The following is a 72,089-nucleotide window of genomic DNA, read 5'->3' as shown; positions in this document are numbered from 1 at the left end:
GCCCAGGGGCCACTTGCGGCCCCCACCTTCACTTAATGCGGCCCCCACCTTCACTTAATGCGGCCCACAGGTTAATACCGGAATACTGATATATTACTGATTTCAGCTGTTATAATTCCAAACATGACCTGCTTTATTCCGTCAGTCAATAGCTTAGTAGCTTAATGACTAGTATAGTAGTATTAAAATGTATTTTTTATGTCCAATGTATTTGTATTTAGGTTCATAAAGTTAACATGACTATATAACTAAATGCATTTGAAATTAGATTAAAATGTTACATTTCAGGATTCCAATTCAAAAACAACAAAAAAATAATTCAGGATTCCAATTCAAAAGAAGCAAAAATAGCCGATCTACAAGCTCAACGCACTGCGCTGCGATGTGTTTTGAGCTTGTAGATCTGCTATTTTTGCTTCTTTTGTATGAGATACCAGAATGATAAAGTAGGACGTAGCAATATGCAATGTGGCCCTCTGGAGTGAAGGTGGAAATATAGTGGCCCTCGCCATCATCCAAGTTGCCCACCCCTGATGTATGGGCATAAAAGGGTATGATGTCAGATGTCATAGACATCATAGGACTTTCACAAATAATAACGAATAACTGAGTAAGCATGTTTGGGCTCTCACAGCATATCTCCATACAGTATATGGATCTTCATATATGGGTACCAGGGGTCTCCATATATGGGTAAATGGTCCAATATACATCACTGGCCAGATGGCCAAGACATGGCATGACCTCGCCCTTTAAGGCGAGGTCGCTTGTCGCCCTGAGACGTCATACTAGTTTATGTTTAGTTTTTACAAATATTATGGATCAAAATCTGTGCAATTAATTATGGGACCATGGCACACTTTGTACATGTCTCTCTTCTGTCCAGCATATGGGATTGTATTTTTGGATGTGCAATTTGTGCATGCTATGTACATTTTTTGTATGAAAAATGTCAGACAGGTAAAAAAAAAAAAAAAAGCAAAAACATGATTTAATTGTGGTAGTTTTTCTTTAGGCCTACCTGGTCAATTTGTGTCTTACTTGAGACTGCAAATAAGACAGGACACAAAATGTGGTCATAACTCTCCACCAACATTAAAGACATTTTGTCTTGAGCATTTGGTTGACATGGATTTGAGTTTATTTTGACGTTACAATGTTAGAAACACAGAGATCCCTGTTACTATATAGGGCTATTTAACACATATTTTAATAAACCCTATCACTTACAGCCACTTTAAATACATCAGTGAGTTTACACATATCAATTATTTCTGGTTGTAAGGTCTGCAACTCTGTCTGTGTGCTTTTTTGAGGAATGTTGAGGTGAGAATGGCTTGGCTGTGTAACTCTGTTGCTGAATGCATGGGTCAAACAATTTGCCTATTCCTTTCATTGATAAATGTTTAATACCGGGCCCTAATTACACATTTCTAAACAAAATTTAACCATGTCTCTCTGGCTCAGTCTGAGGTTGACCCATGGTTTAAGGTTCTATATCTTGATCGATGATGATTCAATAATCATTGCCATAATAATGTGTTTGTTGCCCTGAGTCCCCGGTGCTATCTACACCAGTTCAAACTTCCACAAGTATTCACTCAAATCTCAGCCAAATGTGTGCCACATTATAATATTTATTATTATTATGAAATGGAGTAACCGGAAGTGTTTGTTAGCTAAACAGCTGACTTCTGTATTTTTACGACTGCATGAATAAACGCACTTCAGTTCCGTGAGATCTGAGTTCCAGCAGGCTGATGCCTCCTTGTCAGTTCTTTGTTTATATCCTCCGTCTATAGAGTTATCACCTCAGTATTCCTGGTACACGCATAGAACACTGCGAGTTACTCTGCCAACTATAAGGACATGGCATTATCTCATTCAAAATGTTACTCAAGTACTAGAGTAATTGCTTTTATATACATAAAATACATATTTAAAGCCAGCGTTGTCACGCCAAAACACATTTGACGTCATTTAAAAGTGTAGGCCTACTCTGAATGTACTGTTTTTAAGTTGCTTGATATAATATTTATATACAGTATTTGAAAACCCATTTTAACTTAAATCTCTGTTTTAACCAGGCCAGTCACCAGTATATTTTGTATCATGGTTAGTCAAACTGAGTTTGACGTTACAATTTGTTTTTATAAGAAATATCTAAATATTGAACCAAGCTATCATGAGTACTACCATAACAGCTGATACATTTTTTATAACGGGCCATTATACAAAGTGTTATGAAACCTATATTTAAAGTCCCACCACATCTCAGCTGCTCAGTCTGATGTTGACACATGGTTTATATTATTGTGAAACGGTTGCAGTTATGGCAATGATTCAGTAATCTTTGCCATAACGTGTTTGTTGTCCTGAGTCCCGGTCTACGCCAGTTCCAACTTCCACCAGTATTCACGTCTACAATTACGTTCCTACAATCAAATCTCAGCCAAAAACTGCCCATAGTATTGCCAAATGTGTGTCCCAGAATAAGGACTAAGCATTATCTGAAATAATTAATCATTAAAGGTTCCATTGGATTTTTCTAACCCTTCATAAGGAATACACAGCTGTTCCAAAAGGCAAAAAGGTAAATTGCTAATTCAATCTGTTGGTTGAGGTCTCAGTAAAATGTTTTCTTCTTCCTGACACCACATTCTAAAACAGCAGATCGCCTGCGAGGTCTTCTATATCGGACAAAACATTTGTTGTTTTCAGGCAGACAGTCAAACTATAAATACATAGTTTGACTGGAAATATGGTTACTCTATGGGAAGTACAGAGAAGAAACAATATTCAACAATATGCATTCCTAGGAGTCTTTTTAATACTGTTTATTGATGTCAGTGTTGCCAGATTGGATTGATTGATTGATTGGAGACTTTATTAGAAGTTTGTGTAGCCCCCACAGTTAGTACCAGCCATGAACCAGTGACAACAGCCCTGCTAATCGGGCTCAGCCCTATTAGCACGACTGGTTGTGCGTTGGACTGGCGAGTGGGAGTCCCGGGTTCAATCCCCGCTTCCGCGCATCACTACATTTGCATAGAAAAAGGTACAGTTTCATGACGGTACAGTTCACTGGTACAAGGTCAACTAAAAGGAGATCCTAGAAAAGACTAAGCTTATTTCCATTGGGAACCATTGAAGTATCTCATATAACATTGAATGACAGACGGATAGAACACAGTACTATGCAGTAGATATAGTAAAACAAAAAGTAAATAAAAATAAAATAAACAGTGCAAAAAATATATACAGTAGGTAAATACAAAGGAGGGTCAGGGAGGCTGGGCTAGGTTTGTTATTGCCAGTTGCGAATGGCTGCCGCCTGTAAGTGGTTTTTCAGGGCGATTTTAAAGGATGCTAGGGAGTATTGTGTGTGTCTTGAGCCTTTCCATTTGAATCCCCAGGGACAGAGCCAGAGAGACTTTGCCCACTGGGGTGGTCCTGCTCTGTTTCCAAGCTGTCTCCAAGCTCTTATTGTCCTGTTTCCACCTCTATCGCAAGCTCCCGTGAACCACTTGGAGAGAGCCTGCTCTGCATCCTTCTGGTTGATGCCTTGCGTGACAGCATTGTTCTTTAGTGCCCCTAAAAGAAATGACAAGAAGCCTTCTGTTAGTAAATCCATAGCTTGAATTGAACGGACGTCAGTTCAACAAGACTGTGACTGTGTCCTGTTTCCACAGCTGTATATGCTATGACGTAACTGCTACTGTACATCAAATGTTTTGCCAAACTGCAACATTTAAAGTAAGACAGACAAAGGAAAAGATAGACAAAAACTCAAATTTACTGTGAACATCAAAGAGACGCAGGTCTCGGAACTTCCTCTTACCTTGATGTCCAAAAAGGTCGTACTGGGGTGCCAATGAGCAATATTTGACTAGTTAAGTTAATAACTGAGGATTTTACTGTGTACTGATATTCACCTGTGCATGGACATCCTTCGTCAGCCTGAGAGACGTACAGCTGAACACGTTGCCACTTCCGGGTGCCATCTTTCCCACGATTTTCCACGTGTCTGTCTCATGGTTGTACTGCTCGATTTCACGGGGAAAGCTACATGAGGAGAGACCAACATCCATGAAAGGAATGTCTGGTGTGAACAACTTTGCCACCTTCTCTCAGACTTCCATGGAGCATCAGTGACGTCCTTACCTGCCCCTGCAGCCAATCCCAGCTAGTGCGTACATCTTTCCATCCACCACAACCGCATGAGGAAAGTTGCGTCGCTTTTTCATGGGGGCACACATGCTCCACTGGTTGGTCTCTGGGTTGTAGCACTGCACCTGGTCCACGCATGCCCTTGTTATGGAATCATGACGACCACCTATGGATAAACAGGAATTAACAGGATAGTGACTGTTATGGGCCTCTGTCATGTGCCAGAACTACAATGAAGTTATTAATGAGTTTATTATGGAACTAGAGCCATTAAGAATAAGTTTACCTATGACGTAGATCTTTCCTTTGAGCGTACAGGCAGCTGAATTATAAACATGAGGACCAGGCATAGGAGCAGCTTCAGTCCATAAAGATGTTTTAGGGTTGTACTTGAACATCGGGTTCCGGCCAGTGATAGAACTAGACTTATCCCCTATAATAGTGACACCAATGGGCCAGGGGGACACATGACAGAATATTATTCATTGTAAACGAGAGAGAGATGGTTAATAACAACAAAGCCTTTTTCATCAACCCATTAGATTTCACACACATTACAAACAAATAGATTAACAAGTAATCACACAAAAAGAAATCCAGGGTCCTTACCAATAGCATAGATCAGTCCATCTAGTGCGACCACAGCAAAGCACTCCCAATGGTCTGGCAGACCGACAGAGTCCATGAGCTGCCAGGTGTTGGTGTGGGGGTCGTAACGTTCCACTGACCGCTCGCGCGTCTCCTCCCCCTGGCCCCCCACTGCAAACACATAGCCGTCCAGCATCACCAGGCCTATGGACCATGTGGGGGTTTGCAAAGAAAGAAAATAGACAAACAAAAAAAAAGATCATTAGAAATTATTGGACACATGCAGCCTTGGGTAACCAATGAAAGAAATAACATAGTGGTTGTTTCAAAAACACAGTTACAATGAATGATATCATTTTGCAGTCTTACCAAAGTCCCAGCGTGCCTCATTCATCTGAGCCATCTCCAACCACGAGTCACAGGAGACGTCATAACGCCACAGCTCCTTACTTAGTGCAAAACCAGCACCAGCAGTAACCAATTCTCCCCCAGCCAAATACACTGAAGAGCCTATGGAGAGAGTGGCTTGATTTTTAATGAAATAAAGATGTTCAGAGCTCAGTACACACATTATTTTTGGCTGCTTCTATTATGACTGTGACGGTTTAGATATATCAAACCAAGAATTTCACAGAAACTCATCAAAATACATTTAAAGGGCCCTATTTTGAGTGTCTAAAATTCAGGTCTTATGACTTAATCACAATCACAATAATACAGCTCAATTCACTGGCAAAACAGAGTAAGATGCAGATCCAGTTGATCTGAAGGTACTTCTCACCTGAAACAACCAGACCAGCCTTGGATACATCTATGGGCAGACAAGCCAGAGTCTTCTTTTGATTGGTCAGAGGATCCAATGTCTCAACTGTGCAAAACCTGTCAGTCCCCACCATCAGGATCACTTCACAAGATTCTGTGAAAGTCAAGCATGACCAAAAGCTTACATTTTCTGTTGTGCAAATGTTAACAAAAAGCAGATTCAATTTCCTATAAAATCAAACCTCGGTTCGAAGTGAAGCGTTGAATTATTATTCTATGTGTTCTAGAGCTATGAAATCTGTGTTCTAGATCTATACATTTTGTGTTCTAGATTTATACTTTCTATGTGTTTTAGTTCTATATTTGTATGAATTCTGAATGAATGAATGATTTTGTCTGGAGGGCCAAATTGTCATGTGAAGCTTGGCCAATCCTCAATACTGCATGCACGGGATGACATGACACGGACACGGGACTCCTTGGAAGCCTATGGGACAGACTGTATGGGACAGACAAAGCCACTCCTTGGAAGCGGTTTTCACCGCTTCAAAAATACAGACCTAGAACAATCGTGTGTTGCCTATAGCAACCACATTAATTAAACATCCCCAAATGCTGCACAGAAGAGAAAAGATCCCACCATGATCGAGCGGTTCTCACTTCACATGCATCAAACACAACACAAGTGCATATCTCCTTGTATGGGCCGTTCTGTCGTGGAGATCCATGATCATACACACTCTTAATACATGAAGATCCGTGATCCTACACACAAATCCGGGCTCCCACACACAAAGCCAGACGTAAGAGCGGATATGACCACTCAAAAACATCTCTAATTAAAGAATTTGTGTCTGCAGCATCAGTTACAACATGCATGGCAGGGTACCTGTGGACCTGCGTGGTCTGTGGTTCTGGACCTCAGAGATGAGCCTCTGGCAGACCTGAGATTCAACCTCACTCAGAGATGCAGTCACAATATAGGAGGGATCTATAAAAGCCAGACGGATATGCTCCATCACCTAAAAGGAAAAACAGAACACTAATTATTTACTAGTTCAACTGACTATTGTCTTCATTTAGCATTGCTTTCAAGAGGGGGACTGACCATTTCAAAGTTCTGTGTGCGGGTAGGACAGTGGCTCAGCCACAGCATGGCAGCGTCAAACACCAGCTCCTCCTTGGACACATTGAGATCATCACTGCCAACGATCTCTGTCAGTTTGTCCACAGAGAGAGAGAGGAACTCTTCCTATTGGCAAAAATAAAATATAAAATAGATAAGATGATATATTACCATTCTGTTCCCATACTTCCTGAAGTAATCGTCCTCTCAATCAAATGCTCACTGGTGAAAGGTGGCTTGTTGGGGGTGGGAGTTGATGGTTTATCCAATGACTGAGTGAATGTTTGCACACATGTTTGGCTCAGTTGTGGTTTTGACAGGTTGAGTAACCTGTCTATAAAATGGCTTTCTTGCATATAACTTCTATCTACACCTTCAATCAACGTCAAACTTGCTACGTGTACTGCAGAGGAAATTAGTGTTTCTTGTGCCGAAGGGGAACACACTTATGAGATGTGTCTAAATACAAGAGGTATTCATCTGACAACTGTTTATTTACAATGTTTATTGCATTGCCAGAGGGGCATCAGTCTAGTAAGATACAAAAAACAACAGCAGACAAACAAATTGGTATCCTTCGATGTCTGACCTGCTGGTAGACGTCACTGAAGTGTTCCAGAATGTAATCCATGCTGTGTTTCATCAACATCTGACAGGAGTGGAGCTCAGCAAAGCAGTGAATTCCTACACAGTTCTTCATATCCATCTGACGCTCCATGTAATGACAGCAGGCCTCTTGAACAGCTGTGACACCCAGCAGGTTGGATGCTGCTAGCAGGGCCTGCAACAAATTAACAAAATACAGTAGTTTTAAAAACACATACATTTTAAAACAGCCATACAGATTATTACATGATCACCTGATCATCTTTAGTGGTGTTGCCCCTGCAGGGCAACCAGACTTTATTTCCATATCAGACTTTTTTCTTTTTTTTAAGATTTGTTTTTGGGCTTTTTATGCCTTTATTGATAGGACAGTAGACTGACAGGAAATGGGGAGAGAGATGGGGAATGACATGTGGCAAAGTTTGTCCGGATCGGGAATCAAACCGGCGACGCCAACAGGCATCATAGCCTAGTATGTGGTATGCGCCTTGACCACCAGGCCAGCGGGCACCCCTCCATATCAGACTTTATTTTTGCTATTCCTCCCACAGTTTTGGTGGCACACATAAATGTGAAATCGACCGGCTTCACCGGGACACGCAGGGACACGCATTATGCTAAATGATACGTTATAGTTTAATTTCTTGCGCCAGGAGAGTGTGCAAGTACTGCGTTCGGCTGTGTCTTTAGGTAGGTAGGTGGTTGTTGTGTGTGTTTAAGCCTGTAGCAGCCCAATGAGGGACCAGCATTTCTGGCAACGTTGTCATTAACAGCCAACTGGCATCGCCAGTGGTAATACATGGCCTACTTGTGCCATACATGGTAATACATGGCCTACTTGTGCACAAGTCGCAAGTTGGCACCTTGACAGAGTGCAGTTCTAGTTGAAATAAATGTTTATATATATGTATGTGTATTTGCGAATACAATTTCTCCATTGAGTTTAATCAAAATTTTAACCTTTTCCCAAACATGGAGATGACTAACATCATACATTTCTGACACCACATGAGACTGACACATCGCATCACCTCAAAAACGCCATGGCCGTTGGCCAAAGACACAACGAGAAGTTTGTGTCGTATTTAAAAGCTCTGACCTGGCGGTCGGCACTCGCCATCGGTGTGTTACTTGTATTGATCAGGGATATCCATAGAAATCCATTGAATGGGGAAAGTTCAGACGGAATTCATTTGCAAGTGTGACTCGCATCACGGCAACCACGATGGCAATTTCCAGTTTGCAACTTTCTATTTACAATTACTTTTATAAATTCTACACGCTAAACGGTTTACAATGGACACATGTTTACCTGCACATTGTCTGAGGAGATGATCAGCTGTGAAGTGTAGGCATATCCCACCAACAGGTCAATCTCCTGAGGTTCTACATCCATCATGTCAACCTTCTCCTGTCTGGACTCCATCATGCCAGTTGTAAACATTGCCTGTTCAGGTGGAAACGGAGAATGGTTGGATTTCATTGGTCATGCTTTAGGCTTTCTAATTCACAATGATGCTGTATGTATGTGACATTTTTTTGGGTCTAAAGTTTTAAATCTATCCAGCTTTTAATAATATTTCCAGCTTTTTAATGCACTTTATATTGTATGGATTCCCAATAAATGGTAGTTTGTTGCATCATTTCCAGTTACACATATTTATCCTGTATCCTGTTTGAGTTATCTAACGTATATTTGAATGATATTTGTATCCTGGCCTGAACATGTCATGTCTAAGTGTAACATGCAGTGAGCAACGGTGAGCAATATACTGTGAGTAACATGCAGTTAGTCTGTGTGTAGTGAGCTACCTACAGCGAGTAACATTGTGAGTAACATGCTGAGAGTGCAGTGAGTAACATGCTGAGGATGGGTGTTTACCTCAAAGTAAGAGCTGAAGGAGGCCAGTACAGTACGGTGACAGGGGAACTGCTTTCCTCCACAGCACAGAATCACATCACACAAAGTGTTGTTTAGACGAAGCCTGTTGAGCTTCTCTAACATCTGGTTGGGATGTGTCTTCTCCATGAACACAAAGGTGTCACTCTCCACTGAGGATGGAGGGACACTGGTGACGTCCACAGGACAGGGAGCTGGACTCACATCAACTGGAATCATCTGAGCCATGTCTCTCTTTAGGAGGGGATGGAAGAAATGGTCAGGCTTGGTTTGCACATTGTAGTGTACAACTGTTGTCTCTCAGATGTAGAGTAAATGTTCAACAAGTGCTCAAGTACCTCAAAATTGTACAGTACTTGAGTAAAATAAACTGCCATATGTCATTACTTTCCACCACTGTCTAATCTAATGTAAATCTACATATTAACTTGTTACAGTCTCTATAAACAACTATGGAGCAAGTGCAATATTTGCCTCTGAGATGTAATAAGAGTAGAAGTACAATGCATAAAAAAAACATTCTAAGTAAATAGATCTCAACGTTTGACTTAAAGGGATATTTCACTTTCAAACCTGTTCTACTCTACAGTTTTTGAGCTGCTTGATTCAGTTTTTAGATATTTTATATCCATTTTATCAGTAACTTAAAAAAAAATAACATGAAAATAGCAACAATATCTACTGAATCAAGCTACTTGAACAAATGTCTGGGTTTCTCTCAAAAGTCAGAGTAAATGTTAGACAGACAGACAATACCTTTTGCAGAATAACCCTTAGTAAGTTCTGGCCTTTCTGCAGAGACTGAGACAGGTTGAAGATGTCCTTCTGGTCTTTCTGTAGAGACTGCGGCAGGCTGCAGGTATTTATACACCAGGGCTGTTTTGAAGTTTTCATCTGGGCACTGATTGGTTCTTAGAGAGGATACCAAGCACCAGTCGTTGTGTCATTGTTATTAATGAGCCAGCCACTGGCCCATCAGGTAACACATGTTAATGTGGCATTGCACTGGACATCAAGTCATTCAAATCGTATGAAATCATATAAATCTAGATTTGACCACGGACCCCCATCTCAAAATATTGAAGCAAATATTTGAGTTACAAATGTTCGCTTTAAAACCTATATTCAAACCTACAAAACATATATAATACACATATTCAAAGATTTGCACACATTTTCATGACTTCTACAAGCTCACAGCTTGTATATCTGTCCCATCCACATGTTTGTGCTGAATCTGTTGCAATCTGGGGGGAAAGAGAGCACAGCTCCCTGGTGTTGTGCCCAATTTGACAGGTAAACATGGTTATGGAAGGTTCTGTGTTTACCCTTCGTAGTTGTCTCTGATCTGGTAAACCATGACTTGAGCTTATGATAGACAGGAGTCTGGTCAGATAGTAATGCTTTGTAAAAAAGAAATCTGTGTCATATGCTGCTTCCTTCAAAGAGCATGGGAAAAACGCCCTTTTGAATTAAAGTTCTAAACCCTTCTCCCATAAATGCACTGCACTGTGATATATATTATATGCAAACCAGGGGTGTTAAAGCACAGGTTGATATATGCATATGTCTTTAAATTAAATAATTATGTGATCAAACATTTGTTCGCTATATATGCTTTCTGTAGCACTTTAACCATGCTTTCTTTGATACACTGGTTAAATGAGAAGATTTGGGGCGCAAAAAATCACTCTCCTAAAAAAAGAAAATATTTTAGGAAGGTGACGATGTGTGAAATTGCTATCTGGCCATATTGAGAGAATGGCTATATATGATTGTATAGGCTACATTGCTATAAGTGCAATCAATCTGCAGTGCTTGTGTGCATGTTTAACCATGTAAAGGCCATATAGGGACAACAAATTGCTTGTGTCATTTGTCACCTTTCTTATGTTTTTTCCCCCCAGTCTAAATCATTTGAATGTAAATTATCCCCAGTCCCATTTACACAATACTGTTTGAGGCTATTATGCTCACTAGTTATCATACTGAAAGGAACACATGCAAATTAGTTGACTCACACCCTAACCCATTCTCACCTGTACAAACAATGGGACACACATCCTCCAAAACATTCCACAACATTCACACACACACACACACACACACACACACACACACACACACACACACACACACACACACACACACACACACACACACACACACACACACACACACACACACACACACAGAGTTGAAGTTGGCTCCATGCTCCATATTCCAATAGTAATCACTGCCATTGTATGGTTGTTCATAGGATGTCAGTGTTTCTCCAGCTCTTAAGTGCACAGAAAAATACAAATGTCAGGCCTAGGGATACCAATTTCACCCAACCAGGAGACACTCATTCAAGATACAGGATAAATAAGCAAGATTAGAAGTGTTGAAACCAATGAAAAATTAGCAGAAAACATTGGTAACCGGAACAATATGAAATGTATGTCTATAATGTTTAAAGAGCTGGGGAGACCCCTGTTCCTGAAAACACATTGTAGCAATTATTATCAGAAAATAGGGCTTTACACTTTCATCGCTTGACCTCTGGCTCCCTCTAGTGTCTGTTGTGTGTCATTTAAAAAATAAATTTGAATACACATGCATTGCGTAGACAGACATACATACATACATAAAAGTAAGGTATGAAGTAATGGTTAGAACGTTTCCAAATTCTAAATTATTTTCTTTAGAATACGTGTAAATAGCCAAATTGACATTGAGGTGCCACTCTTCCCCCAAAATACAAGATCTAATCTGTCTGGTGGATTTATGTACCGTATGTGGACCCTTCTCACGAACAATATAAAAGAAGCGTGCATGAAAAAGAAAATCATTAGCCACTTCTTTTCACATAATGTGACAATAAAGATGATAACACAGGATAACCTGCTTGTTAAAAACAATATCACAGCAAACAGATTCCATTATTATACTATTCTCTCCCTGAGGATATGTTCTGTCGTCATTTTAAGGAGCCCCTAGATACGTAAAAGTGTCCAGCCAATTAAGCCTGTTAAAGGACACATTTGAACATAATATAAGCATTAAACAGGCCAGTACAAAATAATAATAATAAAAAAGGAAATCCAGGGTTCAAATTTTATACTTTTCTGTTTTTAATAGAAGTCAGAAGAACACAGAGTCCCCCACAACACAGATTAAGATAGCATTATAGTGCTTTAACATTTCAACAAAATAACGTTTTGTTTAAACCAAATACAACTATAGCCTACCCTACCTTTAAAGAGGTGGTAGAGATTAGAAGTGTGTGCATAACATAAAGAAAACATTTTTTTGACAAACTTAATTCATTTGGAATATGTAGACTCCACCATTATGAAAGGTATTTCTACAAAGCATAAAGGAGTCAGGGGGGTCAAACATTTCCAAAGTATGCAGTTATATTGCTGGTCAGCCTATATCAGAAACATGACATGTACACATGACTGGTACAATTATGCAGATATATCCTTTTTGGATACAGATTGAAGAGTCCCCCTGCGCATCATCATCTTTAGCAACTATTATGTGAGTCACTAAGGATTTGGTTTCAGTTTAGAAAATGTTTGGTTTCAGTTTAGAAAATGTTTTAAGGTTCTATCTGCCTCTATTTGTATGCCAATAAAAAACACATGTTGGCCCTTGTGTGAAGAGTGCCTTTGACGTATGGCAGTTAAATGCCAGGGTTGATCTTTGACAAACCAGTTAATAAATTCAATATATACAGTCCAGAACCGCCTTTTTGAGTTATTTGTAGCTACAGTATTCAGCTTTGTAAGTAAGACCAAGATATACACGTATTAAATAAGATTGCTATCAGTTGTATCTCAAGTAAAAAGTCCATCAGTCCTAAGAAGATATTTATTTTTAAGTTTGTCCAAATTCTCAAGAATGGGTGCTACAGTACATATGCATGACATGAACATAACAAAGCAGAGGATTAAGGCCTGAACACATTATGACGCAATATTTTATGCTTTAAATATAACAAAAATAGCAGATATACAAGCTCACAGCGCGGCACCGAGTGCCGCGCTGCGAGCTTGTAGATCTGCTATTTTAGAAAAATCGTGAAAATTAGATTTTTGACCCGATTACATAAGTGTCTTTTGTGTCAACAATCTGGCCAGCCATCGTCAAAGAAAAGTTCCTTTTCATTTAACTGGAGCTCAGTTAGTCTGTTCTTGAGAGACTACTATGTCAGTGGTTCTCAAACCTTTTCATGTGAAGGACCCCCAAAATGATATGTATTTGGCCACGGACCCCCATCTCAAAATATTTAGTTCCAGGGACCACCCAGAAGCAAAATTTTAGTTACAAACGTTTGCTTTGAAAATACATATATTCAAAGATTTGCACACATTTTCACGACTTTTTCAAAAATAGCAGATCTACAAGCTCGCAGCGCGGCACTCGGTGCCGCGCTGTGAGCTTGTATATCTGCTATTTTTCACTGGTTAAAGCATTCATTAATTTTAGGCCTAAATGGGTTAACGTGGGTAGGCAGCTCTAATGAGATTTGATCTCAAATTATTTTCCACAATGTGGACACACCGGTGTCTCTTCAGGTCACTCTGTTGTCACTTTGTTTACTGTGGCATGTTTTTTTCTTGTGGTGTGACAGCACACTACGTGCAAGCCTGAAACGCTTGTCACAATATTTACAATGAAAAGGTTTTTCAGCTGTGTGGGTACGTTGGTGTTTCCTAAGAGTACTTAAACGACTAAATCTCTTGTCACACTGATTACAACAGTAAGGTTTTTCTCCTGTGTGGACACTTTGGTGGCTTTTCAGCTCGCACGAGGACCTGAAACTCTTGTCACACTGTGTACAAGGGAAAGGTCGTTCGCCAGTGTGGATACGACGGTGGTGTCTCTTAAGAGTACCCGAATCACTAAAACTCTTATCACAGTGTTTACAGTGGTATGGTTTTTCTCCAGTATGGACACGTTGATGGTTCTTCAGATCACCTGACGTAGTGAATCGCATGTTACAGTGTGGTGTTTCACAGTGGAAAGGTTTTTCTCCCGTGTGAATACGCAGGTGTCTGATCAGGCCACCTACAATATTGAAACGCTTGTCACAATATTTACAGCTGAAAGGTCTCTCTCCAGTGTGGAGGCGGAGGTGTGCCGTCAGAGTACCTGACTGAGTGAAACGCTTGTCACAGAGTTTACAGTGGTAAGGTTTTTCTCTCATGTGCATACGCTGGTGTGTCTTCAGTTCACCTGGCTGACTGAAACGCTTCTCACATCCATTACATTGGAAAGGTTTGTGTCCAGTGTGGAGACGCATGTGCGTCTCCAGGTGAATGAAACGCTTGCCACACTGATCACACATGTGGGCTTTCGTTCCTATGTGATTTAGGGAGTCTGTGGGAGTCTTTATTTCTGGTGTATCTGTGTCACCTTGTTTCTGGCTGGTTAAAGCGTCTGTGTCGCCTTGTGTATCTGTGTCACCTTGTTTCTGGCTGGTTAAAGAGCCTGTGTCGCCTTGTGTATCAGTGTCGCCTTGTTTCTGGCTGGTTATGGAGTCTGTGATTTGCAGAAAGGATGCTGGGGTGATCTGTCCATCCCTCAGCATTTGGCAGTATAGGTCATTGTGGCTTCTCTTGAGGTGTCTATACAGGAGGACCTGAGAGATGAAGGCGAGCGGACACTCAGAGTAAGAACAAGAGAAGGTCTGAATCTGGGAAGACTGAGGCCTCACACCTGAGGGAGAGAGAGAGAGAGAGAGAGAGAGAGAGAGAGAGAGAGAGAGAGAGAGAGATTAAAGATTAAATGTCATTATGTGTTCAGTCAAAATCAGAGCAGAGCAGGACATACCTTTCTTTTTCCTCTTTCTCTTATTGTTTGACGAGACTTGTGATGTCTGTGTTGTTAAGGTGACGTATTTGTTGAGTTTTCTGCCTTTCTTCTTCTTCTTCTTCTTCTTGTTTGAAAGAGACCAGTCAGAGTCAGAGTCGTTGCCCCGTTGTCTTTTGGTTCCCACCACATTCTCCTCCTCATCACTGCTGCATTGCTGCAGGGGAGCTGGTGGATGGAGAGCCTGGTGAACCATGTTCAGAGGGAGTTTGTGAATGACCACCGCTGCTGGGTTCATATCAGCCAGAAGAGAAGTGGAAGCTTCATCTCTTTGTGGGTGTTGTGACTTGGAGGCAGGACAGTTGGATGCCACAGGAGATAAAGATATATCACCTAAAGAGAAAAGTGTTAAAAGTTAAGAGTCAATTATTAGGATATAATAATAACGACTTGACATTAACAAAATCAATTATGCACGTTTGTCATTTGGATTTTCTTCCGTTTACATGTTTTTGTCAGCCCCTCATTAGTGCATTTGTTCATCTTAGACTTTTTGTGTCTCCCCTGTATGAATCCCCATGAATAATTTCAGTCTCCATCCCACCCCTCTTAAAAAAAAAAGCTCCACTGACCTCCACTGGTCTCCTCACACTCAATTTTAACTGCAGAACAGTGTGAAGAGATGTCTTCATCATCATATTCTCGTTTGACTGGTAGTAATATAATCATGGATCCTTCAGGCACCTCCAGTCTATGAAGAAACTCCTGCTCCTCTTTAATGTGTAGATAATATGGTTCCCCCAGGGGCAGACTGGGGCTCCTCTCCTGTTCTATGCTGATGGATACAGCCTTGTGTTTCTCATCATTGCCCTGAAAGAAAATATGGAAAATAATCACTTAATGTGTCTGGACAGGGCTCCAGACTAACCTTTTCAGAGGTAGCACTGGTGCCACTCTGTCAGGCCGAAAGGCATGGCCGAGACTATGTTTTTCACCCTGTCCGTCCGTGAACAGCTAATCTCTGGCACACGATGGCAGCGAAACTGTGCACACGTGCTCCCTGGGTGCCAGAGCTGAACCTCAGCCACACGTTTCACTAGGGGTGGAGGAAAAAATCGATTCGAATCGTGTTTCTAACATGGTAAGATTCAGAATCGATTCTCATTTTCCAAAAATGATTAGATATTATTTATTAGATATTATGATTTTTTATTACGATAATTTATTAGATATTATGTTTTGTTTGAACAAGTTAAAAAATGTGTGCATGCATGAAATCAGACATGTCTTGGATTTACATTATTGCAATAAGTTGATAAAACCTTTACAATTATAAAAGCTACGTAAATGTACTGCTTTCATGCCAGCAGACTGGAGTAGATAGATCCTGATATATGAATTGAATAGAGAATCGTTTTGAATAGAGAATCGTTTTGAATAGGGAGTCGTTTTTAAATTGGAAAATAATCGTTTGGATTTGAAAGAATCGAAAAAAAATAGTGAATCGTGACCCCAATAATCGATTCTGAATCGAATCGTGGGATACCCAAAGACTCGCAGCCCTACGTTTCACGTGTGTCTGTTATATCGCCACCACTATAGTCATAAAACAAATTTCAGATTTTTCATATTCCATCCTGATTGGCTTTCAAAGTTTGCAGAGTGCTCCGTTTTGAAGAAAATGCCTCAAATCATGATACTGCATGCTATTTCTGTATTTCATTCCCAGGCCAAAGAAGAAATGGTACTGAATTTCTTTTCTTCAAAACAGCCTCAAGGTGGCGCAATATTTACCTATACGTAACTCCACCGATAAGTGTAAAAGGTTGTAGTCCCTCCCTAGAGGCCAAGGAAAATCGCTCGCCCTTTATTTTTTCTCCTTCAGATTTTATCAAACTTTCACGCACATCGGTACACATGATCTCTATAGTCATGTGATCAACACAGGTATGTTCAATTCATCATTTTCCATCCTGATTGGCTAAGATTGACATCTACTAAGGGCTTGCAGGGGTGGCCCGTTTTGAACAAAATGTTGCAAATCACAAACGCAGTGTCTGATTGCAGTGAAACTCCGCACGCACATTCCCATTCTCACTAGGCTGAGGAAGGAATGCCACAAGAAAATGTACAAATCAGCCTCATGGTACAGTCCGAGGCACATTTTGACCTGTAACTGCACCGATCTGCATAAAACCTTTATGCATATTTCCAAGAGGCCAAGGTAAAACGTCTGGCCTGCATTTTAATAATCTGCCTTTTATAACGCCACCAGGACAGGAGGTCGACTTATGTGAAATACCAAACAATGCACACCCACAACCAAACATTCCTCACCTGGCGGAGACCTTTGCAAAGAAGAGCACTGCTTCTAGTTCTCATCTGTAGTCCCTGAGCAGGCTGTAACAAAGTGGGGATAAAACTATCGTTACAAAAATGTACAATATAATACAATACAATACGAATAAACATAGTACAGGGGACCCAACAATTACAGTGACATATGAATGACACCAGTGACAAATGGAGCTGATAACTACCCATGATAACAAATTTGGTTCAATAAAAAAGACTTGAGTTCAATAAATAAAGACTAAAATGTGATTACAATAAATGTACCAAATGCATCAGGTTCCCCATCCAGAATCAATGGGGGTATTTTTTATTTTATTGTTTTTGTCTTATGAATTGGACAAATAAAAACATATTGTTAAATTGAATTATTGAATTGAGTTTCCATGGCGTGAGTAATCATTAGAAAGGGGGAAAAAGTCATTTTGGGGGTGAACTACCCCTTTAAGCCACCTCTAAATAGTTAGTGGTCTTTCTTACTTTGGTAGGACAGGAGACTATTTCAGTGATGGGAGGCTCTAACAGAGAAGACACTCTGAATGGTACCTCACAGTCCCCTGTGGTAGTTGCCCTTGTTGCTCTGTCATCACTTTCCCTTCGATCTATGAACTTTTAACTCCCCATCCTCAAAGCGCCATCCATTGCCAATGGGTGAAGGGGCAGACATTATACCAGTCAGAGGCCGACCTGCAAGCTCACAACGCGGCACGAAGCGAAGCGACTCGTTGTATGTTTGTACAACTGCTATTTCCATAGTTTGGGTGCCGGGCAAATGTCTGATTTCTTTGCTAAAGCTAAAACGAAGCCTCTTCAATATCAATCCTGTATACACTGTCCTTGTGTGCTCTGTATTTTTGTCTGTCCAGATGCTGTACTAGCCGCGTGTTCACTGTCACTTTCAGGTTGGCTTACCTCAGTTGACTCTGTTGTTGTTTCGGTGCCTGATGGCTGACAGTCTAACAGTTTAGGGCTGTGACGCGCACGCCCGCACGCCCGCACGCACACGCACACACACACACACACACACACACACACACACACACACACACACACACACACACACAATGAATATTAGTCTTTTTTTGTATATTATTTAAATCATATTGAGAAAAAAAGAAAGGCTGCTACTTGTTCCAAAGCGACTGCAAAATATTTATGCTATTGATTGTTTCTAAAAGCATTATACCCTGAATATATATAACATGTACAGTAGGCTATAAAAGGACACAATGTGACATAGCTCTATTTACACAATGATTGCTGTATGTACTCCTTCCAACTGTATATGCGTTCCCCATTTCAACAGTTTTTGGTATATTTTGACACTTGCTTTGGCAACGTAAACATATGTTTTCTCAGGCCAATGAAGCTCCTTTTAATAGAGTTGTGCTGTCAAGACTGTATCTAAAGACAGACACAATACAGACTACATGTTGTTGACTAACGCCTTACTTTTGAAATGTGCAGTGTGAGCATATTGATAATGCATCGTAATAACTCACACGTCTTCATTTGTGGTTGCAGTACTTCTTGCCTTAGAATTTGACAAGAACTTGGTGTACTGTTGGTAACAGGTCTTGTGGTACCGCACCTTCAGGGCCACACAGTCTTTGTCTTTAATATGCAAAAGCACATTAGAGTCCTCCTTCACCTCAGCAGCCTTCAGCAACAGTCCTTGAAACAAGAATAGTACACGTAAATGCTGTGTGTGTGTGTGTGTGTGTGTGTGTGTGTGTGTGTGTGTTTGTGGTGGTGAATGTATTGTGTGTGTGCAGGCCCGCCACTAGGCACACAAGCACAGCATACGTCGTGCAAAAGAGGGCAAAAAAAAAGACGACAAAAGCATAAAAAATAGCCATGCCGATCATCATCATAATAACTATTATGTATTTGCTACACCTAAATAATCATGGCATGTGTGCGTGATGCCTGACACGTCCTCAACTTGACGTGCTCAGAGCTAAGCGTCTGGCAGGGAGAAAGCAAGGTGCATGGTTATTGTATAGATCTACGAGCTTATGTATCTATTCTTTTCTGCAAATAACAGTGATGAAATAACAGTCAATGGTTTTGATGTATGTATGTATGCACCACCATGAGGTTGCTTTTTGCAGACAACATACATGCGACCTGGCGGTCGCTTATCTCCCGATTAGGGAGTCTTAGAGGTACATAGATTTAAAAAGTGAAGTGAGGTGTGCCCTTTTCATATTAAGTCCCTAGGCTGCAACACCTACAGGGTTTGAATCCCGTTCCGAACGATGAAATAACGCCCCCAAAAATATTGAAAGAAGTCACGCTTCCAGTAGGACTTGTTATCGCTACTGCACATCACATCCTACTCATGATTAGAACTTCCATCTCCCAGACTGTATGACGGGAACATTTGCGAACACACGTGCAGCCTTATTGATCACATGACCATGTGTGTGTGTGTGTGTGTGTGTGTGGGCGCAGCCACATATGAAGCGTCAAGCAGCATAACCCCCATCCACTCCCATGTTAAGGGAAAAAATAGGAAGCAGTGTTTCAAAGACGACGAAGTGTCATTGAGCCGCTGCTGATCGTATTCTAACCCTAACCCTGATCGTATGCTAAGCTCGTATTCAATGCATGGGGTTCAGCACTGCTCAACTGTCACCCGGTAGTGATACACTAACCAATTGGACAAACCTAAACGCCGGAAGAACGGCACTTTGTTGACACTCCCATTAGCCACTCAACTGTCAAAGTTCAAAGGAACGGCAGGAAACGCTGCAGTAGATAAGCGTTATTCCACGCTTAACAACTCACCATATGTGACGGAGCAATCAAACACACAAAATTCAACAGAACAAAGGAAAATACATCTACTCTGTTAAAAATGTTCTCTTACTTGGCCATATTGTGAATTCTTGAATAACGGTCTCTCATGATAAAAACTGTGTAAAATGTGTCTCCCCACTGTGTGTGTGTGTGTGTGTGTGTGTGTGTCAGTGTGTGTGTGTGTGTGTGTGTGTGTGTGTGTGTGTGTGTGTGTGTGTGTGTGTGTGTGCAGGGCCGGCGGCAGCCAGCAATGACTCAGGGTGCAATGCATTTAAGTGAAGGTTGCCCATATTTTTACATTTTTTTATGTCCAATAAAAAGCAGCTGCAGCGGCACGCGCTGTAGCCTGTCTATATATAGACTGTGCCCACTGCGCAGCCAGGTAAATAAACCATTACTTGCATTAGCCGATCGGAAGTTTTGTTTTATTATTATATTTGATATTATCACACCCCACCCACCACCACTTTCTTAACACGCTGAGAAAGGCTTGACGCCGAAAAGCTATGCAAAAAGTAATGGCACACAATTCAATTTCAATTCAAAGGAGATTTATTTGCTTATTGACATGAGAAAACATATTTTTACATTGCCATGCAAGAATCAAAATATAATAAAAACAGTTAAAGAAAACGGGGAATGTATATACTGTTTAGTCACAGCGTCATTTTTGGATCATGCAGTCTGCTTATCAATAGTAAAAAAGTAAAAATAGTAAAACGGTCTAATAGTAATAATTAATAAGGGAATCGGTCATCAAAAAATAAAAATCTTCGTGAAAGCTGGTCGGAATTAACAAGTGTTGAAATCTCCTTGCCTTTGGATTGTCGTAATTCCCGTTCTTTCCAAATGGTCATGCATGTCAGATGCTCCTTGCAATTTTCATGTCGGGTAAATCCCTTCATCTTTTGCATTGCAGTCCACCAATTGCTGTAACCAACGCTATTGGTGAACGCAGAGTCAGAGTGTGTTCCAAACTTTCTGCATGGAAAACAAAACGCTGCATCTGCTTGTACCGAATATTCAAGCCATTCTCTGTCGCTGTACCATTTTGTGCAAAATGACCGATTCCCGCCGTGCCGTTGCCTCTTTGGAAACTGCTTCAGGCGAACCTGGGCTGGCTTGTCTTCCCCCAAGTCGTCTGGCATGTTAGATTCTGCTGCAGTTGTTGAGAATCCCGGCAGTGGCGGGTCTACGGTCACGGGTCCTGCTGCCTTTGGTGTCTCCATTGCCACGGTCTGTGGAGGTGTGGTGGTTGTGCTGCTGCTGGTTATGCTGCTGTCTTGTGCCAGCAGCTCAGGCCTGGCTGCTGGCGGTGCTGGTGGTCCAGGCGCTGGTGGCACCAGTGTGGTCTTGGTGGCGAGGAAAAACAGAGTCCTCTGGATGAATTTCTTCTTTGCTGGAGGTGCCATGTTGTTGTTGTTGTTGTAACAGCCAACACACAAGTGTTTTTTGGGCTATCGGGGTGCCCATTTTATACAGTAACTTGTATGTGAATACAAAGCCATCACATTTGCATTTATATGGCTGGGCGCTCCGAGCGCCCTGGTTGGTCGAAACTATCTATTGTTGTAGGCCTATGCCAGGGAAGCACACAAGGTAAATGTATGTTATAATTCATATTTTAAAATGTAAGCATTTTAGCTCTTAATCATAATCCAGAGTGATTTACAATAAGCAAGGTAATATATCATCATCATCATTATAATGCAACAAAATATTAGGCAAATCTAAGAAAAAGGTATAGTTCACTGCATGGTATAATTAAGGCCAACTAAATACAAGGATACTGATACTCTATAAGTCTTTGGGCTTCTTTCAATTGTGGTCTTTTTTTAAACTAAAAAAGAACACAAAACAATGTTGTCTTTGGAATGGTTTCTGACTGCATAGTAGCCAGTAGCCTAACTGCCTAAGCTATGCAGAAACCATTTCAAAGACAAACAAACATATAAAATGGACACATACATACAGATATACATCATTTGAGGAAAAATGCTCTTTTTTTGTTGTCCCAAAGCGACTACAAATGAGTGCTGCTATAGCCTGTAGAGGACAAAATGCTTTACCCCCTCCAACTGTATATATATTTTTTCTATACTGTTTTTATTGTATTACTGTTTTGACACTTGCTTTGTCAATGTAAACGTATGTTTTCTTGAATTGACAAGATGTTGAGAAAACATATTAAACATAGGTCTAGGAAGGTCAACTAGGAGGTGTTTAGGAATGTGAGGAATTTAACAGATATGTCGGCCCCCACACGTCACGTTTGCATGCGTATGTATGAATGCAAATGCTAGGCTTTGTTTACCGTCGGCCGACTATTAGCGCCCTTCGGCTTCACTGTGCGGGGGAGGGGAGGCGCGAGGTCCCGTTTCTCTCAAAGCCAACAGACTATTTGACTAAATGAAAAAACGGTGAAAAAAAGAATAAAAATAAATAGGACATTTTAATAAATCTTATCCAAGGGTGCTCCCTGTCCAAACTGAGGGTGCAAGGCAGGCCTCAGCACCCTCGTAAAACCGGTCGTGTGTGTGTGTGTGTGTGTGTGTGTGTGTGTGTGTGTGTGTGTGTGTGTGTGTGCGTGTCTTACCTGCTGAGAACGTTTTTGCTTGGGAGAATTTATCAAACACCTTTAGGCCTCTCACACGTATCTCCTTTCTGACTTTTTTACAAATAATGCATACGGTTGGAAGAAAAGGGCCAGCAGAAGCTAGGACAGGCAAACCTGTCCTGGACCCAGGTTTCTTTCGCGGGGTTTCAGGTGTGGCTCCGTCAGCACTGGTGCTGTCTGAAGGGACCGACTGACCCACATCTGCATCTGGATCTTCTAACGCAGTGGTTCCGGAACGTTTTAACCTGTGTGACCCAAAAGAGCAATTAGACATTCGCCCGGGAACCAAACTAGTGAAAATTGCAGATCTACAAGCTCACAGTGTCGCTTTGTGCTTTGTTGTGAGCTTGCAGATCGGCTATTTTCACTACTTTCTAAGGTTTTCTTCTTTAAGATGCACAAAATTTCTTTTTTTGAAAATCACATTAAAAAAAATATTTTGAAATAATCTTATTAGGCTATTTGTTACGCACAGCTTGACCGTGTCCGTGTACACTTGGTTCCACTGACACATCACTGTCTTGGCCATCTGGCCAGTGTGGCACAGAGTCACAGTGATGTGGACATCAGGGATCTCCATATATGGGCACAAAAGGGATTTGGTTCCCCTATCATCCCTGCTGGGATCTCCATATATGGGCATAAAAGGGATTGTTCCCCTGGCATTACAGGGATCTCCATATATGGGCATAAAAGGGAGAGTCTGTCTGTCTGGGTAACACTTGTCTATTTGTTGATTGACTCTCAAGCTCTGACATGGGAATCAAATCCATTTTGTTGCCATATGGAGATCCCCGTGATGCCAGGGGTATAAAATCCATTTTATGCCCATATATGGAGATCCCTAATATGCCAGGGGAACCAAATCACTTTTAGGCCCATGTATGGAGATCCCTGTCATCATCACCCATATCTATATAATCACTATGATGTCAGTGGAACCAAATCCCTTTGGACAGATGGCCAAGACATGGCGCCACCGTCTTACTGGTTATCATTTTTTTTTAATGTAACAAACCAAAATAATACTTACTCTTGTCGTGACCCAAAATTATTGGTCTGTGACCCACAAATGGGCTCCGACCCAGTGTTTGGGAACCGGGGTTCTTCTAACGTCCGTGCAACGCATGTCTCGGCAGAAGCCAAACGCGTTGCGTCAGTAAAACGCATGTAGCAGGTTGGATGAAACCCAGCGTCCTCTGGCATGTGGTCAAACTCCATGTGCACACAATGTTTATACATTTCTGCAAGCTCTTTGTAAGCACTTGTGTTTTGTTGTTGTTGTGCTGTGTGCGGCAGACAGGAAGCGGATTCTTCTTCTAGTAGGTTATGGTAGGTTGCAACCATTGCTGTTAGCTGCATAACGCCACCTACTGTCCCGGAGTGTGTAGTATCTGCCTGAATTACTTGATAATACTACTAATAAAACATTAACCAATTTTATTTAACACAAATTAATAATCACTGTCTCCCTGTAAAATTTTCAGTTACATTTTAAGATGTTATTGTTTTTAGTTTTTTTGTTAATCTCTGGCATTCACACTGAAAGGAGTAGTTCACCCCCCAAATAACTTTTTTTCCTATTGATTACTCATGCGTCATGCCATGGAGACGTCATGCCATGTTTTTTTTCCCCCAATGGGGGTAAATTCATTGTAATGCATGCACATAAAAGAAGCACGCTGCGCGCATGAAAAAGAAAATCAACTTGATCCATTAGCCACTTCTTTTCACATGAAAAGAAGATGCTTAAGTGGTTTCCTGTGTAAATAAGCCAAGTGCTTTCTTTCTAGGATCTCCATTTAGTTGACCTTGTTCTATGCAAACTTCTAATAAAGTATTCAACCAATCAATGACAAATTAAGATGGTCGTTCTCTTTTTGGCCACTAGATGGTGGTGTAGCATAAGTTATGACAGACCAGTAGCACATGGGTAGTCTGGGTAGCCATGTGCTTCCAAGACTACCACAGCAAAGAAATCAGCTGATAGGCTGTTCAGAGAGGCTAGAGAAAACTTGACAACAAGACAACAATACATTCCTGTGATGATTCCCTCTGCTGCACAGTGTGTGTGTGTGTGTGTGTGTGTGTGTCTCCATTATTATTCATTGCTCCTGGCACAATGCCAAATGAATTGATCAGACAAAATTGGAACTGGACCAAAATTAAGCTGATAACTGATTGGCTGAAAGTTTGATATGGGATATGGGTAGTCTCCCATTGTCTTATAGGCCAGCCAATGATGAAAAAGTTGTGCATGTGTTGACTAGTTACTCAGTCTGTTAGTAGACCAGTAGCTCTTCGAGCAAGCTGGTAAAAATCATCGACTGAACAAAACTGAGCAAGTCCAGTTTTCGGTCGATATTGGTCGATAACGTTCCCGACCCGCTGCCGAAAACCTGGCGATGAGCTCCCGTTCGGCAACAGACGCTATCCGCCGCCGATTCGCGGCCGAATCGGTTTGGTTAAAAGTGCCCTTTACATGGTTTAATATTGATCGCTTTGTGTGTGTGTGTGTGTGGGGGGGGTGGGTGTGTCTCCATTATTATTCATTGCTCCTGGCACAATGCCAAATGAATTGATCAGACAAAATTGGAACTGGACCAAAATTAAGCTGATAACTGATTGGCTGAAAGTTTGTCACCTACCTGAAAATATATGTTACGTTTATCAAAGAGCTGGACAGGGAGGGAGACCCCTGTAACTGAACAAACATTATATAGCAATTACTAACACAGTGCTTTAACATTTCAACAAAATAAAGTTTTATTTAAACCAACAAACCTATCCTACCCTACCTTTAAAGAGAAGGTGGTAGAGACTCGAAGTGTGTGCAGAACATAAATAAACAACAGTTTTTGATTAACTTACTTCATTTGGAATAAGAACACTCCACCATTATTATGAAGTATGCACTTATATTGCTGGTCATCCTATATCAGAAACATCACATGTACTGGTACTATTCTTCAGATATGTCATTTATGGATACAGATTGAAAAGTCCTCCTGTGCATCCTCATCTTTAGTATCTATTTAGCTATAAGAGTCACTGAGGATTTGATTTCAGTTAAGAAGGTTCACTCTGCTTCAATTTGTATGCCAATAAATAACAACCATATGTTGGCCCTTGTGTGAGGAGTGCCTTTGACGTATGGCAGTCAAGTGGTATCCATGCCTGTGTTGAACTCTTCATAGAGATGCAATTGCTTCCTTTGATGAACCAGTTCATAAATTCAATATAACCAGTCAGTTAGCCTTCTATTTTTGATAAATGTATTAAATAATATTGCTATCAGATGTGTCTCAAGTTCTCTCAACCATAAAATGTCAAGTCTTTCAGGCCTAATAAATCCAATCGTAATACGGCTTCAAATGTGTAATTCTATTAGAATTAAGAGAACTCACACTTGCATTGAGGCAAGGTCTTTTTGGCCCCAATCAGATTATTATTTGTATTATCTGCAGCAGAAAATGGAATGTAAGCAAAATATAGAATCATAAAATATACACATAGGATCAGGATCACTCCAGCAGCAATACTGGTGTCAATTTATCTCTGGGAGGGTAAGACCCTTACGGGCCCAATAATTGGAACACCGCTGTTCAGATTATGGGTAGTCTCCCATTGTCTTATAGGCCAGCCAATGATGAAAAAGTTGTGCATGTGTTGACTAGTTACTCAGTCTGTTAGTAGACCAGTAGCTCTTCGAGCAAGCTGGTAAAAATAATTTTGTCAACTCCGTCAGGAGTCGATTCCGTCAGATATGCCATTTTATGGAGTTGACCTGATCTAAAAAAAAGTTGTGGGAGGTTGGCCCATTACATGGTTTAATATTGATCGCTTTGTGTGTGTGTGTGTGTGTGTGGGGGGGGGGGGGGGGGGGGGTGCTTTATGTACATGACACAAACATGAAGCAGAGGATTAACATGGGTAGGCAGCTGTAATGAGATTTGATCGTATATTCTTTTCCACAATGTGGACACACCGCTGTCTCTCCAGGTCACTCTGTCACTTTGTTTACTGTGGCATGTTTTTGAGCGGTGGTCACACCGTCTCCATAGCGTGGCCGTGTGTGTGTGTGTGTGTGTGTGTGTGTGTCTGTCTGTCTGTATGTAGCCTCTGGTGTGTGTCTGTCTGTATGTAGCCTGCCTGTGGTGTAGTACCTTTTATGACCACACATGTTAAGGGAGGGGCGCTGTTTTCAGGCCAGGCCAGGCACACACACACACGCACACACAGTCACACACACACACACACACACACACACACACACGGGGGGGGGGGGGGGGATGGGTAAACCACCGCTCAGTTCACACGGGTGTGATTTTTCTTGTGGTGTGACTTGACACTACTTGATTTACGGAAACTCTTGTCACAATATTTACAATGAAAAGCTTTTTCACCTGTGTGGACACATTGGTGTTGCCTAAGAGTACTTAAACGACTAAATCTCTTGTCACACTGATTACAATTGTAAGGTTTTTCTCCTGTGTGGACACGTTGGTGTTGCCTAAGAGCACATAAATGATTAAATCTCTTGTCACACTGATTACAATTGTAAGGTTTTTCTCCTGTGTGGACACGTTGGTGGATTTTCAGGTCATATGAGGACCTGAAACTCTTGTCACACTGTTTACAAGGCAAAGGTCTGTCTCTGGTATGGATTTGACGTTGGTGTTTCCTAAGACTACTTGAATCCTTAAAACTCTTATCACAGTGTTTACAGTGGTATGGTTTTTCTCCAGTATGGACACGTTGATGGATCTTCAGAGCAGATGGCACAGTGAATCGCATGTTACAGTGTGGTGTTTCACAGTGGAAAGGTTTTTCTCCCGTGTGAATACGCAGGTGTGTGCTCAGGGCACCATTATAATTGAAACTCTTGTCACAATATTTACAGTTGAAAGGTCTCTCTCCAGTGTGGAGACGGAGGTGTGCCTTCAGAGTACCTGACTGAGTGAAACGCTTGTCACAGAGTTTACAGTGGTAAGGTTTTTCTCTCGTGTGCATACGCTGGTGTGTCTTCAGTTCACCTGGCTGAATGAAACGCTTCTCACATCCATTACATTGGAAAGGTCTGTGTCCAGTGTGGAGACGCATGTGTCTCTCCAGGTGAATGAAATGCTTGCCACACTGATCACACATGTGGGCTTTCTTTCCTGTGTGATTCAGGGAGTCTGTGGGAGTCTTTACTTCTGGTGTATCTGCATCGCCTTGTGTATCTGTGTCACCTTGTTTCTGGTTGGTTATAGGGTCTGTGTCGCCTTGTGTATCAGTGTCGCCTTGTTTCTGGCTGGTTATGGAGTCTGGGGTCAGTTGAAAGGATGCTTGGGTGATCTGTCCATCCCTCAGCATTTGGCAGTAGAGGTCATTGTGGCTTCTCTTGAGGTGTCTATACAGGAGGACCTGAGAGATGAAGGCGAGCGGACACTCAGAGTAAGAACAAGAGAAGGTCTGAATCTGGGAAGACTGAGGCCTCACACCTGAGAGAGAGAGAGAGAGAGAGAGAGAGAGAGAGAGAGAGAGAGAGAGAACAGATTCAAACAGAATCATAGTAATGACATTATGTGTTCCAGGTCAAAATCAGAGCAGATTAGGCCATTTGAAGGGAAGCATTTAATCATTCTCTATGGTTTATTCGCTTAAGCTAGGATCACATGGTAGGATAATCGGGGTGATTTTGAGTCAGGACTGTTCCCTGTCCTAGGCTGATTGGGAGCGATTATTTTATGGATCCGATCATCCTATCGTGTGAGCGGATGAAAGACCCAATCTTTAAACTGCTAATTTGTTCATGGACAATTGGCCCAGCTAATTAATATTATGTTTACCTGTTTGATCACATAACTATCAGTGGGACAACACAACAGAAGTGTATGTGTACAAGTTTAAGATATAATGTAATCTTAGGCCCCCTTTAGATTAAAACAGGCTTCACTGTAAACGTAATGATTTATAGCCGTTTGTGGGGGGTCATTTAGACGATAATGGCGTCTTTGGGGGGTTAAACCGTAACAAAGTGAAAACCCCTTTGAAAGTGGAAAAGGTAAAAACGCTTTGTATCTCCCGCTTTCATCTAAATACCGTAAACGCAGCAAACCACTGAAAATGATGAGATGTGGGGCGTCCTAATGGGACGTCCTAGCTCACGCATGGCTCACGTTGTCATAGGCATGCGCAGTCAAGGAGGAGGAAGTGAACCACAACTCCACCTCGTCGTCTGTCCATTGAAAAATATCTGCTTTGGTGCGATGTTTCGCCATGCTGCTGCCTGCGAGTTATGGGTTTTGTTTGTTTACATCTGCGAGTCCTCTGGCTGCTAGGAAGTAGAACGGAACTTCGGCAGTGCGGTCATGCCGACATGCGGCACCTAGCGACCCTGGCATGCAAATTACCGCGTTTACGGACAAATTGCGTTTTCATCTAAAGACCAAATAAAAAATGAAAACTAAACGGCTCTTAGCCGTTTTCCACAGAGCTCGTTTTAATGTAAAAGGGGCCTTAGATTATCCTGTAGTGTGTGATCCAACCAGAAACGTCTGGGAACGTCCATGTGTTAATTACCATGGCCATCTGTGTCAGTGACGTCTGTGTCGTTGAAGTGACATCATTTTTAAGTTTTATACCTTTCTCTTTCTTCTTTCTCTTATTGTTTGATGAGACTTGTGATGTCTGTGTCGTTGAAGTGTCATCTTTGTTGAGTTTTCTGCCCTTCTTCTTCTTATTATTGTTTGTCAGAAACTTTGAGTACGACCAATCAGAATCAGAGTCGTTGCCCCGTTGTCTTTTGGTTCCCACCACATTCTCCTCCTCGTCACTGCTGCATTGCTGCAGGGGTGCTGGTGGATGGAGAGCCTGGTGAACCATGTTCAGAGGGACCACTGCTGCAGGAGATAAAGATATATCACCTAAAGAGACGTTTTAAAAGTTAAAAATCAATTATTACGTTACAATAATAATTAATTGACATTAACAAAATCAATTATGCACGTTTGTCACACACACACAGCCATTTACAATATGCTTTTGCGCCTATACTGCCAGGAATATTATTAATTTTTCAGAGTCACAGTAGATTTCTCTCATATGCATGACATTTTGGTAGGCTGTAGTCTATATAGTGTACACTAGATGTCGCCAACGATTAAGGTCTCTGGCGATTGCTAGAAGGCCTCAAATTAGCAACCAGTCCATCCACATAGCATTAGCGTTAGCATGGAACGGCGCGGGACCCGTGCACGCCATACGCGCGCCTGATTGTCTTAAAAAAGTATCGACTATGTGCCTTAGATGCCCAATAGACGCACAGAGACTTCAAACCGGATCAAAATCCGACGTTTTGAACGTGAGATAGAGCGGAGTTGCTGTAATGGCTTCCAATGTAAAAAAATATGCTTGTGTACATGGGAGACACGCTCGATTTCCGGTGATGACGTCATTTCCATCGGAATATCATTGCTGAAGCTTATATGAAGCTAGAATGGTCATTTATAGCTCTAAAAATGTCAGAAAAATACAAAAAAAATCTGAAAATGATCAGAATGGCGACGTTTGGCGATCTGGCTGCCTCAGCCCTCCCCAAAATGGCGATTTTTGGCGATTTGGCTGGCTAAGAGTTAAGATTCTTCTTCCATTTAAATGTTTTTTTCAGCTCCTCATTAGTGCATTTGTTCATCTCCATTCCACCCCTCTTTAAAACCATAGACTGTAAAAAAAATATGGACTATGCGAAGCCTTTGGTTTCTATGCTGCGAAAATGATGTTTTTTTTGTCCCTTGTATGGGTGTCGCCATCATTGTTTTAATGGTACCCCAGGAATCACAAGGAATGCTATTGGCTGCCAATGGTCACGTGGAACCGCAGGGATACATGGGAGAATGTGGTGTTGAGCCTCCCGAAATAAAGCACACGAAGAAGAACACAGCAGGCTAGTATTAGTTTAGTTGGCCACTCCCCCCGCAAATGTATCATACATTTTAACATAAATGGGACCATATTTGCACAAAACGCATATCATGGTGATTGAAAGGGAGTTTTTCACTAGCGACAGGAACCATAAAGTATTTGACAACGTTTATTAAGGTTAGAAAATCAAAGGGGAAAACGAATGGGTTCCAATGTAGACAAATTATTTTTGGTACCTCGCGGGGGGAAAACAGCGCAACTATCGGACAAACATAGGAAGTTTTAGTTCCGTATTGGATTCGTTTTAAATCGGCGGAACTATGCTCCTGTTTAAAAACAAGCTCCACTGACCTCGACTGGTCTCCTCCCACTCAATTTTAACTGCTGAACAGTGTGAAGAGATGTCTTCATCATCATATTCTCGTTTGACTGGTAGTAACATGGTCTCCTGTTCCTCTTTAATGTGTGTAGAATCTGGTTCCTCCAGGAGCAGACTAGGGCTCCTCTCCTGTTTTATGCTGATGGATACAGCCTTGTATTTCTCATCATTGCCCTGAAAGAAAATATGGAAAATAATCACTTAATTTAATGTGTGGAGGGCTCTGGTTCTTCCAGGAGCAGACCGAGACTCCTCTCCTTGTCTGTACTAATGGGTACAGCCTTGTATTTCTCATCATTGCCCTCAAAGAAAATATGGCAAAATATGGCAAATAATCACTAAGATCATTGATCGGTCATTTTAGGGACACAGCCACTTGGCCTTTGGTGTTGTCCATTTTTTGAGGGCACAAAGGCCAAATGCCAGGACAGGAAGGCCATCAAACAAAACAAGATTTTAGTCCATTGAAAGAATTTGTTGAATTTAAGAGTTAGGAATGATAACCTAATCTACAGTGAAATATATACTGTACATGACGGTATTTACAATCTGATCCATGCTCAGCCCTGCACCAATCAAAGTCACTTAAAGATGCAGACTCTGGGGAGTTAAGCTTTCAGAATCTAACCCTAACCCAACAAAAAAGAAAGACACCAGTGTCTACTGTTCCATCCTGATTGTCTAAGATCGACACCTAAAGCTCGCAGGGGTGGCCCAACAAAATGCTGCAAATCATGAATGCACCGTCCGATTGCGGTGAAACTGTACATGCACATTCCCATTCTCACTAGGTTGAGGAAGAAATGGAGCTATAATAGTCGGAGTCGCATCTTGACCTGTAACTGCACAGATCTGCGTAAAACCTTTATGCAAATTTCCTAAGCGTCTGCCTTGCATTTTTCTAATCTGCCTTTTATAGCGCTACCAGGAGGTCGACTTACGTGTTTTTTTTTTGTTTTTTAATCATGCAATACCAAACAATGCACATCCACAACCAACATTCCTCACCTGGCGGAGACCTGTGCTGGGAAGAGCACTGCTTCTCATTTTCATCTGTAGTCCCTGAGCAGGCTGTAAAAACAGGTGAAAGCAGGTGATAAAACTATCCACACACAAAAAAAACACCCAATACAATACAAATAAACATAGTACAAGGGACCGAACAATTATAGTGAAATATGAGTGACACCAGTGACAAATGGAGCTGATAATTAAAAAGACATATTACCTGGGCACTTCAAAAATGACTACCCAGATAAAAAAGATGGAGCACTCAACTGGTCTGCACGTTCATTTATTGTAGAGCGACAGGGTGACTGACGTTTCGACGTTTAGTCTTCCTCAGAGTCAACCAGAACACTGAAAGGGAGGGTATATACAGTATAGGCCCTCCCCTTGGTGATGTCAGTGACAGCCATTTTTTCATAATAAATATACAGAGTTCAGTGTTCTGGTTGACTCTGAGGAAGACTAAACGTCGACACGTCAGTCACCCTGTCGCTCTACAATAAATGAACGTGCAGACCAGTTGAGTGCTCCATCTTTTTTATCTAGGTAGCCATTTTTGAAGTGCCCAGGTAATATGTCTTTTTGATAAAGTTTGTCCTTGTTGAGCACCAACGAGTCTTTCTAACGATCTGCTAGCTGAAGAGCGCAGACACCTCCTACTTGGAGCTGATAATTACCCATGATTAAAATTTTGTGTTCACTGTCACTATAGTTTGGCTTACCTCAGTTGACTCAGTTGTTGTTTCGGTGCCTGATGGTTGAGGTAGACAGTCTAACAGTTTAGGGCTGTGAACAAGAGCACACACGACCCAAAACTTAGGAAAGCCTTGACTGGGTACAGACTCAGCAGACACAGCCTTGCAATACAGAAAGGTCGCCACAGACAGACCCCATTCCCAAGGGAAGACAGACTATGCACCCACTGAACACAACGTGTGGTGGAAACAGAGCTACACTTTCTAACCACCTGCAGTGCCCACTATACCAAGATATCAGAGACACATAGGCTATATCCTAGGGCCGATTCATACTCCACTTTTAGAGCCGAATTTATTTCGGTTTGGTGAAGTTACAAAATCTCAGTGGCACAGAAAAGCCGAATTAATTACGTAACCCCCCCCCCCCCCCCCCCCCCCCGCGCATAGGTGTCTGATTTATAAATTATTCGTCCAGCACTAGCTGTGCTCTTTCCAACTGTATATGCGTTCTCCATTTCAACTGTTTTTGTTATATTTTGACATTTGCTTTGGCAATATAAACATATGTTTTCTCAAGCCCATAAAGCTCCTTTTTATTGAGTTGTGCCGTCAAGATTATATCTAAGGACAGACAAAATACAGACTGTGTTGTTGATTAATGCCTTACATTTCAAATCTGCAATGTGAGCAAATTGATAATGCATCGTAATAACTCACACTTCTTCATCTGTGGTTGCAGTACTTCTTGCCGTAGACTTTGCCAAGAACCTGGTGTACTGTCGGTAACAGGTCATGTGGTACCGCACCTCCAGGGCCACACAGTCTTTGTCTTTAATATGCAAAAGCACATTAGAGTCCTCCTTCATCTCAGCAGCTTTCAGCAACAGCCCTTAAAACAAGAATAGTACACGTAAATGCTCTGTGTGTGTTTGTGGTGGCGAATGTATTGTGTGTGTGTGTGCAGGCCTGCCGCTAGGCACACATGCACAGCACGCGTTGTGCAAAAGAGCACCAAAAAGAGAGCAAAAAAAGAAGACAAAAGCAACAAATAAATAAGAGCCAAGCCGATCATCATCATAATAACTATTATGAATTTGCTCTGCCTAAATAATCACGGTATGCGTGCGTGATGCCTGACACGTCCTCAACTTACGTGCCGGTGCCCTCCTCACTGTGCTCAGAGCTAAGCGTCTGGCAGTGAGAAAGCAAGGTGCATGGTTATTGTATAGAACTATAGATCTATGAGCTTGTAGATCTATTGAAATAAAAAGACAATGGTTTTGATGTATGTATGTATTATATTGTCCATAGGATGGTAAATAGATAAAAAAATAAAACTAGCCAAGTCTGTGTGTATACAAACACACTGCCTGCATGCATGCACTAGTCAGGTCCGCGGACTACTGTTTGAGAAACACTGCTAGTCTGATAGTGTGCATGCGTCATAGCGGTGCGCGCTGACTGGATGTGTTTGTGTTTACCTCCTGCCTTGTGCATGCATGCTTGAAACGAAAGCTCACTTGTTAATAGCAGCGTTGCCGTCGTGTGCAATGATTTTGTCAAGATTGACAATAACACAAGACAAAATGTACTACTTGTCGTTAACACCCAAGGAGCCAAACTCGTTCAGTAACGAGTTAAGGCCACTAGGTGTCACCATGCCAAAAGGAGTTGTCCCTGAACGAGACAACAAAGGGTTAACTGTACGTGCAGCTGCCTGCTCTCTGAATGACCCGAGTCCATACGTCACCCCGTAGCAGAGAGAGAGAGAGAGAGAGAGAGAGAGAGAGAGAGAGAGAGAGAGAGAGAGAGAGAATGGCACGACCTGGCTACATTGATTTCCATTCTACTCTGAAACATAAAAAGGGCTTTATCTATGAATGAGGTGAAAAGAACGCCAGGGAAGCAGAGATCTGATTGTTTTCACGGCGACACTTTACGGCGATGGTCGGCCGCGGTTTGGATTTTAGTTTCGCAAGCTTTTGTAAACAAATGGATTTTCTTCCTCAATCGTCAGTGGACACCCACGTGCACACGCACAAAGCTTCCGAGGCTCTTCAAAATAAAGCGTGAGTGAACGGCAGCAGCAGCAGCAGCAGCAGCAGCAACAGCTAGAAATGTTATAAACCTTAGCAGCCCATGTGTTAATGCGACACACCCGGGGACGGGGTCGGGGAGGGAGAGCTAGGCATACCAAACCTCCACATTTGATACACTAGCCTGGGTGCCAGCCTGAGCACTCCCGCTACATTTCATGGACTTTGTCACTTCACTTCTAGTCTCTAGAGAACAGACTCCATGCTAACGCAAGGAAGAGCAATCATTTTTCATCATTATTAGGGCTTTGATGCAAGTTCTAAACATGATGGGTGCAGCTGCATAAGTTGTTTTGCTTAAAGTAATGTACGCTGTGCTCTCCTCTCAACTGCTGCTTAGCACAAAAAAATAAGTGAAAAAAAAAATCAACGCTTCGATTTTCGGACTCGACCCGCCGATTCGCAAATAATGCGTCGATTAACATCACTACATGGGAGTAACACAAACAACACCAGAGAAAGACGAAATAACGCCCCAAAACATATTGAAAGAAGACACAAAGCTTCCAGTAGGACTTGTTATCGCTACTGCATCAAGGGAGCGTGTCACATCACATCCTACTCATGATTAGAACTTCCATCTCCCAGACTGTATGACAGGAGTATTTGCAAATTGTCTGAGTCAACAGTCTGGCCATACAAGACTACCACACGTGCAGCCTTATTGATCACATGACCGTGTGTGGGCACAGCCACATTAGTCCCCGGGACATGAAGACCTATCTGCTTTAGTTAAGGTTTTAGTTGATCCCCATCATAAAACTGGCTATTTTTTTAGTATTGTGTAGATAAATTATTTGTGAACACAGTATCAGATGTTTCCCATCTGAACGCGAACTTCACAATAAGAAAACGTAATATATAATTTCACTACTTATTATTAAAAACCTGGCAACACCATACCTGGCAACCGAAGTATAAGCCAATCAAAGCTTGTGTTCCTTATACGGCTCAGCTGTTTCGGCCAATCGCGTTCCTTGATGGAAGAAGCAGGAAGTACCGTTCTGAACGAGTGGTAACTCTATGGTGGTAAACAACAGGAGGATGCTATGATCATATGAGCGTCTTGCGACACAGCGACAGCTCCTGCGAAGGTAATATTTGTCACGATGATAATTGTTTGATTATACTCTTATGAACATTTATGAAGAACTAATATTAGATCATTATAACGTTCTTGAAATCATAGACATGGCTGTTTTGTAGATGCACATTTAGCGTGAATATTTACAGCTGCAAATAGAGTTGATATCTCATTAATGTTTTCTGATTATCAAATCACATCTCGTATCATTTCTGTTCATATCTCTGCAGTCACTGTGCCACGGTGCTTGTTTGTTTGTAACGGTTCGCGATTTTGTTCATTTTCTCTTGAAAAGATCTAAGCTCATGTCGTACAGGCTTCTGCTGGAAAGTTGTTGACCAGAAGCTAATAATATAGCGATTAGCGAATTAACAACAGCTGCAAGTTCTTAAAATAAATTTAACCAGTGACCAATCAATATGCACCCCTGTAGAGAGCTGCCGCTATGATTGGCCCAGCCAGGGACGTGCTGGGCCCCTGATTCAGCCCGGGAAAAAGAGTTGGAGAGGCCCTCATTGAGATCTCTCTCTCCATAGCGCTGCAGCTACTCAAAGATTTGCCATTTCAGATCATTTAAAAAGTTATGAAAAAAATGAATTAAACTAGTGAAAACAGCCGATCTACAAGCACACAGCTGTGCTTGTAGATCTGCTGTTTTCACTACTTTTGTGCGACGGCCTTGTATGATGAAGCAGGGCTTTAAAATGTATACATTTGAATCTTGGAGATATGAGGTTTCTGCCCGACAGTGACGATTTACTTTGTTGGCCGCCCAGCCCTCAAAATGGAACAAAGGCCGACATTTTATTTAAATGTTTTTCCTAATGGCCCGGGAATGAACCGGCCGTTCGGGAGTTGTCCCGCTTTTCCCAATGGCCAGCACGTCCCTGGGCCCAGCTAAATATTAGTTTATTGATTCCAAATGGCCACAGCCAGATCGACTCGATCACTTTCATTTCATCCATCAAAACTGTAGTACAAAGCACTCGATCCAGTCACGGACTGTGCATGATGCATCCGATACCTTACTGTAAGTTTAATTAGGTGTTTTTGGGTTACAGTTGGTTATGTATTATGTGCTCCAAGTCAGGTATTGTGTATAACGCCTGTAGCAACTTAAGTGATACAGTGGCCTCTGAAGCGACCAGATCTCTTCCACAAATCTGAATGAGCAGTCTCTCATCCTTCTTTTCCTCTGCAGCAAAAAGTAGTTTACCTGAATCAGAAATACAGACATGCAAACAGCCCCAAGGTGAAAAAGGTGACACATTTTTATGGGGGCAAAATGTGCGCCGCGCATAGCGAAATTTTTGACTTTTTTTACTGAATTTGCACGTTTCTAACTCGGTTAAACAGTGACTTACTCATACATATCATACATATGCAGCAAAATTGAACTTGTTGCCTACCACCAATTGTTCTAGATATAATAAAGAAAATTAAATCTACAATAATACCTACAGATATACCGGTAGTTATAGGAATATCCTAATATTTAAGGACTTGTCTTTAATAACAGGCATAGACAGTGACAATGTGCACTGTGAGCTTGTAGATCGGCTATTTTAACTACTTCTTAAACAGGCCTATTTGTTTTCTAAGATCATTTCTTAGATCATTTTGTATTTTATTTATTCATGAAATTAGAAAAGTAATTTACTTATTTATTTATTTTATCATGAAATGTTTAGCTTTTTTGGGGAGGTAATGTTTTTTGAAAATGTTTTGAAATAATTAAAAACGAAATGTAGGAAACCAAAAATGAAGGGACCCATAAAATTGTGTCCACGACCCACACATGGGTCCCGACCCAGTGTTTGGGAAACAGTTGTAAATCACAGATGATTCATTTAGTGGATTCTCCTGGCTGACTTTTTGCAATCTAGCTAGCCATCATCGTCAAAGAAAAGGTTGATCCTTTTCACTTGTAACTCGAGCTCAGTTAGTTTGATTGATTGATTGAAGACTTTATTAGAAGTTTGCATAGGAAAAGGTACAGTTTCATGACGGTACAGTTCACTGGTACAAGGTCTACTAAAAGGAGATCCATGAAAAGACTAAGCTTATTTCCACTGGAAACCATTGAAGTATCTCATATAACATTGAATGACAGACAAATAGAACAACACAGTACTATGCAGTAGATATGTAAAGAAAAAAAAGAAAAAAAGACAGTAAGTCTAAAACAAACAGTATATACAAAGAAGGGGCAGGGGAGGGTTGGGCTAGGTTCATTTTTTACCAGTTGCGAACGGCTGCTGCCTGTAAGTGGTTTTTCAGGGCAATTTTAAAGGATGCTACTAGTGATCCACACTTCTTTATGGCCTTCGGTAAGGCTTTCCACATTTTGGTGGTATAGCAGAAAAAAGAGTTTGACCCTTTGTTGGTTTTGACTCTGGGTTGAAAGTGATCTGTGGCGCTGCCTCTGGTGTTGTAATTATGGACATCCTTAATGTTTATAAAGTATTTTGAAAGGTACTTGGGTATCATAGTGGTGTAGTGTATCTTGTACACCAGGCCCATTGCAAGTTGCTGTACTCTGTCATCTACTCTGAGCCACCCCACTCTTAACTGGTGAGTAGCGGTGAGGTGAGTCTGATAGGGAAGGATAAGCAGGACCCTAATTAGTTTATTTTGGGCTGTTTGGAGTTTAGTTTTCAGGGCTTGTGGTGCGTCACGATACCATACGTGGACTCCGTAGTCAAAGAGGGGCTGGATTATTGCACCAGCTATGGTCTTCAGTGTGTTGAAATTGACCATCGGGGCGATCCTCTGTAGGAAACGAGTTTGTTGGTTGATTTTATTTATTACTTTAGAAGTCATCTTTTCACTGGAAAGATTAGCTTCAAGGATGCATCCTAAGTAAGAGATTTCGTTTTTTCGTGTTATGACCTTGTCACCCACTTTGATTGTGAAGTTTTCGACTTTTTTGAGGTTATGATTTGATCCAAAGAGGATGGACTCCGTTTTTCCCAGGTGAATTGATAATTTGTTGTCGTTAAGCCATGTGCAGATCTTACTTAGTTCAGAGTTAAGTGTCTTTTCAACCTGCAAGTGGTCCTTGCCCGAGACTAGGAGAGCCGAGTCATCCGCGAACAGGAACAGGTTGCAGTCGCAAGCAGATGCCATGTCGTTCACGTATATTAGGAACAACAAAGGTCCCAGTATGCTACCTTGAGGAACACCACAGCTTACTGGGAGGGGGGGGGGGACAGGGTACCGTTAATCTCCACCACCTGTTCCCTCCCCACCAGGTAAGATTGCATCCAACTCACTGCTGCGCTGTCAAGACCGATGGCTTTTAGTTTCTCAATCAGAATAGAATGATTTACGGTGTCAAATGCCTTCTGGAGGTCCATCATGACCATGCCGCTATATTTGCCGTCATCCGCTTCGCGTTTGATTTGGTCGGTCAAATAGAGAAGGCATGTGTCGGTGGAATGAGATTTTCTGAATCCAGATTGGAACTCGTAAATCAGATTATTCTCATCGAGATATCTTGCAATCTGTTCGTAGACTATTTTCTCCATGACTTTGGATATGGAGCTAAGAATGGAAACGGGACGGTAGTTTCCAGGGTCTAGTTTGCTACCTTTTTTATGCAGGGGGGTTACTTTTGCTAGTTTGAAGTCCTGTGGGACATGACCCTGTTCGATGGAAAGGTTAATTATGTGGGTAATGATTGGAGCAATGGTGGCGGCTGAATCTCTGAGAAATCTAGCTGGAATTTTATCAAGGCCAGTGGCCTTGTGTTGAGGTAGGGCGCTCAGTTTTTTAAACACTTCATCAGTTGTCACTGTGGCAAGTTTAAAACTGTCTTTTCTGACGCCCAGTTTATTGTAGAATTTCTTAACAAATTTTACACCATACCGCCCAGATGGGGCGACCAGTCTTTCAACCAGTGAATGGGCCATGGTGGTAAAGGTTTTGTTAAGATGGGTAGCCACTTCACATTTGTCAGAAATGAGAGCGGCGTCCGTTTTGATGTTTATGCTGTGGCATATGGTTTTAGGTTTTAAGCCTAATTGGTTGTTAACTCTTCCCACGCTTTGAACGTTAACGTTCGCCCCATTTTTTACAGAACCTCGATGCCAATACGGCGCTCGTTCGGTTCGTTCGTCTGATGACTGTAAGCTGATGAGGGGTCGCGCGGCCGTCTACTGTAAACACATTTTCCGCGGTGATGGTGTAAAAAATCCATTATGCGTTAGATCAACGGAGAACAATTCACTTCCTTGTTGATTTCCTCCGGCTGTAAGGCTCTGTGGCCAGTGACTGGTCTTCTTCTTCTTCAACACATAACAGGCAAATTCACATTCATTCTCGCATGACGCCGCCCTCTGCTGCCTGGCAGACCAAAGTGCACTATTGCACAACCAAAAAAAATAAAAATAAATAAATAAATGTCTGTCTGTCTATCTACTATAACGTCGCAAAGGTAAGCCGCTTTTTGATGGCGCCAGACCCAATAAATAAATAAATAATCTGGCAGTAGGAGAGTTAAGCAACTTCCATAGGTCTCGTGGTTTGTTTTTGTATTCGTCAATTTTGACGTCGATGTAGTCTTTTTTGGCGGATCTAATTAGGGTGATTGTCTGGTTTCTGAGTTTCTTGCACTGAGCAGTAAGATGTTTGATTTGGATTTTGAGGTCAGGGTTGAATTTTTTTCTAAGCTTTTTGCAGCACTTACGTTTTTCATCGTACTTTTTGTCTCTGAGTCTAGCTGATTCGGTAATATCTGAGTTATACCATGGCTCTTGGCGGGCTTTAACCCTGGTGGTTTGCAAGGGGGCCACGTTGTCTAGAGCATCGGTCAATTTGGTTTTAAAACCACACCATGCTCCTTCGACATTTGTACACTGCAGTTCAGGGGAAAAGTCTGTATTCGCTAGTGTGTGATTTAAAGCCTCACTGGAGTAGTTTTTGAGGCTTCTAGCTACAACTGTTTTGTGGCCACTAGCCTTGGGTTTGTGTATTTTACGCGTACAGTCCGTTCTTAAGTTGAGAGACCAGACTTTTTGTGACATGTCTCAGCCTCCTTCTGTAGGAAGAAGTCACGGCGACTCTAGCGGCGGAGAAACACCAGCCGAATGAGCTCCTCGCACTCTAGCGTTAGCATGTGGCTAAGCTAGCGAATCATCGTAAATAATCAACAAGGCTATAACCGATATCACATCACGCATCGATGCAGAATAGCGCACGACCGCGATGCAAGCGATTCAAACAGCCAACAGTCCACAGTCACACCACAACTACGGCAACTTTCTTTGCGGGCTTTGAAACTTTGAGCGCTCGGCTCTGTCTGTGGCTCGCAGTGCACGGAGTGCAGTCAGTGCAGTGTTGACTTTGAGCGCTGCTAGCTGACGACGAAGTCACATGCAAGAGAAGGTACTCAGGGAGCGCTTGGTTTGTTAAAAAATAAAACGACCCACTTCCCCATCCACCTTCAACACCGTTGTACTGACAAAACGGACGGCGCCGAGAATAAGAAATAAACGCTCCTCTTCTCACTGCTGCTCTGACGACACGACACCCCCCCACCCCCCTAAACATTTTTTTTACGAATATGCACGATTCACACAAATGACCAATTTGGATTCAAAACGGCGATTTTCGCCGAAAAGCTACACGTTTGCATGCCTGGAAATAGAATCAACTTAGTCACAACACAGATGTGAAGTAAAACATAAGGTGAGTAAGCATAGCAGCATATATACTGTACATTATATGAAGCAAGAATAATGTCAGTGCTTTGTACCTGCAGTTAGTGTTTTACAGCGAGAGAGTTTTTCACAGAGCCTTTTTCTGCTGTGACTCTCAACGTAGTATTTTTGGTTTTTGCAGATCAGGCAGCCAACTGGAAGAAGGTGTGAAGCTCTCTTTAGGAGTCCAGGGTCATCTGATGAAGAGCGCAGAACACGAACCTTGGATGCCGTGACGTCGCTGACATCATCTGACTGTGGTTCTTCTAAACACGGTAATAATGGGAAGGGGATATGTTAATCCATTCAGGCTGGGAACACATGTTAGTGTATTGCAGTACATGTACAGTATGTAGCAACATGCTGTATTTGTTTTTGTAGGCTAATTTTTGAATAATGTTTTTCAGAAAATGTAGGTCAGACATGAAGCCAACCTGCATGGCACATTTTGGTGTTTCCCCTTGCACACCTGGGGCTCATCACCCTCATCACTAACCAAGTATAAGTAACCACTCCCTGTGGTTGTCAAGGTGAGTATTACTGCCACACCTATGAGGTATATTGGGGCCACCCTCTGTGGTTACACATTAGCATCAAGGCCACACAATTCATTTATATAAAAAAAAAACTAATAATAAAAAGGCATTTTGGCCCTAACATCTGATATTGACATTCTATAAACATTACTTATGATTAGGGATGGGTATCGTTCACATTTTAATCGATACGATACCTTTTTCGATACCTGAGAATCGATACGATACCTTTTTCGATACCATTTTCGATACTTTTTATTTATTATTATTATTATAATTATTATTTGCCTTTTTCTATGGGCTATTTTATAGACGTTGGAGACGTTGGATCATTATCATAATAATAAACATTATAGGCTATTCTCGGCTATTTTCACAGTAACGAGTGTAGCATACTAAAGCAGTCATTAAACTTTCAGTAGCCCAACTGTTACAGATGTGACCGGCAAGGGGTGCATTCAAAAGTATCGAAACAAGGTATCGTTTGTTTTTATGTGAACCGATACTCGATAGTATCGTTTCAGTGAATCGATACCATTAAAAGTATCGCCAACGATACCCAACCCTACTTATGATGTACTGTATATTCTTTAGTGACTATGGTTGTCTGTGTTTCAGGCTCTGGAGTTGGTGAGTAGCTCAGGCTGTGACGTGTAGATCTAAGAAGTTAAGATGGTGGATGAAGAGAAGTGGATCATGTGAAAGAAGCTAGCGGCAGCAGCTTAGACACTTAAGCAGAAGACCAGCCAGGATCCAGAGCCACCGGACCAGTCGGTGTTTGAGCAGAACAAACACCTAAGCCTTAGAGCACTGTATATGTTGTCCTGGTTCATTTCTATTTTACATGGCTTCATTTGATGGTTTTACTTAACCAAGCTCTTGGTTTTGTGATTGCTCTGTTTAAGGTTCACCCATTGCTGGTTCAAATCTGCATCAGAGCCTATCAACAAATGCTATGAGACTATTAACCAGATCAAATTGGTATGCTACTTTAAGGAAACCTCGAAACATTTAGGTTATGCTAGTGGAGGGTTGGCAACCTTTTTTTGAGATGAAGTGTCATGTTTTAATTTAATCAGTGTTCCATATTAACATTAAGTTTAATTATGACACCACATCAAAATGTCATATTTCCAACTGACTGTGATTGTCCATATGCGATACATAACCTTGTCTTTTGTAATATTTTCTTTCAGGATGTAATAATTAGACTCAGCAATAACCCACATATCTCCCACCTCAGTCTGAGTTATCACATTGAATGTAGAATGATGTACAGGATGTAATTGGTCTTATAGATTTGAGTGGACTTAAACCTTTTGAAAACTAGGCACCCGTGCCTAATGTTGCCTCACCCTGTGCCCATGCAAAGAAACACATTGTGTTCAGCAGAGTCGGAGATGCTCATGTAGACGGAACCAGCTACCATTCATGCACACTTTGCACAGATGTGGTGAATGCTACCATATTGCAGATGGACTGGACATTACATCCACTTAGATGGAGAAACTATCTCAGCCTTAATGACACATGCCATGTGAAATTATTGTGATACTGTTATATTTGGTCAAATACTGGCTGATATATTTAGCACTGTGGAGGTCTATGCTTTTTACCCTGTGTAAATGTCCAGCTTTGCATTAATTATGAAATTGTATGCAGGACATTTATAATGTTTAATATAGCTTAATTGGATTGGATTACTGGCTGATATATTTTTTTGAAATCTATGCTTTTTACCCCTGGTAAATGTTTAACTTTTCATTAATGATGAAACTATGCATTACATTCAGAATGTTTAATATAACTTGAATGGTAGTGAGGTATTATAGTGCATTTTATACAAAACCTTCATTGTCATTGGCCTTTTCTTTCCTCTTAAGTGCCCTTTCAATGTGAGCCTTGTTTGTAAAGCGCATGTAGCACTCTCTGTGGTATCCCACATTGGTTGGCACAGGGACATCTTGGTTGTTAATATTAAAAGTTGAAATGGCTTTTTCTGCCAAGGCACTTTCTGCTGTGTTGAGGTTATGCCATTGCTTTGCACATACCTTGAATTTCTCCCAACTTATTAAAGAAAATTGTGTTATAGAGCTTTTAGCATCCTTTACCACATGCATATAGCATTTCGTCTTTCCATGCACGAGGTTTGAGTCACCGGGTCAGATGTTTACATCTTGTTTTAGTGGGTGTGTTCCATGTGGTCAGTGCACAGGTGAAGAAAACCCGAGGTAAGCACAGTATGCTAGCCTCTGGTGGTCCAATGCAGCAACAGTATATGTATGTGTAGCTTTAATGATGTACATATTAAGAGGGGAGACAAACACTTTAACTGACAATGTACTTTTAATTTTAACAATCATTTGATAAGGGTAAAATACACTTTCATATGATAAATATATCCACGTAACAACTGTTAGCGTGAAAAGACAAGAATGTACCGGTTTGTCAACATTAGAAAGATGAATTACATTGCCACTGAATCATTGAAAATAACGTGAATTTTCGGTAGTAATCTGCAACAGAAAAGTAGTCCTACAATGTTAGGAATAAACTATTAAGTATAGCTTTCACAAGATTGTGTGGAAAATAAAAATATTATGCTTATTTGAAGTCATTTAAGAGCCAGCATTTGATCGTTGCGAGTTGTTTACTTCCTGGTTGTCATGGAGACAGTGTCTCCATGTCCATTCTGCCTGTTGTAGCCCTGAACATTTGCCTGCTTAAAATTGAAATGTTTAGAACGCTCGTTTTTATCGGTAAAGTACGAATTTGAGAGGGAAACATTAATCACGGTACTCATAAGAATTTTATATGTCTACAGTGAAAAAATAATGTAGTTTTTGAGTGGGGATCAACGAAACTCACAATTGAGCCGAAATTTGGCGACCTACATATGAAGTGTCAAGCAGCATAACCCCTACCCCCATCCACTCCCATGTCATGGGAAACAATACGAAGCAGCGTTTCAACCCGCTGCTGATGTGCGTGCACCAAGCTCGTATTCAATGCATGGGTTTCAGCACTGCTCAACTGTTGTACTAGTGATAGGCACTAACCAATGGGACAAACCTAATAGTCAGGGAATTTTAATAAAACCCTGGGAATGAATTACTTACCAAACAATTTCTTCACCAATATGTTGGTAAAGGCAGCCCCGGACTGGCCGGTCTGGCACTTCTGGCAGAAGCCAGAAGGGCCGACGGTCTCTGGGGCCGCGACCGAGCCCTCCCCAAAAAGATTTAATAATACTAATAATTATAAAAGCACGCAGTCACCACCCATCGGCCCTAATAGAGACAACTGGGCCGGCCCAGTCCATTATACATCGTTATTAAGGGGGGGGGTGGTGAAGTGATTGTGACTGGTAGAGGGAGGTAGAGACTCCATTCCCCCTGCTCAAGTGGTTTGCTCCGTACGTCAACGTAACCCGTTCAAAAAATGGTGGCGGGATTTACGTTAATAGAAGATGGGACCAGTGTTAAGCCGTGCGTAGAAAGTAAGAGATAAAAAACGAAAATATCTGGAGGCAGATGCAGCCCAGCAGTAGCCTGCTGAAAATAATTATTTTGTCAGCGAGGACGAGGAGGCGTCGCTACCGGCCAGTAGTGCTGTCTACATCGGATGGTCTACCCACAGGCAAGTCACCTATTTTCGGGGAAGTGAAGCTATCAGAGCCCGGCGCTGGACAGACACTGGAGGTGGAGGACAGTGCATTATTACTAGAAGCTCGGCCGCCCGAAACAACGTGGCGTTGGAACGGCCGCGGCCCAAGAAGGAATAGGTGATGATGATGATGAACACGGAGCTTTATGGCAATGGAAAAAGAGACTCTTGTGTGTTTGAATAAGGACTGCATCTCGACCTGGTCGCGGTCTCGCGGAGAATAGCGCACTGCCACCCGTTTCGGATTGTATCATTCCATACGATGGCCGCTTATCACGTTTTGTGCACCGTGCACTGCGACGGATGCTCATTCAATAAGGTAGGATATAAACAAGTATTGTGCTTTGGTCAATCTGTTGTTGATGATGGGCTTGGGCTTGTCTAAGCAGCTCTCAGTGCCAGCACTGTGTTGGTGTGTGCGTTGTGTTACAATGATAGTGCTTTTGGCCTGCATGGTCTTTGCGTGTGAATTTGAACTTGATGTGAGTTAGGCAGTGGTCAGTTATTTCCGTCTGGTTTTGAACATGTGTCTGTGGTGTGTGTGAGGATGTTGTATATTAAGTGTTAAGGTGTCTTCTCAGTTCTCACCAAAAACAGCCTACAAGAAACGCTTTCCAACTCCTGGCAGATAGGCAGTCAGTGGCATTTAGTGGCAAACTTAGCAATTAAAAGTCGGGTGACGGAAGATTGCATTCAGACGAGATGCACGTGAGCATGCTGCCTTAAACGGCGGTGTTGCCATGTTTCCTCATTATAAGCGACTTTGGTCTTGTTTTCCTTTAAAGTCTCTAGTTGCGGGTTGCTTTTGTTTGGGCTTGTTTCTGAAGTGTAGTTGCTTATTTGGCCTTTGCTTTCAACATTCTTCTAGAAAATAGCTAATGTAATAGAGCTCAGGTGGTGAAACTGTTTGTTTGTTTTCATAGACCTGGTCGCTTGTTTCACTCACAGAGTTTGGCAACATTGACTGAGACTAGATCGCTGTAAAAATGATGGAAAAGAGTGTCCTATGTGTATGTTGGTGAAATATTAACATGTACAATGGTTCAATAATAATTAGCATGGAATATTATAAACGAAAAAACATCTAGGTGCCTACTATTTTAGATTGATCTAATTAGGATACAGTCATGCAGAAGCTTGACAATGCAACCATGCAGAGCTATTTACCAACCAGAATTTGATATAGGCTATCACATATATATATATATATATATATATATATATATATATATATATATATATATATATAGTCTATCACATATAAATATTTTATTTAGTTTTCGAGGCCAGAATAACATTGTTTCGTTCTATATATATATTTAGAACACTATTATACTGTTGTTTTTTTAATCAGTAAAACTGTATGGCCAAAATTAATGTAAAGTGTCTTCATTCAGTGGGCGTGGTTTTGACATAGGGCCGTTGAGGACCTCAAATGCCAGGGCCGTTTTTTTCCCCCAGTCCGGGGCTGGGTAAAGGTGTCTAGTAACATATCTAACAAAGATTGAAATTCAACATCCCTAGCAAAATGTTTGACAGCTAGGGTAATTCTGGGTCTCATTCACTTACTATACACTGTAGGCCTACTATAAGGGAAAGAATCACTCCCAAAAATATGCTTTAAATAGCATGTTAGGGGTCTAACTATGTGTTTTTAATTATTCTGAATCCATTGCAAGCATTTGTTTTGCACGAAAAACATTCATTGGGCCAAAAACGGACGCAAAAAAACTATGGTTTAGTGATGAGTCATCACTTTTCACAAGGTGTATGGGGTCCATTTCTGGCCCACGGAATGTTTTTCGTGCAAAACAAATGCTTGCAATGGATTCAGAATAATTAAAAACACCTAGTTAGACCCCTCACATCCCACTTAAAGCATATTTTTGGGAGTGATTTTTTCCCTTACAGTATGGGCCGTACCACTACCATTTCTAAACATACTACTTATTAACTGAGAACCAATGTCAATAATATGAACAATCTGTCAATTGCATAGTAATCATGTATTCAAGCTATTCAAAATGGATAGAATCATGATTTATTTTTTAACATAAATAAAAATAAAAATAAATAAAAAAATGAACATTTTTTGAAATCTTTTTTTTTTTTTAAGCAATAATTTCGCGGACCCCCTGCAGTACCTCCGCGGACCCCCTAGGGGTCGCGGACCCCCTGTTGAAGACCCCTGCAGTATAGTGTATAGTAAGTGAATGAGGTTTAGGGTTAGGGGTTAGGGTAAGGCCACAGGAATGGAAGAAAAATGAATGGAAGTCAATGTAAAGTCCTCAGTATGTAGCAAAAACAAGTGTGTGTGTGTGTGTGTGTGTGTGTGTGTGTGTGTGTGTGTGTGTGTGTGTGTGTGTGTGTGTGTGTGTGTGTGTGTGTGTGTGTGTGAGAGAGTGTCTTACCTGCTGAGATAATGCATACGGTTGGAAGAAAAGGGCCAGCAGAAGCTAGGACAGGCAAACCTGTCCTGGACACAGGTTTCTTTCGCGGAGTTTCAGGTGTGGCTCCGTTGGCACTGGTGTTGTCCGGAGGGACCGACTGACCCGCGTCTAACGCAGTGGTTCCCAAACCTTTTAGCCTGTGTCACCCAAAAGAGAAATTAGACTAGTGGGAGAAATATGTAACAAAAAAAGGCAAATGTGTTCACTTCCGGCAGAAAGCGTGAAAATTTGCACCTAGGGGTATTTTTGTGCGCTGAATTCAAAAATTGACGGTCCCAAGCACTTTTCCCATGGGATCTGGTGGCTCTCATTCACTTACCATACTAGGGAAAAAAGACCCCCCAAAAAATCTTCTTCAAGTAGCATGAGAGGGGTCCATCTAGGGGGTTTTCATGATTCTGAATCCATTGCAAGCAGTTGTTTTGCACGGAAAACATTCCTTTCCGAGAAATGGACACAACAAAACTTTGAAAAGTGATGACTCATCACTAAACCATAGTTTGTGGGGTCCATTTCTTCCCCAAGGAATGTTTTGTGTGCAAAACAAATGCTTGGAATGGATTCAGAATCATGAAAGCCCCCTAGATAGACCCCTCACATGCTACTTAAAGAAGATTTTTGGGGGGTCTTTTTTTCCTAACCCTAACCCTATGGTAAGTGAATGAGAGAAAAGTGAATTTGAGAAAAGTGCTTGGGACCGTCAATTTTTGAATTCAGCGCACAAAAATACCCCTAGGTGCAAATTTTCATGCTTTCTGCCGGAAGTGAACACCTTTTTCACATATTTCTTCCACTAGTGGGGAAGGAACAGATGGTGGAAGTCAACAGAATCCTAGCTCTGCTCCATAGTGTTAGTGTAGTTCTCCCTAACGCTATGTTCATCTACGTCCCAAATCCTTTGCAAATCCGACGAAAAGACCTGTCGTTTGGTCCAAAAATAACAAAAACTGTTTCGCCCCTCACAAAACCAAAGGTATCAGTGGACAGTTGAAAGCTTACTCTACTTAATGGATGCGGTCTGAGCAGGTACGTGCAGGCCAGTCGCGTCATCTCCGGTTGATCATTGTAGTGAACGGAGATGATGCGATGACGCGACTGTCCACTAGAGGCGGAAGTCCTATGTTAAGCAAAATAATTTCGGACAAAAATGCTTTTTATTCAACAATCCGGTAGCGGCGTGTAATGAACGTTGTGCGGCGTCAAATTGTTATCAAAGTTGGCTTAGGTAAGCACTTTATTTTTGAAATCTGACGTTCCTAGCTCAAACCGTTAAGGGCTCGATTGCCCACTACTCCTCAAGTTGAGGCGGCACCAGGACGGCCTGTATTCAGGGCTAGGACAGAGTAAGCTTTCAACTGTCCACTGATAACTTTGGTTTGGTGAGGGCGAAACAGTTTTTGTTATTTTCGGACAAGACGGCGGGTCTTTCCGGATTTGAAAGGATTTGGGAGGTAGACGAACATAGCGTTAGGGAGAACTCCACTAACGCTATGGACCAGAGCTACCCATGTACCTGACAAACTACTTCCTAAAGGTCAAGGATGTCCACGATCACAACACCAGAGGCAGCTCCACCAATCATGTTCGATCTAGATTAACACTATAAAAGGCTCTAATTTGTTCTCCAGCTATACAACCAATGTGGAACGCCCTTCCACAGGCCTTAAGGCAGTGCAAATCCATAGTCTCCTTCAAAATTGGTCTGAAAAGTCACCTTCAGACGGCTGCTACTCGAGACTTGTACATAGACTAAGACCCCATGTCCCCGCCCCCCCCCTTCTGCTTTTATCCTATGCAAAGTACTCTGTTCTATCCGTCTGTCTTTCAATGTTATATGAGATACATACAGTAAAGGGGTTAGAAGCACAGAGAATGTCTTACAAAAAGAAATCATGACATTATTTGGGAGAAGATTTTGAGGGGAGAAGAAAAGAGATATATACCTATCTTTTGAAATAATCGTATTAGTCTATCTGTTATTATTTTTTATTTTTAATGTAATAAACCAAAAGAATACTCACTCTTGTCGTGACCCAAAAGAATTGGTCCGTGGCCCACAAACGGGTCCCGACCCAGCTTTTGGTAACCGGTGTTCTTCTAAAGCCCGGCGTGCGACCCATCTCTCGGCAAAAGCCATGCGCGTTTTGTCAGTAAAACGCATGTAGCAGGTTGGATGAAACCCAGCGTCCTCTGGCATGCGGTCAAACTCCATGTCCACACAATGTTTATACATTTCTGCAAGCTCTTGATTAAACTTCCCCCGCAGAGGAAGCCACCGTTTGACGCTGCTTCTGTAGGTCTCCCATCGTGTCTGTGTGAAAGCCCGGACACTTTCCTGCCGGGCAATGGACACGTTATGCACGTAGCACCGTTTGGATCGCTTTGGACGCACTCTAGAATGATATTCTCTCGTTCTGGACGTGTTTTCGTCCTCCTCGCTCCTGGCTGTGTTCATCTCCATTTTTTTTGTATCGTTAAACTAAAGAAGGTAACCTTAACCGGGGACCATGTGCTAAAAAAACACACGAAACTGAACGAAAAGAGCACGTTGTAAATTGTATGCAAGGCCGTAGTTCCACAGAGTCATATCAAAATCGGTCCGTGTGTTGTTGTTGTTGTCATGTGGTTGCAGACAGGAAGTGGAATGTTCTCCTATGGTAGGTTGACTTGCAACCATTGCTGTTAGCTGCATATCGCCACCTACTGTATTGGAGTATGTAGTATCTGCCCGAATTACTCAAGAAAATGAATACATCACACTTAACACTGATGATACAACTTGATAATACTAGTAATACAACATTAACTCGTTTTATTTAACATAAATTAAAAAATCACTAGCTCCCTGATCCTAAAAATGTAAAGGGAGCTAGTGATTAAAATATTTTATGTTATTGTTTATTTAAAATCTCTTTAGGGCATTCACACTGAGCACTTTAACTATTACAATAAAAGTATAGTTTTAATAATCGTTCTAAGGCAAGTGTGGATGGCAGTGTTCACACTGACTTTTTTTTTTTTTTAAGATTTGTTTTTGGGTTTTGTATGCCTTTATTTGATAGGATAGTTAGTAGACCGACAGGAAATGGGGAGAGAGATGGGGAATGACATGTGGCAAAGGTCGTCCGGATCGGGAATCGTATGTGGTATGCGCCTTGACCACCAGGCCAGCGGGCGCCCCAGTGTTCACACTGACTTTAAAAAAATATACAATGGTGAAGGATATAGCCTAGTTTAATATCGTTATAGTTATCGTACTTGGTGGGAATGGCGCTGATGGATGGGTTTGCACCTTTTAATGATTTTAAATCAGCTGCCACTGGTTTGGCCCAGGACAAAGATATTGATCCATTTGTAAGACATGAAATTATTGGTTCAATTCCTAAATCTAAAATCTAATGGTTAATTGACTTGTGGCAGGAATAACTTCCTTACATGGATTTACATGTATCTGATGAGGGCGTCCCTTAATTCTCACCAAGACCATAAAAGGAGCGTACGTTAAAAAATAAAACGTAACTTAACACCTGGAGCCGTGGCAAATGCAGTTTGGCCACTCAAAACAGCCAAAAGTTCCTACAGGTCCCTCACACACGGCTAAAATCTGTAACTGCCCCTAAACTGACACCCCTAATGTGTCCTACGACATGGGTCAGCGGCTGGGATTGTTAAAAGGGCCAGCAAATCAAAAAGCCTGTCAAAGTACACATTTTAACATAACCGGACCAGACAAAAGGAAATAAAATTGATTGTTGATCATTTTATTTGAAATCTTTTATAGAATGCACACCCCCAAAATATGCACACAGTTTAAAGGGATGATGGTTGAGATTAGTTTAATTACTGTTAGACTGATGGTAGGTTATTGGTTTACCTATGATCCTAGATTACTATTTCTAGCTGCCCTTGCTTATTGTAAATTGCTCTAGATTAAGAGCATCTGCTAAATTATGCCTTAATTGTGTGTGTAACATAAATAAATGCCAGTTTTGATTGACTTGTAACTTCCTTCATTTGGAATAAGAAAACTCCACTATTACAAAGCACAAACAATCATGGTGTCTAGCACTACAAATTATGCAGTTATATTACATCAACTAATATCACCCCTCGGGTGTCCTCAGAGTTACTACAGGGGGTCCTCCAAATCTTTGTGTGATAGAAACCTTTTTTATATTAACCACTTGAATCCTAGCATCCATATTCTGAGAACTTTAGCCAAAGTTGCGGGGGTCCCTGCTTCATCTCTTTCTCAACTGTTGGCCTGAAAACGTTGAAGACACCTGATCTCCCCCTATGGAGAACATTCATGGGGGGCCCGCAGTGAATCCTTGTACCCAGGGCCAAGAATTTGGTGCGACAACCCTGGTGGTGGTCAATGAACAAATATCTTTCAAGTCATATCTGAAATATTTTAAACTAATATACAATATATACATATATATTATATGTACACACACACACACACACACACACACACACACACACACACACACACACACACACACACACACACACACACACACACACACACACACACACACACACACACACACACACACACACACACACACACACACACACACACACACACACACACACACACATGCATAGGCGTATGCTCGGAAAAAGTCTGTCAAACAATTGATTGAAATAAAACAATCATGTTTGTGTGGGGACAGGGTGGTAAACATATGCTAAAATGTTCATAAAGTAGACAAAACAAAGGATTTACATGGGTAGGCAGCTGCAATGAGACTTCACATGATATTCTTCTCCGCAGTATGGGTACACTGGTGTATATCAAAGTCATTTGACTGATTGAAACTCTTGTCACAGTGTTTAGAATTGAAATGTTTTTCTCCCGTGTGGACATGCTGGTGTTTCTTAAGATAACCTGACCGACTGAAACTCTTGTCACAATGTTTACAGTGGATAGGTTTTCCTTCAGTGTGGACACGCTCGTGAGACCTCAGGTTACATGACTGAGTGAAACTCTTGTCACAATGTCTACAGTGGTATGGTTTTTCTCCTGTGTGGACACGAAGGTGTTTCGTAAGGCTGCTTAGAAGATTGAAAGTCTTGTCACAGTGTTCACAGTGGAGATATTTTTCTCCAGTATGGATAAGCTGGTGGTGTCTCTTCAGGTCAAATAACCGACCAAAATTCTTGTCACAATTTTCACAATGGAATGGTTTTTCTCCGGTGTGGACACGTTGGTGTCTTCTCAGGCCACCTGACTGACTGAAACTCTTGTCACAGTCTTTACACTGGAATTTCCTTTCTCCAGTGTGGACAACCTGGTGTGTCTTAAGGTCAAATGCCCGAACGAAACTCTTGTCACAATGTTCACACTTGTGTGTTTTCTTTCCTGTGTGATTCAGGGAGTCTGTGTGAGTCTTTAATTCTTCTGGTTGAGTTAATGTCCAGTTAAACTGTTGATGACTGTAAGACCTCTGTTCGTCTGGGTCTCCTTGTTTCTGGCTGGTGACTGAGTTTGTAATTCGCTCAAAGGCTGCTGCGGTGACCGGTTCATTCCTCCACACCTGGCAGTAGAGGTCATTGTGGCTTTGCTTGATGTGTTCATGGAGGAGAACCTGAGATGTGAAGGCCTCTGGACACTCAGAACAAGAGATGACCTGAGTCTGGGACCTCATTCCTGAGAGAGAGAGAGAGAGAGAGAGAGAGAGAGAGAGAGAGAGAGAGAGAGAGAGAGAGAGAAAGCGAGCGAGAGAGAGAGAGAAACAGTGAGTTCTTGAAAACATTCAGCAATCATTCATATAATGATCTCTTCAACATCAAAATCAGAGAAGAGTAGGCCATTTGGAGAGAAGCATTTAACCCTGGCTTCTCTATAGTCTATACTAAAGATGGGATTACACTGCAGGATAATCTGACTGATTTTGAGCTGGAGGGGTTCACTGGAGCCAGTAAGGCAGGGTTCCCCAATAGGCGGCCCGCGGGCCATTTGCGGCCCGCGGGGGGCTACTGTCTGGCCCACACCAACCCCAGTAATAATGGATTGCATCTCCAAATTTGTACATTCTTTTGCAAATCATACAAGGCCATCGCACAAAAGTAGTGAAAACAGCAGATCTACAAGCGGTGTGAGGCGTTGTGTGCTTGTAGATCGGCTGTTTTCACGAGTTTAAATAATTTTTAAAATGACAAATGCAAAACGAACGCGAACGGCTTGGGCCAAAACCGTTTGATTTTCACCCGACAACAACGATATATGAACTGTCGCTGGAGTAGCGGGAACGCCACTGTCGCCCCCTGCAATGGTGTGGCCCTCGGCTTGGTACCCTAGACATAATTCGGCCCTTGGGGAAAACTAATTGGGGAACCCTGCAGTAAGGCTTTGAGCAAGCTCATAATAAGATGTGAAGGCTTCAGCGTTAGTTTATGCAGGACACAAGAGTCTTGCCCCACCCAGCTGGTCAGTCAGCTCTTTTCCCATTCCTCATTCACATATCAGCTGGTCATTATGTCACACTGTCATACTCCAAAGCTCTCATTCAGTAGAGAAGGCTTGGTTATCCGAAGCCTCGGATAGTCGCTGCTACAGTAGCTGCCTCCTCACAGATGTGTCAGGGACCAGAGAGTGGGCAAACGACATGAACCGATTTGTTAACCGGTTCGACGGGGATGGTGTTCAGCATGCAGCGGCCGAGTCGAGCAGCTACAGTAGCTGTCCATTTTACACAGCTCAACCTCTCCCTTACGACGGGGAGGGTGCTACAGCTATGGAAGTCTTCCTGTATTGTCTTGTTGCCCAAGAAAGTTTTCCCGGGAAACACGGCCCACAACGCTCTTAATCCAGAGCTACTTACAATAAGCAGATAATACATAATACAGTTACCTTTAGTCTTTGAAGTGTCATCTTTGTTGAGTTTTCTGCTTTTCTTCTGCTTGTCTTTCTTCTCTTTGGACCGGGACTTTGAGCGGGAGTACGACCAATCAGAGTTATTGCCACTGTCGTCTTTTGGTTCCCACCACGTGTAAGAATGATTAACATTCTCCTCCTCATCACTGCTGCATTGCTGCAGGGGTGCTGGTGGATGGAGAGCCTGGTGAACCATGTTCAAAGGGTGTTTGTGAAGGACCACCGCTGCTGGGTTCATATTAGCCAGAAGAGAAGTGGAAGGTTCATCTCTTTGTGGGTGTTGTGAATTGGCAGCAGGACTGTTAGATGCGACAGGAGATAAAGATATGTCACCTGAAAATATAAGAATTCATGACATTAGGTTTAATTATTGCAATGGACAATGTTACCAATATCAGTTAAGCCTGTTTGTAGCTTAACACCCATTCTGGACAGGTACACATTAAAGTGTATTACCCTCTCAGGCCGGGAACAATTGTGTATTACAGTATGTAGTACAGTAATTTTTGAAAAAATATTTTACGTTTTTTCAGATTTGTTTTCTATGAAAGCCAAAGGTGTAAGCTATCAAATAGTTTTGGAATTGTGTTTCTAACTGCTACAGAGGCCGAGTAATATATTTTTCAGAAAAACAGTGGGTCATTTTCAAATCGGTCTTGTCTTTATTAACTCATACCCTGCCAAAAAAAAAAACGTTCTCTATTATAAAAACGTCTTTTTAACTATGGACCTCCCTGCCAGACGTCTTCTGGACGTCTTTTTTTTTTAAATAATAAAAAATATATATTTTTTTTTTCAAAAAAAAAAAGATTTGGACCTCCAACAGTGTACTAGGCATGATCACGATCGCGAAATTGCATGTTTAACCCCCATACCAACCCCATCTTTCAAACATGGCAGCCATGTTTGTTTACATTTGAAGAAAACCTAAGGGCTGCCTTCTCCTGAATGCCTGAACGGATTTCCAAGCGGATTTTTTTGTTTGAAAGCTGTGAAAAGCATGCACATGCATAGTGCATGATCTGTGCACGAATGTGTGCACCAGCGTGCACACTATTTTCTTAACCCTTTGTTGGCAAAACGGCAATATAAGAGGTCCCACTTTAAATATGGCACCGACTGAGCTAAGGCTTTATTCAAATTGGACTTAAGCCTAAATAGGTTAATTTCTGTTTCATTCTTGTGCAGCTAGAAACATATCCAAAGAATAAGATCAATCACTCACTTTATGAAATAAAAGTGTCTCCTCTGTATTAATCCCCATGTTGTTTTGCTACACAATGCTCAATTAAGGGATTTGGTCCTGAAAGCTTGTTGCTCAAGGACAATAGGTGTCCTTCCACATTCAGGGCCCTATTATGATCCAGGTCTTATGCCTTATGCCTTAACTTCTTTACCTTTTTTTCACTATTTTGAAAAACATTTTTAAATACTTCAAATGCTGATCTACATCTGCACGTTGTGAACTTGCAGATCAGCTATTTGAAATATTTAAAAAACAAAAACAAAATAGTAAAAAAAGGCAAAGAAGTTAAGGCATAAGGCATAAGACCTGGATCATAATAGGGCCCTCAGTGTCTTGTGTGATGTCAGTGTGTTTAAAGCGGACTGACCTCCACTGGTCTCCTCCCACTCATCACTGTCTTCAGTCACGTCATTGTCCGAAGTGTCAGATTCAAGTTCAACTTCAATTTCAACTGCAGAACAGTGCGAAGAGATGTCTTCTTCATCATCTTCTTCACGTTTCACCGCTAGTAACATTGATCCATCAGACTCCTCTGGTCTTTGAAGTAACTCCTCCTCTTCCTCTTTAATGTGTGGAGGTTCTGGTTCCTCCTTGACCAGACTAGGGCTCCTCTCCTGTTCAGGAGAAACCTCCTCTTTGCACACAACCATGTGCTCGGTGTCTAGGAGCAGAAAAACAACATGATAGTGAACCCTGGATTCCTTGAATGTAAAATCCATTATCTCTCAAATACCTGGAACGCGCCCGAGTCGCGTTAGATTTTAACCACTTTAACCATTATAGTATGCTTTAACTTGAGAAAAATAGCAGATATACAAGCTCACAGCGCGGCACCGAGTGCCGCGCTGCGAGCTTGTAGATCTGCTATTTTTGAAAAATCGTGAAAATGTGTGCAAGTCTTTGAATATCTTTGACCCGATCTTTGACCCGACTTCTAAATCCTTCCTCTAAATCAGTAGTTCTCAAACCTTTTCATGTCAAGGACCCCCAAAATTACAGGTATTTAGCCACGGACCCCCATCTCAAAATATGTTGTTCCAGGGACCCCCCAGAAGCAAATATTTGAGTTACAAATGTTTGCTTTTATATAGATATATTCAAAGACTTGCAAAGAAAAATCATGATTTTTAAAAAATAGCAGATCTACAAGCTCGCAGCGCGGCACTCGGTGCCACGCTGTGAGCTTGTATATCTGCTATTTTTCAATAGTTAAAGCAGTCAATAATTCTAATGGGTTAATTCTGTCTTCCATGTTCCATGTACAAAATGAGGTATCATTGCTTAACCAAACTGTTAATAACTAGTGATTATCAAGGCGTTTCTGAAAACTGAAGTTGTTCTTTTTTACAGCCTCAATCTGTGATTTATTCACCAGGCTGGCAGGATCAATATGACTAAAACAACATCATTGTACATAATTGTGGCGTTGGGATTCTTTTTTTTTTTTTTTCAGCAAATTGCACTTTAGTACACAATTCTTCTGTCAGTCGTGGGATTTTATTTTTGCTTTAATCCATGCATCTGGTCGTTGTTTTGTTCTACAGTCTGTAAACTATATTCTAACACCATCTCATCTCTGTTTTTCAGATCTGACTGTGAAGGAGCTCCTTTGTTATTATGGAAGACTTTGAGAAAATAAAAAGTCTCGGAGGAAAAATGTTTGCCTGCAACAATCTAATCTTTGTAAACAAATGAACCAATAACGCTGTCATTTATTGCAACTGCATCAAGGTGTTTTGCAAGGGGCTAAAATATCTATGGAACAAAACCGTGGGAGTTGGCTAATGGATAATGTATACCACCTTAATTGCAAATATTTGAGTTACAAATGTTTGCTTTTATATAGATATATTCAAAGACTTGCAAAGAAAAATCATGATTTTTCAAAAATAGCAGATCTACAAGCTCGCAGCGCGGCACTCGGTGCCACGCTGTGAGCTTGTATATCTGCTATTTTTCAATAGTTAAAGCAGTCAATAATTCTAATGGGTTAATTCTGTCTTCCATGTTCCATGTACAAAATGAGGTATCATTGCTTAACCAAACTGTTAATAACTAGTGATTATCAAGGCGTTTCTGAAAACTGAAGTTGTGAGAAATCAGGCTTCAAAAGGTTCTGCATTCTTTTTTACAGCCTCAATCTGTGATTTATTCACCAGGCTGGCAGGATCAATATGACTAAAACAACATCATTGTACATAATTGTGGCGTTGGGATTCTTTTTTTTTTTTTTTTTCAGCAAATTGCACTTTAGTACACAATTCTTCTGTCAGTCGTGGGATTTTATTTTTGCTTTAATCCATGCATCTGGTCGTTGTTTTGTTCTACAGTCTGTAAACTATATTCTAACACCATCTCATCTCTGTTTTTCAGATCTGACTGTGAAGGAGCTCCTTTGTTATTATGGAAGACTTTGAGAAAATAAAAAGTCTCTTAGGAAAAATGTTTGCCTGCAACAATCTAATCTTTGTAAACAAATGAACCAATAACGCTGTAATTTATTGCAACTGCATCAAGGTGTTTTGCAAGGGGCTAAAATATCTATGGAACAAAACCGTGGGAGTTGGCTAATGGATAATGTATACCACCTTAATCTTGATCTCTTGACATCAGTTTTTTTTTTACACAAAGACATTCACACACATACCACCTGCACATGCCTATCTAGAGTAGTAATATCAATTGATTGATTGATTGATTGATTGATTGATTGATTGATTGAAGACTTTATTAGAAGTTTGCATAGGAAAAGGTACAGTTTCATGACGGTACAGTTCACTGGTACAAGGTCTACTATGTACCATGTTCCATGAAAAGACTAAGCTTATTTCCACAGGAAACCATTCTCTCATATAACATTGAATGACAGATGAATAGAACACAGTACTATGCAGTAGATATGTAAAGAAAAGAGGATTCTGTTAGGGATCTCCATATATGGGCATAAAAGGGATTCTGTTAGGGATCTCCATATATGGGCATAAAAGGGATATAAGACCGGCATTATCTACCGACAGATTGTGGAGATAAGCGACCAACGGTCGCTTATCTCCCGATTAGGGAGTCTTACTGGTATGTATGTATGTATGTATGTATGTATGTATGTATCTCTCAAAAGTGGGACATTCAAGGTTTATGCCATTAATCCATCAATTATTTTAATCTAAAATGATGATGCAATCTGTAGTAGTCAGGACAAGTCAGTTTGATGTATCCAGGCATTGGAGAGACTATGTTTTAAGTCTTGTGACTGATGTGCAAGTATAAATCGGGCTTTAGAAACTACCAATCAGATTTGACACATCATTGTTATGATATAAAGTAGAACATGGGTCTTCAACAGGGGGTCCAGGACCCCTAGGGGATCCTCAAGAGTTACTTCAGGGGGTCCTCCAAATCTTTGTGTGATAGAAACTTTTTTCTCCTTTTTTATATTAACCACTTGAACCCTAGTGTCCAAATTCGGAGAACTTTAGCCAAAAATAGCAGATCTACAAGCTCGCAAGGCGTTGTGAGCTTGTAGATCGGCTATTTTCGGCAAAGAGGTTTGGTGTAGAGGGGGAAAAGAGCTGACTAAGTACAGAGTGAACGGACAAGTTTATTAAGTATCCAAAATACACTGATGATTGTGCTGTCAAACAATGAAACTCATTTATATGGAATCTATGAAAAGGTTGTGGGGGTCCCCGCTTCATCTCTCTCTCAAATAAGGGGTCCTTGGCCTGAAAACGTTGAAGACCCCTGAAGTAGACTATGAATAGGTTGTAGTGAAACTTTTTGTAGCAGCGATGTTGAGGGTTTATTGAGTGTTTATACCGTTCATCTTCCACGTGAAGGCATCAGGAGGTTTGTGTCCATCTATCTCCATGTCTAGATGAATGGGGAGCACTTCTGTCTGGGAGGGATTCTCCTGGTTCACTGCCGGGTCATCATCATCAAAGCTTAGGAAGATGAACAGTCAGACTTAAAATAACTTTTAACATACACACTTTTAACACTTACAGCCTATATCAGGGCCCTGGGGTCTTCAACAGGGGCTCCGGGACCCCTAGGGCGTCCTCTGTGACCACGTAGCTGACCATGCTTGGACATTTTGTAGCTTTTGTGGCTGCAAGTGTGAAAGCAGATTCAACCTTGTTTTCGCTCTCTCTCCATATTTGCCCTGTGCATGTTACCAGGGGTGTTGCAACAACAAATTCTGGGCCCTGGGTACAAGGATTCACTGCGGGCCCCCCATGAATGTTCTTCATGGGGGAGGGGGTTTAACCCACTTAGACAGGGAACGCATTAGCCTATTATGCTTTATTTTGTGCTTTAACTATTGAAAAATAGCAGATACACAAGCTCATGTGCCGTGCTGCAAGCTTGTATATCTGCTATTTTCGAAAAATCGTGAACATTTGTGCAAACCTATGTTTCTATCTCAGTGGTGCTCAAACTTTTCATGTGAAGGACCCCCAAAATTAATATGCATTTGGCAACAGACCTCCATCTCAAAATATTTAGTTCCAGGGATCCCCCAGAAGCAAAACCTTTTGTTACCAATGTTCGCTTAAAAAATACATATATTCAAAGATTTGCACACACTTTCACTGCTTTTCAAAAATGGCAGATCTACAAGCTTGCAGCGCGGCACAGCTGTGAGTTTGTGTATCTGTTTGTTTTGCAATAGCTAAAGTATAAAATAATTAAGGCCCCTCCACCTTGGGCCCTAGTAACTCAGTCCCACTTTTCCACCCCTTGTGACGCCCCTGGTGCTTACTTACAATACGATACGGGCCCACAGAAGTACCCGTATCTTCTGTATTGTTCAATAAAAATACATTTAAATCCGATCAGTGGCCATCTCACTGTCATTGTTGCTTTGTTTAACAATGACAGTGAGATACTTGTTGCACTAACTAGCATTGACGACTGTTACGGTCTCTTTTTGTAAGACACTTTATGTATATATACTTATATATTATTCGCCCCCTCTATTGATGCACCTTTTCTTTATTGGTACTGTACTGCTCTTGTTATTTTATTTTTTCCTCTTATGTATCTTTTTTCTTACTTTGTAAATAACTGTATACTGCTGTGCTACAACTGGACAACTGAATTTCCCCCTTGGGATAATAAAGGTATCTATCTATCTATCTATCTATCTATTTTCTCACTGTCCAGAACAGTTACTTTTCAGGGAACTGGGGAAAAAAGTGATTTTTAGTCACAAGTTCTTGTTAACAGTTTTCATTGATTCAATATTCATAAAACCCATAGAAAGACTTAACCACTTTCACATTTCTTCAAACATAGCAAAAAGATCTACAAGCTCCCGCCGCATCATATCACAATGCATTGTAGGTTGTTATTGGAAACTTTCTTTTATTTATTTATTTTTTAAGAAAGAAAAAAAGAATCAAAGTTTTAATATGGAGATATGGCCATGCGATGTCTTTGCCGTGTGCGGACAAATTCTAAATGCAGCAAAGCCATATAATGTAACGTAGCACAACACACTTGATAATGACAATGCAGGATGAGCTGATAGCAGAGTGGTTTTAGCAGTAGCCAGATAAGGCGCCCTCTTTCAAAGTCGCCCCTAAACTCGTTTCCCAATGGGTCTGTGGCCTTAAGCTAGATGCAGAATAGACTAAAATCAAATATTTGCTTCTGGGGGTCCCTGGAACAAAATATTTTGTGATGGGGGTCCGTAGCCAAATACATATCATTCTGGGGGTCCTTCACATGACAAAGTTTGAGAAACACTGATGGCAACATAAGTTTTTTTCAGAAAAGTGTCATGATTTAGAAGACATTTGTAGAATGTGCCTATCAGTGGTTAAGGACCCCCAAAATTTGTTTTTGGCCGTGGACCCCCATCTCAAAATATTTTGTTCCACGGATGGACCCCTATTGCAAACTTTTTTGTTCCAGGGACCCCCAGAAGCACAGATTTGATTTTAGTCTAATCTGCATCTAGCTTAAGGTCACAGACCCGTTGGGAAACGAGTCTGGGGCGACTTTGAAAGAGGGCGAGTTTTCTGGTATTCGTTTGAGCATGTACCACATTGAGTCCCTGGTTCAATTCCCAGCCAACAACCATTTGCTGCATGTCCCCTACTCTGTCTGTGTTTCCTGTCTCCACACTAACCTATCTGAAATAATAATAATAATACAGATGTTGCCCTAAAATCACGAAAATCACTACACAGTATGTCTACACTCATGTCATCAACATGGCTCAGGAAGATTTTGGAAAACCACATTTTTGCCCTATTTGTGGAGATATGTGACCTACGGTCGCTTATCTCCCGATTAGGGAGTCTTACTGGTAATAATAATAGTAAAAGTAGCTATACTAGCCTAATATATGTTAATGTCAAGCCCTGTAAACTAGAAAACGTAATCTATGAAGAATTGGACAGATCCACCTTGATCAAATGATGTCTATTAGAGATCATCTCTACCCACAATAAACCAGTTATTGTAGCTTGTGGGCCAGCAATAGGCATATTCTAAATGTGGCAATCATAATGCAATATGAAGAATCTGACAGATCCATGATCACATGACTTAAAAGATAATGTGAGGTGTTTGGACAAAATCAGTAGGAGTAAAACAGAGGATCTGCTCTGGCATCCAGGGAGTGTGGGTGCAGTTGCGGTCAGCGATTAGCTGTCCACAGACAGAGACAGACACACACAGTCTCTGCACGCCGTCTAGTGCAGGCGTTTCGGGCAGTATTTTGATGGAATCGTGCACTTTATGAAAGAAGCATGAAATTTGGCACACAGTTAGAACATGCCATATGGAAATTTTTTGGCTATAGGGGCATCGCAGATTTGTCTTGGGAAACTTGTGGGAGCCAATCAAAGTTGGGCTCTCATAGACTTTACTATAGAGTAAAATAATACAAAAAATAAATATGCTTTAAGTAGCATGTGAGGGGTCAAACTAGGTGTTTTTCGGGATTCTGAATCCAATGCAAACATTTATTTTGCAGGAAAACCATTCCTTGGGCTAAAAACGGACCCCATATAAGTGATAAAAGTATGGTTTAGTGATGAGTCATCACTTTTCAACAGTTTTGTGGTGGCCGTTTCTCGGAAAGGAATGTTTTTCGTGCAAAACAAATGCTTGCATTGGATTCAGAATCCCGAAAAACACCTAGTTTGACCCCTCACATGCTACTTAAAGCATATTTATTTTTTGTATTATTTTACTCTATAGTAAAGTCTATGAGAGCCCAACTTTGATTGGCTCCCACAAGTTTCCCAAGACAAATCTGCGATGCCCCTATAGCCAAAAATGTTCCATATGGCATGTTCTAACTGTGTGCCAAATGTCATGCTTCTTTCATAAAGTGCACGATTTTTGCCTGAAACACTCCCACTAGTCGGCCTTGAAGACACAAAAAATACAAAATATCTAGAACCGTGTTTCTCAAACTTTCAAATTTCAAGATCTCCCCTTAACTCTGACAGTGTACAAATGGAACCAAATGAACCCATTATGGTCCATTTGTACACTGTCAGTTACAGACTTGTATGGGTCAATTAAAAAAAGGAACCCACGGAGTCCCTGGAATCCACTTTGACGACTTGACATGTTGTGAGCCTGTAGATCGGCTGTTTTAACCATTTTCCCCCAACAGTATAAAACGGGGTTTAATTTAATCTGATTTAGTCCATTTTGGAAAATAAGGAATCACTTTGATTGATTGATTGAAGACTTTATTAAGGTCTACTAAAAGGAGATCCATGAAAAGACTAAGCTTATTTCCACAGTAAACCATCAGCTCTCTATTTACTATTTTGTGAATTAGCGTCTTAATTTTTCCAGGGTCACAGCAGTAACGTAAATGGTTTGATTTCATTAGAATGTTACTGTTATTTATTATAACGTTTCACGAACCCAGTGGGAGTCGAACCGGCCGGGCAACGCCAATAGAGCTGGCTCACTAGAAGGAGCAAGTTACTTACGGCCGTGTCTTTTGCGGGGTCGTTAGTTACAATATTATTGTTATAGTTGGCTTGGCTGGGCCATTTGTGTATCAAACCAAGAATGACTGCGGCGTTGCTAACATTAGCAGTTTAGCATCAACTAGCAGTAAAATGCTACATTGAAGCTTTACACTGGCCTGGGGAGACAGACATTAGAAACGAGTTCATTATATTAGGCTCTACATACCTCTGATCCCACCATGAAGAAGTCTCCGTCTTGGTTACAACTGGAACTGCTCTAACGTGTTGGTTAATGACAACGGCATTGTGGTGTTGTCATGTTGCTGTGTGTGCGTGTGCGTGTGCGTGTGTGTGTGTGCGTGCGCGCACAGACAGGGTATATAAAAAGAGGGAACGGTCAAGTATGTCATTTGCACCATCATGCAATTCCAGCCAGCAGATTCGTCGCACAAATAGATAGTAGAAGGTTGCTTTAGCCCCTTTTCCACAGGCAGAGGCGGAATCTTAGGGGGTGCTTGAGCGTACAGTTATGAGAGCCCATTGATTTTTCGCCGACAATTCCTAGCACTCAGTCGATTTCACAAGTTTGTCCCGAACTGGCCAAACTGCATTCCTGGCACTCGGCCGATATCACACGTTGGCTTTGTTCAATGTGAGCAGGGCGTCACCCAGCGTCAAAGCCCGCCTCCACATCCTGGCTGTATGCAAAGGCTGTATGTCTGTGTGATGTATGTAGCTCTCGTCTCAAGCTCTGTTATAGCCTAGGCTATCACCACCTCCAAAATAATAGTTTGACATTTTAATAGCAGCAAATTCAATGTAATGATGAAAACTGCTGATTTATCACCCACAGTTTTTTCTCAACGGTTTTCATTTTATTTTCTCATGCCAATAAAGCTCATTTGAATCTAATGTAATTGATTAAACTGAGATAACGTCTACTATTCTGTTAATGCTGTACTCCAACTGTACATTGTACCTCTTCTCAACTGAACTGTTGTTATTGTATTTAATCATGCCAGTAATTTACTGGCAAGGAAGATTGACCTGGATGTCATAGCCAATGACTTCATCTCCAGAGGAGCCCAGAGGAGAAACACATTCCTGATAAATACATGGTAGGTGGTACTAAAAAACAATGTACTGCATGATGCAAGGTTCACTATAATAGGCTAATTGTAATTTACTGTAGCAATATTGTTGTCAATGTCATGGTTGTAATACTTTTTTTTATTCCCCTCTCCTCCTTTTCATTTCTAGATGATGGCCAAGCAGCACTGCAGCAGGCACAGTGAAGGTGACAGACCACGATCAGGGAGGGAGAGATGTTTCCTCCACATTTTTTTTGGACAATATTTATTAGGTTTTTTTTTTATCTTTTTCTTTTTACACAGAAAATATTACATTTTTTTAAAAAACATGTTCCTCCACAATTAAAATAGACAAAGATCTTGGGAAAAAAAGTTCTGTTTCTGCTTGTAGCATGTTAATGTAGGTGCGATATCATGCATTAATTACTTTGTTAAGATGTTGAAACACACTGATTGCTGAAAAGTCATGATTGCTCATGTGTCATAAAAATTCCTACAGTGCATTCATTGTATGACATCGTTATCGTACCACTGTACTATTGGCAAACTGTAAATAAAGTACTCAATGATGAAAAAAAATGCCTTTTCTTTTGCTGACATGAAATGGGATATTTTGATACCAATACGTTTGTACATTTACAGTTACTATATAGGCCTGTCTGCATTTTGAATTCAGGTCGCTCTGTTTCATTGGTTTTCAATTAAATTCAAAGGAGCTTTATTGGCATGATACCAAAGTGTCACAAAACTTGGGGAACATATTAGCATTGTGGGTTTTCAGTGCCCTCTAGTGGCCAAACATAGCAATGGTCATTACTATCATTATGTCTAAGCAGCCGGCTGGCCGAGCGGGCGGGCGGAGGGGAGGGGGGGGGGGGAGGGGCGGGGTCAAAAACGAGCACCCAGCTTAATATTGAAACTACAACGCTCCTGTCCACAGGCCCAACACCACACCACTCCACACCACACCGCCCACTTGTGCCAGGTTTTCCACTACAAGAACCTGGGTAGAGTGGTGTGAAAGTGGTACTAAACGTGGTACTAAAATGTATCCAATCTAGAGTAGGTCTGAGCTAGGCCAAACAGGGCCAACCACTTCATAATGACTGATCACTCACTGACTTTTCATTTAGACCACCAGGATATAGTAATACATGATAATAGATTCTATTGAGTTATAACCACTATTATAATCTATTATAGTGTATTACAATTATCATAGTAATACATTCATAATTTATAGTGTATTATAATCATAGTTATAATCCATTATAGTATATTATAATTTAGGATAGTTGTAATACAAATTTATATTGTATTATAATCACAGTTAAAAGGGTCAATTTGTTTCTTACCGATAGGGGTACTTATGTGTAATGGAAAATGAAGATATTTTTATGTGGTGCGGTGTGGTGTAGTCTGGTGTGGTGTGGTGTGGTGTGGTGCTAAAGCTGCAGTCGAAAATGGGCTTGGGGAAAGTACAGTTTCATGCCAGTACTTAAACACTGGTACAAGGTCAACTAAAAGGAGATGCTATCCTTTTTGGCTTATTCTACACAGGAACCACTTTATGTATCTCATATAACACTGAAAGACAGACGGATAGAACACAGTAGGCCTACTACGCACAGGATATCATCAATAACAAAGGGAGAAAAAAATATAAAATAAAAAGAATAAGATATTTACAGTGGAAAAGGGGAAGTAAGTATGAGCTTAGACCTGAAACAATCATTTAAACATGCACCAGTCTGTCTGTGTCTACAAATTAAACACTTCCCAAAGGATACAGAAAAATATGAGAATAAATACCACTCAATTTCATAATAGGCCTATACAATGTGTATTTCTTTTAATTACCCTTTGAAAGTCACACCAAGGAAAAAAGCTGTCAAAAATATTTCTATTCCCTTTAGGCAATTAAAACAACTATATATATAATTATATTTATATATATATATATATATATATATATATATATATATATATATATATATATATATATATATATATATATTTTACAATACACCCCCCAGTTATTAAAATATAAAAGCCTCTACCAAACGGTAGACATGTCGTTAATGTTAAAGGTGCATTTAATAGAGTAAAAGATTTAACTGATCGCTATAAAAATTAAACTATTCCAGTTGATTACTTACATTAAAACAAACATTATTTCTGAAATAAATATGCAAATGAGGCATTATATGCACAAAATTGTATAAAAAATTATTTTTGGGGGAATCTGAAGATTGGATAACGGCAAATTCTAAACTATGGTTTAATTTTCTTGACATATTAGTGACAAAACAAATTACAGATGAACTTTAGAGAATATGTTGAACTTTGATCAATAGGGTTGAATAGGTGAACAGGTGTACTGTGTATTGTTGATTAGACACTACTCTTGTACCACTAACAGACATCTCAACCGTTTGGTAGAGCATATTTTTTAAACAAGAATAAAATCTTACTTTTAGAACTATTTCAGCATATATTATAATGAAATTATGAAATTAATTAGTATAAGTTGTAATTATTCATAGTAAATAGTATGTTTTTAATACTTTAGTTTTACTTGCACTATCTTTACCATCAACTCTACCGTTTGGTAAAGCATGTTTTCAAAAAATAGTTTGACCATTATTAGATTTATTTATATTGCATTTTGTTACATATGCATGTTCAGTAACATCTCTGAGATAATAATATGTAAAAAGAATCATCCTAGCTTTGAAATTCCTGCAGGAGAGAGCCCAGCTGTCAGGAGTGATTTCCTCATATAAAATTTCCTCTGTGTCACATGACTTGGAAAGCATGGTTTGTGAAGCCACTGCACCCTCAGGTGGTAGTAGTGGCCATCAAACACCTCAACCAAATGGTAGAGATGGCTGAATGAGGTTGAGTTCATTTCAGCATTGTTTTCAAAGAGAAATAGTGACTTAAAATGTGCTCTACCGTTTGGTTGAGAGAACTGTTAAAGGGTTAGATAGTTTTGTCCCCTTGAATCTTCAATAAGTGCCTCAGGGTGGTCACCTCCCTGCTCAGCTGCTCCACCCGCTTCCGCAACCGGTCGTTCTCCTCCACCAGATCCAGAACCTCGCGCTGCGTCTCCATCTTCCTCGCCTTGGCTTTATCCCGGCTCCTCTTCACCGCCAGGTTGTTCCGCTCCCGCTGCCCCTTGTACTTATCGCCGTCCTTGTCCAGCCGCATCTTCCTACCAGACGGCGACCACGTGGAGGGCGACCTGTGGGCCGCGGTGGTGCCTGAGGAAGGCGTGGGCGTCTTGGGCGCAATGGGCGGTCTGGAGCACATGGAGGAGGCGGTGGAGGAGGAGATGCTGCTGCTGCCGCTGCAAGAGGCGGTCTGGTACTGGAGGTAGGGGGGCACGTCGAACCCAGACTCGTCAGTGTTATTGCCACTGTCTTCAGTGACTTCAGTGTCAGAATGAAGTTCAACTTCAATTTCAACTACAGAAGAGATGTTTTCATCGTCACCGTCATTATCATCATCGTCATCTTCAGGTTTCACGGATAGTAATGTCATCATTGATCCACCAGGCTCCTCTGGTCCTTGAAGTAACTCCTCCTGTTCCTCTTTAATGCGAGGAGGCTCTGGTTCCTCCTGGAGAAGACTAGGGTACCTCTCCTGTTCAGAAACCTCCTCTTTACACACAGCCAGGTGTAGGGTGTCTAGGAGCAGAAATAACATGATAGTGATGACTGGATTCCTTGAATGTAAATCCATCATTTCCATCCATGTACTGTACAAATGAGGTATCACTTGTTAAGATTCCCCAGACAGTTACTAACTACACAGAATTATGTTTCTGAAATATGACAATCTGAGAAACCACCTTAGTGATGACTGGATTCCTTGAATGTAAATCCATCATTTCCATCCATGTACTGTACAAATGAGGTATCACTTGTTAAGATTCCCCAGACAGTTACTAACTACACAGAATTATGTTTCTGAAATATGACGATCTGAGAAACCACCTTCTTGCTAAGGTTTAACAAGAAACTGACCCACAATCCTATTGTATTCGTTCTGACTTCAAACATTGCTACAGCTGTATATTAACAAATGTACTGTATATGCCTAGCCTGATTTCAGTCCACTCAGAGAGTGGGCGGGTCTATGGGCTGGAGCCAGGCTAGTATATTCCGGTATATAATTTATACTTCTGAAGATGCATTCACCATACCCGCTTAGTTTATTTTTTTTATTTCAAGACTTCCTGTGACTGCAGATAACTAGAACTGTATGATGAGACTTAAGTTGATTATTCTGATTCCTGCCTCCAGAGTAATGTATTCCACACATCCACAAATATAATAATGTTAAGCAATCAATTCAAAGGAGCTTAATTGGCATGAGAAAACGTACGTTTACATTGCCAAAGCAATTGTCAATGTATAATAATTTCAACTGTTGAAATGGGGAAAGTATATACATACAACATTGTGTAAAAAGCATGTCAGCAATGAAGATGAAACAATCATAGCTTATGTTTATCCTTCCTGATAATAATCATCGTAATTAAACATTGCATGTGTGTGCATGGTGTGCTTTCATAAAAGGTACTTGCAAATGATTTATTTCTCAGTTGATATTTAATTAGTAATATATCATTGGAATAATTCCCCATTAATTGGGCATGTAATAGAATACAGCAAAATTACATTCAAACATACAGTATTATAAAAACATTCTAGAGAAATAGTTCTACCTATATAATTGATAGTCTACAATACATGGTCATTTATATAGAGGGTATGCGCGTGACATCATCTTCGTACCAGGAAGAAAACTACTTTCTGGACTTGAAAGTCCATACATCCAAAAAGTAAAGTCCTATCCGATTGCTTTAAACTATGTTAAACAAAGTTAAACTCAAGGGGTACACACACTGGACGTGGAGGCGGCGCGGAAGCGGCGCGTCAAAAAATACGGCCCGTTATTTTCAATGAACTAACCCACACCGGCGGCGTCAGACGCGCGCAACCGCGTGTCTGCCGCCTTGTCTGCCGCGACGATACGCCCCTGTTCTATTTTTCCAGCGTTGCCACGCGGTGAACATGTTCTCCCATGGTTCTCCCCACCGGGGGAAATGGATGTGCTGTGTGGCAGCGCGCCGCATCCAGTTGGGGTTACCGTGCGGCACTTAACATGCGTCGATACCGCGACGCGACGCTGCGCAGCCGTCCGCGTTCAGTGTGCTCCCCTTCACTTTGCTACTCGATTTGCCATTCACTTTATGCATGTGCATACCCTTTATAGCTTGAGAAACCGTTCAATAGGTGGCGCCATCTTTGGACATTTTCAGCTATCCCATCCCATCTATACTGACATCACACTGACACGCATGGACTTATAGTCCTACTGATGCCGTCAGTGTTCTCCATAATATAGGCATAAAGGGATCGATCCACTCAATGTATGACATCTAACAACAATGCAATCTCATTTCCATCAACAACTGCCCTTATGCATTTATACTCAATTGTCATGGTCTAATTTGCATTTTGGGGTTATTTTTCACAATAATAACATATGTACATGTTCTAGACATTCTAATGATCACCCAAAAAAATTACATACATTTCCTTGTGTTTTTGTGAGGAATAGCTTCAGTGAAAAAGTGAGATGATGTTCGTCTAGACTCCAGAGATCTTGAAGTAGTGTCAATGTCAGCCTCTGTGGGGGGTATTCATATGCAAAAATCGCGGCCAATGGCATTGTAATAATACTAAACAATAGGATGTAATGGTAATGTAAATGTGAAAAAGGAACGGGAAAACTAATTATAACATTTAAAAAAATACATTATAAAATGTTGCCAAAAAGCATCGCTGGACCTTGCAGGGTTAAAGTAGATTCTTTCTTTTTTTAAATAGTTTTATTTTCCTGTATAGCGAAGTCGGTGGGACAGTGACTATACAAATGACCATAACCTTTTTTCGCAATGCTTCCGGCAGAGCAGGCCCCTCATTCTGTGTACCTTAACTCACTTACTGCCAATTTAAAATGCCCCTCGAGTGGCACTAGTGCCAGAAGCCTCCATAGACTCCCATGTAATTTATAGTGCACAGATCATGCACGCCCATGCACAGATCATGCACCATGTTTGTGCAAGCTGTTCACAGCTTTCAAACAAAAAAAAAAGATTGGAAATCCGTTCAGGCATTCATGATTTATCAGCCATAATGTTTTCTTCAGATGTAAACAAAAATGGCTGCCATGTTTGAAAGATGGGGTTGTATGGGGGGTGGAACATGCAAAATCGCGATTGAAATCATGTTTACTAGATTTAATTGGGTCCAAAAAAAAAAAAGATTTTTTATTTTTATTTTTTTTTTCTAAGTAAAAGTCGCCCAAAGTCGCTTGGCAGGGAACTCCATAGTGAGAAAGTTGCTCTAAAAGTCGCCTGGCACTGTATGAGTTAATGACCAAATGAATAGAAAAAAATGAAATAATCTTTGAGCTTTTGGGCCTGTGGCTCCCAGACTACAAACTAAGGACTATTCATATATTCAGTCCTGCACTTATTCCTGGCCCCTTGCCCATTCTAATTCCTGCCTCCAGACTAAATACTTCCACATATGAAAAAATTATGAATAAGTAAAGGAACTGTAATAGTGCCAAATTCATTG

At 41.1% G+C, this 72,089-nt stretch overlaps 2 protein-coding genes across 2 annotated transcripts; both read right to left on the bottom strand.

The window, feature by feature from the left end:
- Positions 1 to 27,170: 27,170 nt before the first annotated feature.
- LOC308304100 (uncharacterized protein) lies at positions 27,171 to 33,590 on the bottom strand (the record flags this gene model as incomplete). Its single annotated transcript, XM_080748659.1, has 7 exons — positions 27,171 to 27,244; positions 27,768 to 28,217; positions 29,361 to 29,618; positions 30,991 to 31,192; positions 32,027 to 32,089; positions 32,749 to 32,812; positions 33,442 to 33,590. The coding sequence occupies 7 exons, from the start codon at positions 33,588 to 33,590 to the stop codon at positions 27,171 to 27,173; spliced, it is 1,260 nt and encodes a 419-aa protein (XP_080604785.1).
- A 19,349-nt stretch (positions 33,591 to 52,939) lies between these two features.
- LOC308305070 (uncharacterized protein) lies at positions 52,940 to 64,678 on the bottom strand. The gene is made up of 5 exons (XM_080749720.1): positions 64,566 to 64,678; positions 60,207 to 60,331; positions 56,758 to 57,051; positions 55,121 to 55,477; positions 52,940 to 53,917 (listed from the first exon to the last, which is right to left on the bottom strand). Exons 2-5 carry the CDS (start codon positions 60,256 to 60,258, stop codon positions 53,019 to 53,021), a joined length of 1,602 nt encoding a protein of 533 aa, XP_080605846.1. The 5' UTR covers positions 60,259 to 60,331; positions 64,566 to 64,678; the 3' UTR covers positions 52,940 to 53,018.
- Positions 64,679 to 72,089: the final 7,411 nt, after the last annotated feature.

This window comes from Nannobrachium achirus, assembly GCF_963921795.1.
Source record: "Nannobrachium achirus genome assembly, chromosome: 19".
NCBI classification, from domain to species: Eukaryota; Metazoa; Chordata; class Actinopteri; order Myctophiformes; family Myctophidae; genus Nannobrachium; species Nannobrachium achirus.
The sequence above is the reverse complement of the archived record's forward strand: the minus strand, read 5'-3'. Positions and strand labels throughout refer to the sequence as shown.

Coding starts and splice junctions, on each gene's coding strand:
- LOC308305070 (XM_080749720.1), bottom strand. CDS start 60,258: ATGGAGATAGATGGACACAAACCTCCTGATGCCTTCACGTGGAAGATG. Junction 57,052..60,206: donor CTTCACGTGGAAGATGAACG/GTATAAACACTC, acceptor TTCTGCTCCTAG/ACACCGAGCACATGGTTGTG. Junction 53,918..55,120: donor TGACACTTCAAAGACTAAAG/GTAACTGTATTA, acceptor TCTCTCTCTCAG/GAATGAGGTCCCAGACTCAG.